Source organism: Lactuca virosa, chromosome 1 (genome assembly GCF_052849685.1).
Source record: "Lactuca virosa cultivar CGN04683 chromosome 1, Lactuca_virosa_CGN04683_v6, whole genome shotgun sequence".
NCBI classification, from domain to species: Eukaryota; Viridiplantae; Streptophyta; class Magnoliopsida; order Asterales; family Asteraceae; genus Lactuca; species Lactuca virosa.
This window is the reverse complement of record NC_136426.1, coordinates 125869290-125941378: the sequence shown is the minus strand read 5'-3', so window position 1 is coordinate 125941378 and position 72089 is coordinate 125869290. Positions and strand designations below refer to the sequence as shown.

General features: G+C 40.1%; 2 protein-coding genes, 1 long non-coding RNA gene and 1 other non-coding gene across 4 annotated transcripts; 3 read left to right on the top strand and 1 right to left on the bottom strand.

The window, feature by feature from the left end:
* Positions 1–14809: 14809 nt before the first annotated feature.
* LOC145120259 (uncharacterized) lies at positions 14810–19227 on the top strand. Its single transcript, XM_079056079.1, has 6 exons — positions 14810–15296; positions 15387–16431; positions 16879–17141; positions 17697–17763; positions 18136–18996; positions 19044–19227. The coding sequence occupies exons 1-6, from the start codon at positions 14810–14812 to the stop codon at positions 19225–19227; spliced, it is 2907 nt and encodes a 968-aa protein (XP_078912205.1).
* A 7451-nt stretch (positions 19228–26678) lies between these two features.
* LOC145106477 (uncharacterized) lies at positions 26679–27687 on the top strand. The gene is made up of 2 exons (XR_013707568.1): positions 26679–26820; positions 27188–27687. It is a non-coding gene; the product is annotated as an uncharacterized LOC145106477 (long non-coding RNA).
* A 13408-nt stretch (positions 27688–41095) lies between these two features.
* Positions 41096–41202, bottom strand: LOC145151709 (small nucleolar RNA R71). The gene has a single exon (XR_013732269.1). It is a non-coding gene; the product is annotated as a small nucleolar RNA R71 (small nucleolar RNA).
* A 1070-nt stretch (positions 41203–42272) lies between these two features.
* LOC145120249 (uncharacterized) lies at positions 42273–43016 on the top strand. The gene has a single exon (XM_079056068.1). The coding sequence runs from the start codon at positions 42273–42275 to the stop codon at positions 43014–43016; it is 744 nt and encodes a 247-aa protein (XP_078912194.1).
* Positions 43017–72089: the final 29073 nt, after the last annotated feature.

Genomic DNA, 72089 nt, shown 5'->3' with positions numbered 1-72089 from the left:
ACTTCGTATGATTTTTCTATGATGTTTTCAAAACAGTGCAGCAAGGGCAAAAACTAGTTACATAGCTTACCATATTAACAACACTTTGTAGTATGTTGAGCAAAGTGCATAACAATAAGCTTCTAAATGTTTGGATGCATTCTTGTTAGTTTACCATCATAAACAGAAATTAGTCATTCATGTTAAGGTTTTTCCTCCATTTATTTCGAACACATATAATAAACTACATTAAGTATAGTTTATGAATTTTCGATAAAAACATACTACATGGAAAAGGTTTTACTCTCAAAACAAATGGGTTTTTCATATACTACATGATAAACTATAATAGTGATAGTTTATGGATTTCATATCACTAATTTATTTCATAAAAGGTGATTTCACTTCCACCACGGAAGAGGTTTTATACTAAAACTATATGTAAACCAGTTAACGTAAATTGTGAGACATTCTCCTTCGGGGTACTCTTAAGTACCACAGTAAAGTCCTGTAGTTATAATCAGAATATCCTGGAGGGAGAGCGTGATAGTTGTGTATAGATCTATATTAGGTCTAACAAACCCGCACCTGAGCTGCTTGGAATTACGCGCTGCTACAGACGCTACCATCTCATAAACTCGAGACTTAGAAAGAGACTACTATTTCAGAGACCAACTCATTAAGGACCTTGTCGCATAACTCGATTCCTGACCTCGCCCCAACAAATCGGGACCCGACACTTCCTTTCATAAATCATATCGAAGGGAGGCCAATTAATATTGGCATGATAATTGTTGTTGTAGGAGATCTCAGCCAACGGAAGATAAAGTATCCCAACTCCCGCCAAAATATAGCACCCATGACCTGAGCATATCCTTAAGTGAGTATGCTCGCTCTGTACATCGGTCTAGGGTTGGTATGTTGTGATGAAATGCAACTGAGTACCCAAATCCTCATGAAACTTCCTCCAAAACCTGGAGGTGAAACGAACATCACGATCGGAGATCATTGAAACTGGAACCACGTGGCGAGCGACTACCTCCTTAATGTAGATTTAGTCCAACTACTCGGCGGAAGTGCTCTCCGAAATAGGTATTGAATAAGCACTTTTCATTAATCTATTGACAATTACCCATAGAGTCAACCCCACATGTCTTCTTTGGAAACTTAGTGATGAAATCCATAGTTATATCCTCCCACTTCCACATGGGAATGGGTAACAGCTGCATCTTGTCGTGGGGTCTCTAATGCTCGGCCTTGACTTTCTGATAAGTTAGGAACCGCTCAACATACCAAGCTATCTCCCTCTTAATGCAGGGCCACCAGTAGCTCAGTCTAAAATCCCTATACATCTTTGTGGCCTGGATGAATTGAAAAGTTCGACTTATGTGCTTCTTCTAGCAATGTCTACCTAACTCCTCCAGCAACCAAAACCCATACTCTGCCACACTGAGTCAGCAGTCCCCTACTATCCTTGACAAATACAGGAATTTATCCCCTAATTCTCTTTTCCTTCCAATTTTCACTCTTCAATCCCTTGACTTGTGCCTTCTTGATTAAATCTAAAAATGGTGAAACGATGATGTAACATCCAAAATTTTACGCCAAATTAAACTTTTTCAACCATAAATGAAAGTCAAATAGTATTGTTTACAAAAATGTTTTCAAATCAATATCCATCAGAGTATCCCATAAACAGATCATAACATAAGGATGAGGAGCGGTACGGTCACGCCTTTGCCTTGCCACGATCTCCTGAAGTACCTGAAACAATAAACTGAAAACTGTAAGCCCGAGGGCTTAGTGAGCTACCCCCAAAATACCAATACCACACTAACAATACCATGTCAGCAACAACCAATCAATCAATCAACATGCATACTGGGCCATCGGCCTGACTGGACCGCCCTACTGGGCCTACAGTCTATATGAATCCATCCCGAGCCTTCGACATGACTGGTCCGCCTCGTGGGCCTGCAGTCTCCCCGGACCGCTCATAGGGTATGTTGGCCTTCAGCACAAAGCAGGACCGCCTCAACCCAACCAACAAGTAAATAGCCATGTTCGCATAACTATCACATACTGACATATACAAACATCAAACATATCTGTCACATTGATCATCAATCATAGAATCCTCTCGTAACGAGAGTACCGACCTAGCAGGTCACTAACATACCAATCCTTACGGATCATAAAAGCATAACATACTGTCTACCCTGATTCCGATCTAACAGATCAAATTTATATGTAGCATACCATAACAATAACAATTAAAGGGTCGGCCTTGGTGCCGTAGACCCTATCGATATAGTGAGGATAACTCACCTCGCAGATGTCGACTCGAAAGGTAACCTCCAACTCTCGGATCACTTGACACAGGCTCCACTACCTATGACCATTGCACAATATACTCATAAGTCCTTAACTCTATAAGGTACTCCATAACCCACCAGTCAACCCCTGGTCAAAGTCAAAGTCCTCAGTCAAGGTCAACAGTCCATGTTGACCCCAACTCGCCGAGTACCCTCGGCTACTCGCCGAGTTCCTTGAAACACAATCCAACTCGCCGAGTCATCGGGGTGACTCGTCGAGTTGCTTCGATTCTCGTTCCAACTTAAGGCCACCCGTCGAGTTCCCTCCTTGCAACTCGACGGATACACACGCATACGTATCCTAGGAAAAACTCATCCAACTCGCCGAGTTGTTCTTCAACTCGTCGAGTCTTATGATAATCTTCATCGGACTCGCCGAGTTGTTCATCAAACTCGTCGAGTCCACGGCCATCTTCATGTGACTCGCCGAGTCAACCTTGCGACTCGCCGAGTCCATTCAGTCCCTTTTCGATACAGACTTGTTTTGATCCATGCAGCGGCTCCAAATCACAGATCCAGGCTTCTAGGGCATGCTTATCACGTAAAGTTGCAAACTTTACGTGCATGCATGGCTATAAAGACTCTAAATACCTATTTTAAGTTCTTAATGGAACTTTATGCTCAAAAAGGACCTCAATCATGACCAAGACTATAACTTTATGCTTATAGAATCCAAGGAGGGTCCAGATCTGAAGTCACAACCTCAGATCTAGCCCATAGCTCATCTTTCCAACTTAATGTCTCACCAAAAACCCTAAAACTCACCCAATAGAAGAGATTCACAAGGAAAAGGTGATTTGGTTACCTCCAGAAGACGATAACTGAGATAAGAGTTGATTTCCACCCTCTACTTGCTCCAATCTCCTTCTCCTCTAAGCCTTCTCCCTCCAAAGATTCTCTTTTCAAGCTTCAATCACACAATGGGCACACACACACACATGTATTAGGGTTTTAAGTGGCTCTCAAAGACTGTAAAGAGGCCAAAGGAGGCTGAGGTTCCTTTAAATAGGGGTGCAAACCCCGGGATTTAGGGTTTCATCTGCCAGCTCCTACTCGCCGAGTCCCAATATGGACTCGTCGAGTAGGTCACTTAACACGCGATCCTGCCCCGCTGCTACTCGACGAGTAGGTCAACCGACTCGTCGAGTAGAGCTTAACCCAAAAACCTTATTTAAACAATACCTGAAAATCAGGGCGTTACAACTCTCCCCCACTTGAACTAGACTTCGTCCTCGAAGTCTGTTGGAATAAACAATGTCGGGTAATGCTCGCGCATCTCCGCCTCCGGCTCCCATGTCCACTCGGATCTCCTCCGATGTTCCCACTGTACCTTTACTAAAGGTATTTCCTTGTTCCGTAGAATTTTCCTCTTCCTTTCCAAAATAGCCACCGGCCTCTCCACATAGTTCAGGCGCTCATCGACCTAAATGTCATCCAACGATACCACTGCCTCCTGGTCCATGATGCATTTCCGCAATTGCGAAACATGAAATGTGTTGTGGATCCGGTTAAGTTCCTCTGGAAGCTCTAGCCTATAAGCCACCCTACCAACCCTGGCAACAATCCTGAACGACCCGATGTAGCGGGGACCCAATTTTCCCCTCTTCCTGAAGCGGATCACTCCCTTCTAGGGTGAAACCTTCAGGAGAACCATGTCACCCACCTGAAACTCCAACTCAGATCGGCGTCGGTCGGCATAACTTTTCTGCCGACTCTGAGCGGTCTGCAGTCGCTGTCTAATTTGCTATATCATCTCGGTAGTTTGCAGAACTACCTCTGTCCGACCCATCACTCTGTGCCCAACCTCGCCCCAGCAGACTGGGGTCCTACACTTCCGCCCATACGACAGCTCGAAAGGCGGGGCGCCAATACTGGAATGATAGCTGTTGTTATAGGCGAACTCTACAAGCGGTAGGTGGGAATCCCAACTCCCACCGAAATCAATGACGCATGCCCTCAACATATCCTCGAGGGTCTAGATGGTCTGCTCACTCTGCCCATCAGTTTGCGGATGGAACGCCGTACTAAAATGCAGTCTCGTACCCAGTTCCTCGTGGAATTCTGCCAAAAACGGGAAGTAAATCGGACATCCCGATCGGAAACAATGGAAAGTGGAACCCCATGGCGAGAGACAATCTCGCGGACGTACAAGTCGGCCAACTTCTCTACCGACGAACTCTCCCGTATGGCTAGGAAATGGGCACTCTTGGTCAATCGATCCACGATGACCCATATAGCATCAAACCCCTTTGTCGTCTTCGGCAACTTCGTGATGAAATCCATCGCGATCTGTTCCCATTTCCACATGGGAATCTCCAGAGGCTACAGCTTACCATGCAGCCTCTGGTGCTCGGCCTTGACCATCCTACAGGTCAAGCACCTCTCGACAAACCAAGCGATATCTTGCTTCATGCCAGGCCACCAATAACTCAAACTCAAATCACGGTACATCTTGGTGGCTCCCGGGTGAATAGAAAAACGAGAGTTATGAGCCTCCTCCATCACTGTCTGCCGGATCCCTCCGAACATTGGAACCCAAACCCGACCGTAACGGGTCAACAATCCACGGCTATCCTGAACAAACCGGGCGCTTTCGCCCTTAATCTTCTCCAGCTTCCAGTTTTCCGGTCTCATACCCTCAATCTGAGCATCCCTGACCAAACTCACCAGCGGGGAATCCACCACTATCCTCATACACTTGGCGGGGGTCGAGGACCCAGCTGACCTGCGGCTCAGAGCATCCGCAACCACGTTCGCTTTACCAGGATGGTAAAGGATCTCACAATCATAGTCCTTGACTACATCCAGCCACCTGCGCTGCCTCATATTCAGGTTTGGCTGATCCATAATGTGTCTCAAACTCTTGTGATCCGTGTATATGGTACAACGGACCCCGTACAGATAGTGCCTCCAAATCTTGAGAGCGAAGACCACCGCTCCCAACTCAAGATCGTGCGTGGGTTATCTCGTCTCATGCGGCTTTAGCTGCCGCGATGCATAAGCTATCACTATTCCCCTCTACATGAGGACTGCCCCTAAGCCTGTGATGGATGCATCACAAAATACCACAAAATCTTCCACTCCCTCGGGGAGTGTCAACACCGGCGCTTCGCATAAACACTGTCGGAGGGTCTCAAACGCCCTCTGCTGCTCCGGGCCCCACCAGAAATCCACCCCCTTCCTTGTTAGACGAGTGAGGGGTACGACAAACTTGGAGAAATCAAGAATGAATCTCCGATAATACCCTGCTAAACCCAAGAAACTCCTGATGTCTGAGGGAGATCTCGGAGTCTCCCACTGCATAACCGCCTCCACCTTGGCCGGATCGACCAAAATCCTCTCCTGGTTAACGAGATGTCCGAGGAACTGAACCTCTCGTAACCAAAACTTGCACTTCGAGAACTTGGCATACAGCCGTTCTCGTCGCAGTACCTCCAGCAGCTCCCTGAGGTGCTCCTCGTGCTGCTCTCGGGTCTTGGAATATACCAAGATATCATCTATGAACACAATGACCGAGTGATCGAGCATCGGTCTGCAGACTCGGTTCATCAGATCCATGAACACTGTTGGCGCGTTGGTGAGCCCAAACGGCATCACCACGAACTCGTAATGACCATAACGACTCTGAAACGCGGTCTTCTCCACGTCTTCCTCCCTCACCCTGACCTGGTGGTATCCTGATCTCAAATCAATCTTGGAAAACCAAGATGTACCCTGCAGCTGATCGAAAAGATCGTCTATCCTTGGAAGCGGATAACGGTTCTTCACCGTTAACTTGTTCAGCTCCCTATAGTCAATGCACATCCTGTGCGAACCGTCCTTCTTCCTGACGAAAAGGATCGGTGCTCCCCAGGGTGAACTACTCGGACGAATAAACTGCTTACCCAGCAGCTCCTGCAACTGAGATGACAACCCTTGCATCTCTGGCGTTGCCAGTCGGTACGGCGCCTTAGCGATAGGGGCCGCACCAGGCACTATATCAATCCTAAACTCGACCTGCCTCTCCGGAGGCACTCCGGGAAACTCCTCCGGAAACACGTCAGCAAACTCTCTAACTACTGGGACCTCCGAAACCGAGGGCTGATCCCTAGTCCGCGTATCTACCACATACGCCAAATAACCGGCACACTCGTGCTGTATGTACTGTCGAGCCCTGGCTGCCGAACAAAACCCTGATCCCAACCTGATGCCCTCACCATATACTACCAGTTCTCCCCCACTTGGGGTTCGAACCACCACCCGCTGTCCCTCACAGTCGATCATGGCGCCGAAACGGATAAGCCAATCCATCCCTACAATCACGCATACATCCCCCATGGGGATAGGAATCAAATCTACCGGGAAGGACACCCCGAAAATCTCTAACTCGCATCCCCAGTAGACCGAGGAAGCAGAAACCCCGTGCTCGTTGGCGATCGAAACTCGCAACGGACACTCAAGATCATCTATCGGCACACTGAACCCTCCAGAGAAGGTCCGAGATACAAACGACCGACTCGCCCCCGAGTCAAATAATACCAAAGCGGGCAAAGAATTCACTAAAAACGTACCTAACCACAGGTACAATCAATAAGCATAACACCAATACAATAACTGAGACAGAGAATAGAAACGTACCAGTAACCACATCCGGTGCTGCCTTGGCCTCCTCGGCCGTGAGCTGGAAGGCGCAACCCTGAGCCTTCGGAGGCTCCACCCTGACTGGCCTCCTATCTCCAATCCTCACAGTGGCTGGCGCGGGACCCTGTGTCGACTTGGCGGCGAGCTGCGGACAGTTGGTCTTCACATGACCAACCTGATGACAATGGTAACAAATCCGCATATCTGCTGGAGAGGCGGACTGACGGCAGTCCCTGGCATAGTGCCCCTCCTTGCCACATTTGTGGCACCCACCTCCTGCTCTACAAACTCCCGAGTGAACCCTGCCACACTTTCCACAAGTGCGGCTCTGCTGACCCCCAGACCGTGCATCAGCGGTCTTAGACCGCTTAGGCACCGGATGAGACTGTGTCGGTGCCTGATGCTGCTCCTTCAGCTGCAACTCTATCTCCAACTCACGCCGCCTCGCGGCTTCCTGTAGATCCAGGAGGGTCTCACAACGCTGTGTAGCCACAAACTATCGTATATCCGTCTTGAGCATACTCAGATAACGGGTCATCTGAGACTGCTCCGACGCAAACTTCGGGCAAAACATAGCCCTCTCAGTGAACATCCAGGTAATCTCCATCACAGACTCCCCATCATGTCTCAATGTCAAAAACTCCTGAGCAAGCCTCTCCCGTTCCACGCGCGGAACGTAGCGGGTGCGAAGCATATCCCGGAACTGCTCCCAAGTAACAGCAGCCCGCTGATCATCAGAATATGAACCTGTCGTCAATCTCCACCAGTCCTTTGCCCCGAGCCTAAGCAGGTTCAGAGCACACCTGACCTTCTGGTCAGCAGGAGATGAGCACGTGAAGAAACAGCCCTCCACGTCAGACAACCACCGCATAGCTCTGATCGCATCTTGAGTACCATCAAATGTCGGGGGCTTCGTATTATCGAAGTCCCGGTACTGGAAGGCCCTGTCGGCTCCTCCTCCAACCCCTGCCGCAGTTACAGCCGAAGTGGCTGCAGCGGCTGCTGTCTCTGCCAGAACTGCATATCGCTCATCAAAATACTCGACCATCGCGGTCTTGATCGACCCAAACATCTCTGGTAGCTGCGCTCGGAAAGCCGCAGCGACCTCATCGTGCAGAATCTCCCGGATCCTGGCATTCAGCTCCTCAGTCCCCATCTGCACCACGGGCTCAGGTGCTACCGGCACCTCTGACCCTCCGTCCCCCGACCCTGACCCTGATCCGGATCCCGATCCAGACCCAGCAGCAAAACGTCTCGTCACCACCATACTGAAAGGTACATTCAAGACATCAGATAAACAACATAATATCGGGAGACCAAAACCCATAAATCCTAGGGGTTGTGACTTCCTTGCTACGCGTATGGGTCCTGTGCTTCCAGTAGTATGGGCCCATACTACCTTCCACACCTACCCATATTTGTCTCAAGTATCACCACAACGCCCTAATACTATACTCAACATAATGTGCGCTCAACCCTTAATACTAGGGAACATCGCCTATCTCATAACTGATCCCACAGCTCTGCACAACTCACACCTCCATGGAACTTCCATCAGCCCCTGCAGCGCTAGTGTATGCTAGCCGCACATAACGCTGGACCCGATAGACTTTCAAATATCCAATCCTACCCTATGGTCGAATCAGACATTCTTAGGCTATAAGATCTTGACTATACACAGCTATGATGCATATACTAAACATCTACAGTTATGATGTCAATTCCATATACAAGAAACCCTAGGCTAATAGGTATCAAATAATCAGGCAAATCTATCATGCGATTCCTGAAGATCCCTAGCCTAGCACTAGCACGCTGTTCTAACATATCAGAATATCAAATAACTGTATGGTATTTTGGGGTTTACTTACAGGCTACGGCTGATCGTACCCTCTGCATCCTCCATCCTTTATTTTGAAAACCATTTTTAAAACTTTCCTTCCGAAAATCCCCTTGATTTGAGACTGGATTCACACGAGTGTTCCACCAATTCACTCAAACCAAGGCTCTGATACCAACTTGTAACATCCAAAATTTTACGCCAAATTAAACTTTTTCAACCATAAATGAAAGTCAAATAGTATTGTTTACAAAAATGTTTTCAAATCAATATCCATCAGAGTGTCCCATAAACAGATCATAACATAAGGATGAGGAGCGGTACGGTCACGCCTTCGCCTTGCCACGATCTCCTGAAGTACCTGAAACAATAAACTGAAAACTGTAAGCCCGAGGGCTTAGTGAGCTACCCCCAAAATACCAATACCACACTAACAATACCATGTCAGCAACAACCAGTCAATCAATCAATCAATCAACATGCATACTGGGCCATCGGCCTGACTGGACCGCCCTACTGGGCCTACAGTCTATCTGAATCCATCCCGAGCCTTCGGCATGACTGGTCTGCCTCGTGGGCCTGCAGTCTCCCTGGACCGCTCATAGGGTATGTTGGCCTTCAGCACAAAGCAGGACCGCCTCAACCCAACCAACAAGTAAATAACCATGTTCGCATAACTATCACATACTGACATATACAAACATCAAACATATCTGTCACACTGATCATCAATCATAGAATCCTCTCGTAACGAGAGTACCGACCTAGCAGGTCACTAACATACCAATCCTTACGGATCATAAAAGCATAACATACTGTCTACCCTGATTCCGATCTAACAGATCAAATCTATATGTAGCATACCATAACAATAACAATTAAAGGGTCGGCCTTGGTGCCGTAGATCCTATCGATATAGTGAGGATAACTCACCTCGCAGATGTCGACTCGAAAGGTAAACTCCAACTCTCGGATCACTTGACACAGGCTCCACTACCTATGACCATTGCACAATATACTCATAAGTCCTTAACTCTATAAGGTACTCCATAACCCACCAGTCAACCCCTGGTCAAAGTCAAAGTCCTCAGTCAAGGTCAACAGTCCATGTTGACCCCAACTCGTCGAGTACCCTCGGCTACTCGTCGAGTTCCTTGAAACACAATTCAACTCGCCGAGTCATCGGGATGACTCGTCGAGTTGCTTCGATTCTCGTTCCAACTTAAGGTCACCCGTCGAGTTCCCTCCTTGCAAATCGACGGATACACACGCATACGTATCCTAGGAAAAACTCATCCGACTCGCCGAGTTGTTCTTCAACTCGTCGAGTCTTATGGTAATCTTCATCAGACTCGCCGAGTTGTTCATCAAACTCGTCGAGTCCACGGCCATCTTCATGTGACTCGCCGAGTCAACCTTGCGACTCGCCGAGTCCATTCAGTCCCTTTTCCATACAGACTTGTTTTGAGCCATGCAGCGGCTCCAAATCACAGATCCAGGCTTCTAGGGCATGCTTATCACGTAAAGTTGCAAACTTTACGTGCATGCATGGCTATAAAGGCTCTAAATACCTATTTTAAGTTCTTAATGGAACTTTATGTTCAAAAGGGACCTCAATCATGACCAAGACAGTAACTTTATGCTTATAGAATCCAAGGAGGGTCCAGATCTGAAGTCACAACCTCAGATCTAGCCCATAGCTCATCTTTCCAACTTAATGTCTCACCAAAAACCCTAAAACTCACCCAATAGAAGAGATTCACAAGGAAAAGGTGATTTGGTTACCTCCAGAAGACGATAACTGAGATAAGAGTTGATTTCCACCCTCTACTTACTCCAATCTCCTTCTCCTCTAAGCCTTCTCCCTCCAAAGATTTTCTTTTCAAGCTTCAATCACACAATAGGCACACACACACGTATTAGGGTTTTAAGGGGCTCTCAAAGACTGTAAAGAGGCCAAAGGAGGCTGAGGTTCCTTTAAATAGGGGTGCAAACCCCGAGATTTAGGGTTTCATCTGCCAGCTCCTACTCGCCGAGTCCCAATATGGACTCGTCGAGTAGGTCACTTAACACGCGATCCTGCCCCGCTGCTACTCGACGAGTAGGTCAACCGACTCGTCGAGTAGAGCTTAACCCAAAAACCTTATTTAAACAATACCTGAAAATCGGGGCGTTACAGATGACCATCCTCATAAATATATATCTGATTGGAGTACCAACTTCCTTGCGACTTAAGACATTGGCCTTCCCCAGATGATACAAAATCTCACAGTCATAATTATTCACCACATCCAACCATCTACGTTGTCTCATATTCAGTTTTGGTTGATCCATCAAATATCTCAAACTCTTGTGGTATGTGAAAATGGTACAACGAACCCTGTACAAATAATGCCACCAAATATTAAGGGTGAAACCATAGCCCCTAGCTCCAAATCATGCATATGATAATTCACCTTGTGGGGCTTCAACTGCCTCGAAGCGTAAGCAATCACAATATAATATCCGGACTCTCGAGGTATGCAATTTTTAGTAAAATATAAGTTTTAGGTTGGTCACGACGTGAGGGAAGCATTTTCACGTCGTGACATGTCCGCGAGAGACAGGAGTCTCATTTAAGTGTTACGACGTATATAATATGGTTCAGATCGGGAATTTGCTAGTGTATTGAACCCATGCATGAGATCTTTGGTGATGTTTCTCTATTTTGACCTAGTTTGAGCTTTAGACTTACAATGGACATGTATGGATGAAAAGCATCGATCTTTAGGTACTATTGGACGTTAGAAATCCTTCTGGAAGGATTGAATGGATGGCTTAATGGGTTGAGAGCTGAATCCATTAAGCTGGGAAAAACTAGTTTGAGGACGTGACAACCCCCTTGTCACGACGTGATGACTGGGATTTCCCGATTATTTTGGACAGACTGTGTCACGATGTGATGACCTGTCCATCACGACATGACGGTAACTTGGATCGAGACTTAATTGGCTAAGTTGGATCGTGACCGAGTTTGGGATCGGGTCGAGTGCGTTTCTCACGACGTGACCATGGGGTGGTCACTACGTGAGGGTCAGCTGATGACGATGCTGACTGTTGAATTTGACCTCGACCGTTGACTTGTTGACCTGGGTTGATTTTTGGTCAAATTGCTAGTTCTAGAGTATAGACTAAGCTTGGAACTTGTTTGATTCGATAGATGTGTTGTAGCACTGATTGCGTGGCATTGAGGTGTGGTTTATCTAATTACGTGAGACATTTGAGTCTTCTCACTATAGTATGTAGGATGCTAGCTATCTTTGTGACTCTTGCATTGTGTGCTGGGCGGGGCCAGTTTGTGTAACACTCGATGTCAGGTATTTTTCATTTCAGCCCTTCATATTTTAAATTGTTGCAATTTAGCCACTTATATTGGGCGTACCAGGCTAGTACGTTGGGCATAAGTTAGCATGGGAGTCGTGGCGTAGGAGGAGTACGCTGGGCGTACTCGTGCAATCCTTTAACCCTAAATTTTTGGGGTTGTGTCCTGTTAGATGCATTTCATGCATTCATTTTGTAGTTTTAGTTCATAAAAGTGCATTGCATTTAGGTTTAAACTCATGCATTTTGCATATTTTTCGGGATTTTTCATGATGCAATTCCATTCACACACTTTTATGATATTTCAGGGACTTTTGAAGGTTGGATCTTGATGGAGGAAGTTAAAAAGAGTTGGAGATAAAGTTTCAGAAGTTTTGGAGCATTGAAGAGAGAGAGAATGAAGAAATGAAGATTTGAGCCTTTCAGACATTTACACGGCCGTGTAAATGATGGCTTATAGTTTACACGGGCCGTGTAAACGCATATGCAAGAGCATTCTACTTTTCTTGTTTACACGGTCGTGTAAATGGCACCCTTTAATTTACACGGGCCGTGTAAACGTCTCGACAGTTTTTAAAGTAGTTTTACTCTCATATAATTCAGACAATCAGTTTTGTTGGAGGTTAGGTCGGATTTTGGGCAGAGAGAAGGCGATTTTCAAAGCTTTTGGAAGTAGATTAACACTTGGAAACACTTTAATTTCCTTTTTGTAAGTCAATTTGAAGTTTAAACTTGTTTGATTTGTAGTTTAACCTAGACATGTGTGGTTGATTTCAAAATCATTTCCGAATCTGAATTCTTAAGTATGTGTTGTTAGGTTGTAACTTGAACTTGATTTGTGTTTAACATCTAGTAATCTTTGATTTGATCTTAATCAAGTGTTTGGTTTATTCTCTTTTTCACTTGATCAATGAATTAGGGTTTTTATCAATCTAGTTAATCAAATTGTAAAATTCGTATATGTTTTATGATTTGATGTTAGTAACATGCACTTAATTGATTGTAATTGAATCAAACTGAGTGTAATCAAAGATTAAATGTTCATAATCCCAAGCTTATGAGGAATATTGAATATTGTTGGTAATTGTTGCAAGAACTTAAAGTCATTTAATGATTTAAAGAAAGAGCTTATTTGAATTAAATCAATTAAATGAAGTTTTATTTGAAGAACATGTTTTGAATAAAACAATTTTTGTCAACTTAGATATTAGAGTTTATTAGTATCTAAATTACCAACCTAGATAGAACATAATCATATTCATTTTGCATCTTTCAACATAATACATGTATAAGAATCAGAATCGGAAATGTATTTCTTTTACTAAATTCTGTTAACAATCTTGTTTATTTATGAAGTTTAAATCTAGTTCTAACACAATCCCCCATTTTAATATTATTTGTATTATGTGTGAAAATATGGCAAGATAAGAAGTCCTGTATTCCTGTGGACCGACCCTGCTTACTCTATACTATATTTAGTATAAGAAATAACAGTGACTTGAGCTTTATTAATATTCTTTATCCCATTATTTGTTGGTTTGACAGCCAAACAAATTGGCGCCGTTGCCGGGGATACGGTAGTACTAATTGTTTATGCCAAGATCTTTTCGCACAGGTACACCTTTACCAGTTGATTTGGAGATAGAGAAATCTGCAAAACAAAGAAGGAAGCAAGCTAAACTTTTAAAGAAACAACAATTCGGAGCTTCTTTATCAAATCCATCAACCACATCTTCACCAACATCTAAAAGTACCACCCCACCATCTTCACCTACTCCTACCATGGCAGACAACCATGGAGGAAACTCACCTCCAAACCCACCACCTGAACAAACCTTTAGACAGTGGGCCACTCAAGATGTCACCCAACAACCTTTGTGCATAAATTACCCTGCAGCAATCAACTTTGAACTCAAGTCTGGACTCATCCATTTGTTACCCTCATTCTGTGGTCTTGAGAATGAAGACCCACATAAATTCCTTAAGGAATTTCATGGTGTTTGTGTGGGTATGAAGCCACATGAAGTCACAGAAGATCAAATCAAGTTAAGGGCATTCCCTTTTTCTTTACAAGATTCAGCTAAGGAGTGGTTGTATGACTTACCATCGGGGTCAGTCACAACATGGAATGAACTTGCAAGGATGTTTCTGGATAAATATTTTCCAGAAATGAGAGCTTCAGCTTTACGCAGAGAGATAATTGGTATCAAGCAACAAAAAAAAAGAAGCCTTGCATACTTATTGGGAACGGTTCAAGAAATTGTGCTCAAGATGTCCACAACATGGGATTACAGAATATCAGTTGTTGCAGTATTTTTGTGAAGGAATGTCATCTTGGGATAGGAGATTACTCAATGCATCAAGTGGTGGATCTATAGCTGATAAGACTCCAACAGAAATCAGAGTTCTTATCAAGAACATGGCAGAAGAGTCCAAGCATACAACACAAGAAGAAGAATGGTATAGTGATGCACCAAGAGGAGTAAAAGAAATTTCTACCCCAAAAATTGAGAGTCAACTTTCTGAGTTGACTAAAGTAGTGATGATGCTTGCTAAGGATAAGGGTGTGCAACCACCAGTAGTTAGACCTTGTGGTATTTGTACACAAGTTGGACATCCCACTGATATGTGCCCAATGTTACAAGAAGATGTAGAGCCAATTCAAGCTATGGGATTTTCAAGTCAACAACAAGGAAACTTCCAACCAAGAAGCAATCCAAATTGGCATCAACCTAATGCCAATTTTCAGCCAAGACCACCACCTTATCAACCAAGACCCCCATTTCAAAATCAAATGCATCACCAACAAAGTTATCAACCACATTTCCAGCCAACTCAACCTCCTCATCAATCTAAATTCCAACCTCTAAACATGCATCAAGGAAGTAGTTCAAGCGGATCGGGAATGTCTTTGGAAGACATTGTTAAGAGTTTAGCCACAAGTACTCAAACATTTCAAAATGAGACCAAGGCGAGCATCAAGACTTTGGAGCAACAAATGACTCAACTCGCCACTTCTGTGAGTAAATTGGAGTCACAAGGCAAACTACCCGCGCAAACCGAGAAGAATCCAAAACATAGTGCATGTGCCATCACTTTGAGAAATGGCAAAGAATATGAAGGTCCTAAGATGATTGAAGAAGAAGAAGAGATGGAGCTAGAGAAAGAAGAAGAAAAGTCAAAAACACCTTCAAAGCAAGTTCCTATTGAAGCAAAAGTCACTCCTCCTCCATTTCCCTCAAGATTAAGCAAGTCAAAGCGTGAAAGGGAAGACAATGAGATCATGGAGATGTTTAGAAAAGTTGAGGTAAATATTCCTCTTATTGATGCCATCAAACAAGTCCCTAGGTATGCTAAATTCCTTAAGGAATTATGTACATCCAAGAAAAAGTTGAAAGGGAATGAAACTGTTAAAGTAGGAGAAAATGTGTCTGCAGTATTACAGAAAAGACTACCTCAAAAATGTAAGGATCCGGGTGTTTTCACGGTTCCTTGCAAATTAGGTAATCTTCATGTTCCACGGGCTATGCTAGACCTTGGAGCTTCTATCAATGTTTTGCCATATTTCATTTTTAAAACTTTAAATATTGGCACATTGAAGAAGACCGGGGTAATCATTCAATTGGCTGATAGATCTTTAGTACATCCCAAAGGTGTGCTAGAAGATGTGTTAGTTCAAGTGAATGAATTAGTGTTTCCAGCAGATTTTTATGTCCTTGACATGGATGATGATGACTCACCAAATTTGAGTTCAATTCTCCTAGGAAGACCCTTTTTGAAAACAGCCAGGACTAAAATTGATGTTTATGATGGTACATTATCCATGGAATTTGATGGGGAGGTGATAAATTTCAATATTTATGATGCTATGAGATATCCAAGTGATATTTCATCTTTGAATTTTGTAGATGTCATTGAACCATTGACAGAGGAGTGTTTTGATTTGTCTAATCTTGATGTGTTAGCTCTCATTTTAGACAGGAATCTTCAAAAGGAAAGAGTGGAAAAACTTGCCAATCAATTTACAATTGATAAAGAGATTATGGAGGTTGTGTCTTGCATTGATGAGAAGAAGAAAATGAGGTTTGATGTTCCAAAGCTGAAAATACCAATGTCTAATGAGAAACTTGTTCCTTCTATTGTACAGGCACCGGAATTGGAGCTCAAAACTTTACCCGAGCATCTCAAGTACGCATATCTTGGAGACAAAGAAACTTTGCCAGTGATCATCTCCACCAAGTTGTCAACAAAAGAAGAGGAAGAGCTTGTCACCACTTTGAAAGAGTATAAGGAAGCCATTGGGTGGACTATAACCGACATCAAAGGGCTAAGTCCTTCGCTTTGCATGCACAAAATCCTTATGGAAGAAGATTACAAGCCTTCCCGAGAAGCTCAAAGGCGTTTGAATCCTCCAATGATGGAGGTTGTGAAAAAGGAGATTTTAAACTTGTTGAATGCAGGGATGATCTACCCTATATCAGATAGCAAGTGGGTAAGTCTGGTCCAAGTTGTGCCCAAGAAGACATGTATTACCGTTACAAAGAATGAACAAGGTGAGTTAGTCCCCACCCGTGTGCAAAACGGGTGGAGAGTTTGCATTGATTATAGAAGACTCAATTCCTCAACCCGGAAAGACCATTTCCCACTTCCCTTCATTGATCAAATGTTGGAAAGGTTAGCGGGAAAAACACATTATTGTTGCTTGGATGGGTATTCCGGTTTCCATCAAATACCCATTGCACCTGAGGACCAAGAAAAAACTACTTTCACATGTCCCTTTGGAACATTTGCATATAGGCGAATGCCTTTTGGACTTTGCAATGCTCCAGCCACTTTTCAAAGGTGCATGGTAAGTATTTTTTCGGAATTTGTTGAGGAAATCATTGAAGTTTTTATGGACGACTTCACAGTTTATGGTAATTCTTTTCATGAGTGTTTGGGTAATTTGAAAAAGATTTTGCAAAGATGTATTGAGACCAATCTTGTTTTGAATTATGAAAAGTGTCACTTTATGGTTGACAAAGGTCTCATACTAGGTCATATTGTGTCTTCTAAGGGTCTAGAAGTGGACAAAGCAAAAATAGATGTCATAAAATCTTTACCTTATCCCACTTGTGTTCGTGAGGTACGTTCATTTCTTGGTCATGCAGGATTTTATAGAAGGTTTATCAAAGATTTTTCCAAGATATCTCGTCCCATGTGTGAGCTCCTACAAAAAGATGCAGAATTCGAATTTTCCAAACAGTGCAAGCAAGCTTTTGATCAGTTGAAAGAGTTGTTGATAACAGCACTTATACTTCAATCACCGGATTGGAGTTTACCTTTTGAAATCATGTGTGATGCCAGCAATCATGCAATTGGTGCAGTGTTAGGGCAAAGAAAAGATCGTGTTCCTAATGTCATTTACTATGCCTCAAAAACACTTGATAGTGCACAAGCCAACTACTCAACAACTGAAAAAGAATTGCTATCTATTGTCTTTGCTTTAGACAAATTTCGTCAATACCTGCTAGGTTCTAAAGTCATTGTTTATTTTGATCATGCAGCTATTAGGTATCTACTTGCAAAGAAGGATTCGAAGCCTAGACTCATTCGATGGGTATTACTCTTGCAAGAGTTTGACATCGAAATCAAAGACAAGAGCAGAAAGTCAAACCTTGTAGCTGATCATCTTAGCAGGATTGTTTCTCCCGATGACTCAACTCCCATTCATGATGCATTTCCCGATGAGAACCTATTTTCAGCAAAAGTTGCCCCGTGGTATGCCGATATTGTGAACTACATTGTTACAAATCAATTTCCACCAGATTTGACTCGATGGCAAAAAGACAAGATCAAGAAAGAAGCCAAGAGGTATGTTTAGGATGAGCCATATTTGTGGAAATATTATGCTGACCAAATGATTAGACGATGTGTGGATCAATATGAGGTACCTTCTATCTTAACATTTTGTCACTCTTATGCTTGTGGAGGACATTTTGGTCCTCAAAGGACTGCAAGAAAAGTTTTAGAGAGTGGATTTTACTGGCCAAGTATTTTCCATGACTCTTATGTTTTTTGTTCAAGTTGTGATAAATGTCAAAAGATGGGCTCTTTAAGCTCAAAGAATCAAATGCCCCTAAATCCCATTTTAGTTTGTGAAATTTTCGATGTTTGGGGCATTGATTTTATGGGACCTTTTCCATCATCTTCGGGTTTTATTTATATTCTTTTGGCTGTGGACTATGTTTCCAAGTGGGTGGAAGCAAAGGCTACCCGTACTAACGATTCAAAAGTTGTGATAGATTTCTTGAAGGCTAACATTTTTTCCAGATTTGGTGTTCCAAAGGCCTTAATCAGTGATCGTGGTACACATTTTTGCAATCGTATGCTCGGGAGTGTTTTGAAGAAATATGGTGTTACTCATAAAGTTTCCACAGCATACCACCCACAAACAAATGGACAAGTCGAGGTGAGCAATCGACAAATCAAGGGCATTTTGGAGAAAACCGTGAATACAACAAGGAAAGATTGGAGTACACGCATTGATGATGCTTTGTGGGCATACCGCACTGCATACAAAACTCCAATTGGAATGTCTCCATACCGTATTGTTTTTGGAAAGCCGTGTCGATTACCCGTTGAGTTGGAACATAGGGCCTATTGGGCGATCAAGCAGTTCAACATGGATTTAAGTGAATCGGGAAAGAAGAGGAAGCTGGACATACAAGAACTTGAGGAAATCCGCAATGAAGCATATGACAATGAGGTTCTTTATAAGGAAAAGACCAAAGCATTCCATGACAAGATGATTACACGCAAGGTATTTCACAAAGGTCAAAGGTACTACTTTACCACTCGCGTTTTAAATTTATTCATGGTAAATTAAGGTCCCGTTGGGTGGGACCATTTGTTGTCACTAATGTTTTTGAGCATGGTGCAATAGAAATCACAAGTGAGAAAACCGGGAAGATTTTTAAGGTAAATGGTCACCGTTTGAAGCCTTATTATGAAGGATTTCAAGTCAAGAATGAAGAGGTGGAGGAAGTAATGGATCCAAAGTATCAAGATTGACAAATAGTTGGGGTCCAAGTCGAGCCAACGACATTAAAAAGGGGCGGCTAACCGGGAGGCAACCCGGGGGTATTTTTGTCATTTCTTATATTTTCATTGTATTTTCTTTGTTTTCAAACTTCCAAGTTGTTTTTCATGCTAAAAGAGGGTTAAAAATCATTTTTCGGGCAGTAGAGGTTTAGCGGGTTGCAAATTCAAAAAGTGAAAAAATCAAAAAAAAAAAATTGGCCTATACAGACATTTACACGGCCGTGTAAACTTATGCTTATGGTTTACACGGGCCGTGTAAACGACCAGCCACCGCATTCAAACTCTACATTTACACGGCCGTGTAAATTTTGCCTTTCTGTTTACACGGGCCGTGTAAACGTTAAAACAGGGCTGAACGAGTTAAAACCCAAAACTTGATTTTTTCACTCATTGTTCTCTCAATACCTACGACTCCTTCTCTCCTTACTGCCCCCTTCGAAAAAACCATTCCAAATACTCAATCTTCCTCAATTTTGCATCAAAAATCAAGCTCCAAGGATAAGCTTGGGGAAGCATTGGACATCACCCTACCACCATTTTCAAGCACAAATTGGTATAATTGTTCCAACTCTTTACTTGTGCATATACTTAGATTTTAGGGTGATTTTGGTGATTTTGGTGATATTGCTGTTTTTTTTTATGCATACTCTTGAGTTTAAATTGTCCTACATTGTGTGCAAAACTTTGTTGAATCCAATTTGACAATGGCCTCCCGTGGAAAAAGGGCTAGAATTGGGACCTCACATATGGGTGGTCAAGAGTCTAATGATGAACAAGACCAACATCCCATGGAAAACCCATATGAATTTGGTCTTATTTTTGAGACCAATCAACAAAACATTTTGTATGCAAGCCTTATTGGAAGAGTAATGGCGGCTCAAAATTTTGTGGACATCCAAGCCCTCAAAGACCTTCATATCTATAAAGGTGTCCACAAGCTCTTCAAGAACATTGGTTGGGAAGGGCTATTGAATCTACATGCAGTCAGTTATCAAACACCTATGTTGGAATTCTTGTCATCCATCACTTTCGATTACCAAACACACATCCTCACTTTCCGTTTGCTCAATCAATCACATAGAATTCATGCTGATACTCTTTGTGATATTATTGGTGCCCCAAAAGCGAAAAGAGATGTATATACAGCAAAAGGAAGAAGAAATGCTGTATTTGAGCGCGAGTGTGGAACGTTTTGGAGAACTATCTCTTGTGAAGATGAGTTTCACTCAGGCACAACAAAAGCTTCTAGCATTATTCATCCGGTTCTGAAGGTCACCCACCGGATTATTGCTTCTCTCTTATTTCCTCAAGAAGAGATTAGCAAACCAAACAAAAAAGAATTAGAAGTTTTGTGGTGCATGATTAACAAGCCCGAGGAAGTCCCTCATTTTGGGTGTTGGGTAGTTCAGAAAATGCTCAGAAATGCCCTGAGCAATGGTGGCCAGCTACATTGTGGAGGCATGGTATCTATTATAGTTGAACATCTTGGCCTCCATCTACCCAACAATCCAACCAATATAATTTCGGGCCGTACTCGTTTATCACTTGAGGTTTTGGAAATCATGCATCTCTTTCACCGCCATCCCAATGGGGATGTTCATTGGACAGTCGATGATAAAGAATATTTACGCGTCGATAACCGAAATAAGAAGATATTAGTCTTGGCCAATGACATCCCTTCTACCAATTGGCACCTCCAATCCAACTTGGGTGTTACTGCTGCCTGTAGACCTTCAACCACCACTTCTACTCCTCCTGCTCCTACTGCTGGTGCCTCTAGCTCATCTCGCCCCATTCCTTTTCCTGAACACAATCTTTACATGGGCGAGTTTGCACACTTGAACCACCGTTACACCAACATACATCAGGAAGTCGGAGAAATTTATACGGGTGTCGCTGAAATCACTTCTGATTTTCAGGACTACTGTAACTTGCAAGAAGAGCGTTGGGCCCAACAAGAGCTACGGTGGGCTGAGCAGGATCAGAGATGGGTTGCTCAAGAGCAGCATAACCGCAATGTTCATCATTTGATGAGCGATATCCATAGAGTACTTGTGCTTCCCACCCAGCAGCAGCAGCCTCCATCATCATCCCAACCCCAGTGGCCTCCATTTTATCCTTCTGATTATCCTTCACAGTTCCCACCATATCCTCCACCGCCCGGTCCTCAATAGGCCGGCTATGCCTCTCTCCAAACATCGAGGACGATGCTTATTTTAAGCTTGGGGAGGGGCATCCATCCATGCATAAATCCTGTTGCATGTAGGTTGCATGTAGTTTTGTACATATTGCATTAATTTTCATTTCATTTTCTTTTTCATTTTTTTTTGTCTTTCTGCATGGAAAATTTTTCAAAAACCAAAAAGATTTTCTTTCTATTCTAATTTTTATTATTTTCTTTGCATTTTGTTTGCATCTAAATTTTTGCATTGCATTCATTGCATAATTAAAAAAAAACGATCTAATCCCAAGCAACCGAATCTTTTCAAAACAGTTGAGCTGGTAAATGAGTCATGTGCTTTGAAATTGGCTTGCTCTTTTTATTGAAAAATCTAAAAGCAAGTTAATCACACACGAGCACACCTCCCGAAGCTACTTGTGCAAAACAGAAAGTGAGAAGATTGTCAACATTGGAGCATAACAGCAGGTATGAGTTAATTCTTTGGGACATATGACCGGTCTTATGAGTAGTAATGCTCAGTTGAACTTAAAATTCCAAATTCAAAAGTTCATAAAAAGAATGCAAAATCTCAATGTCCCGAGCCTTCCAGCGCTCTTAAAAGTCCTTTCTATTCATTCCCTTTTATATACCCTGCTTGGGGACATAGCTTTCAACTATACTTACGGGTCTTTGCATGTTAACCTTAGTCCCCTGAAAAATGTCTTAGAAGTCCTCACGGTAATAAACCGTGAGATATCCCACAATAGAAAAGTCAAGAACGAAAATATAAAGAAATTGGCCAAATAAATAAATAAATAAATTAATAAGAGTGTTATGTGTTAACTTAGATATTTGTATATGTGTTACTTAAAAAAAAATAAAAAATAAAAAATAAATAAATAAATAAAAACTATTATTAAGTTAATCTGTGACCTTTGGGATTCGAACAAGTAAACTCTGAGGGGTGTTTTACACCTAATCGCCTAAAGCTAAATTGTTTGGGACTGATTGAGTTGAAAATTCGTTACATGGGTTCCATAGAAAGTCATGAACTTAATAATAGCAAATAAAGCTAATCTGTGGCCTTTGAGGTTCGGGCAAGTAAACCCGAGGGATCTCTTTAAATCTAGCACACTAAGGTCATTTGATTTGGATGTGTTGGTTGGAAGCCCGTTACACGGATTTCAAAGAAAGCCATGAGCTTTATTTGTAAAAAAAAATTTAATTAAGAAGTTTGTATATAATTGTGTTTATAGTTTAATTGAATATTGTGTTTAGGAAAAATACTTGGCTGTCAAAAGATTCCCTTGGACTTGGATTTGAACTTATGACATTGGACTTAATGTTAATTACTTTGGCTGGTGTAAGTGGTTTGAAGTTTGTAACCAATCTGGATAAATATTAGGGAATTTTTTAGAAAAGATTTTTCAGAAAAAGATTGTTGTTGACCAACAAATAGCTGGAATCGGACATTGTTATATTTTATGAAACAAAGATGGTTGAGCATGTTTTGTCACATATAATTTCACGAGAGTAAGACCATATAATTTGTTCCAAGAATTGACTTGATGATATTGAAAAGAAAAAAAAGTGTTGTGATATTTGATTCTGTTGAGTTGTATTAGGGAGTGGCCAAAGTCTTGTTTCTATTATCATATAATTTTTTTGAGACTAAAGCCAAGTTGACTTAAGGCATGACAGGTACATTCTCAACTATGGTACAAAACAGGGTAATTGGGTTGAATCTTTTCATGTTTGTTTTGATTTCATGCATTAAGTTTCAAATAGTTTTAACTTTAATTTTCTTTTCTTCTATTCTATTTTATTTTCTCTAGTTTAAATCTTCTTGTTCTTTCTTGAGGACAAGAAAGGTTCAAGCTTGGGGAGATTTGTTAGATGCATTTCATGCATTCATTTTGTAGTTTTAGTTCATAAAAGTGCATTGCATTTAGGTTTAAACTCATGCATTTTGCATATTTTTCGGGATTTTTGTCATGATGCAATTCCATTCACACACTTTTATGATATTTCAGGGACTTTTGAAGGTTGGATCTTGATGGAGGAAGTTAAAAAGAGTTGGAGATAAAGTTTCAGAAGTTTTGGAGCATTGAAGAGAGAGAGAATGAAGAAATGAAGATTTGAGCCTTTCAGACATTTACACGGCCGTGTAAATGATGGCTTATAGTTTACACGGGCCGTGTAAACGCATATGCAAGAGCATTCTACTTTTCTTGTTTACACGGTCGTGTAAATGGCACCCTTTAATTTACACGGGCCGTGTAAACGTCTCGACAGTTTTTAAAGTAATTTTACTCTCATATAATTCAGACAATCAGTTTTGTTGGAGGTTAGGTCGGATTTTGGGCAGAGAGAAGGCGATTTTCAGAGCTTTTGGAAGTAGATTAACACTTGGAAACACTTTAATTTCCTTTTTGTAAGTCAATTTGAAGTTTAAACTTGTTTGATTTGTAGTTTAACCTAGACATATGTGGTTGATTTCAAAATCATTTCCGAATCTGAATTCTTAAGTATGTGTTGTTAGGTTGTAACTTGAACTTGATTTGTGTTTAACATCTAGTAATCTTTGATTTGATCTTAATCAAGTGTTTGGTTTATTCTCTTTTTCACTTGATCAATGAATTAGGGTTTTTATCAATCTAGTTAATCAAATTGTAAAATTCGTATATGTTTTATGATTTGATGTTAGTAACATGCACTTAATTGATTGTAATTGAATCAAACTGAGTGTAATCAAAGATTAAATGTTCATAATCCCAAGCTTATGAGGAATATTGAATATTGTTGGTAATTGTTGCAAGAACTTAAAGTCATTTAATGATTTAAAGAAAGAGCTTATTTGAATTAAATCAATTAAATGAAGTTTTATTTGAAGAACATGTTTTGAATAAAACAATTTTTGTCAACTTAGATATTAGAGTTTATTAGTATCTAAATTACCAACCTAGATAGAACATAATCATATTCATTTTGCATCTTTCAACATAATACATGTATAAGAATCAGAATCGGAAATGTATTTCTTTTACTAAATTCTGTTAACAATCTTGTTTATTTATGAAGTTTAAATCTAGTTCTAACACAATCCCCCATTTTAATATTATTTGTATTATGTGTGAAAATATGGCAAGATAAGAAGTCCTGTATTCCTGTGGACCGACCCTGCTTACTCTATACTATATTTAGTATAAGAAATAGCAGTGACTTGAGCTTTATTAATATTCTTTATCCCATTATTTGTTGGTTTGACAGCCAAACATGTCCCCTATTTAAACATGTCATTTTTTAAAGAATAAATTCCTTCTTGTTTCAAGTGGATGAACATTAATTTTCTCCTTTGACTATTGTTTTGTTTTAAATTTATAACCAACCATGAAAACTTACCTTATGTATTTCCCCAAAGCTGTATTTGTTTTCTACCCAGACTTTTAAGAATAGCTCTTCTTTTTCTGTCTTAGTCTGATTCTTCATCCAAAGATTCCAAATCCTCATTGTTTATGGCTTTAATGTCTTCTGGTTCATCACATACAAGAAACCCATTATAAACTCCATATTCTTTAAATATATCTATCAACATTGAGCTTGAACTCTGTCATGTCCACATTTACATCTTGGATCGTTTTTTCTTGATCCACTATAAAGTCATCATCATCTTTAGGCTAAGAATTTGCAACCTTTTCTTGAAACTCTTTTTCTTCTTCAAACTTAGAGTTTTCCACATTCTCTTGAACATCTTCTTCTTCATACCCAGAGTTTGCCACATATTTTGAACCTCTTGTTGTTCAAGATCACTTCAAATCATTGTCTCCATAATATTACCTCTTTTTCTTCTTCAAACTTAGAGTTTTCCACATTTTCTTGAGCATCTTCTTCATCATACTTAGAGTTTGCCACATATTTTTGAACCTCTTGTTGTCCAAGATCACTTCCAATAATTGTTTCCATAATATTATCAAATTTAGCCTCTTGCTACAAGAACCTTCACATTTTTTGACTTCTTTATTCTACTTTCTTCTATACTCTCATGACATTTCATCAATTCGACTTCCAAAAGGTATCAAAGAAATGTACTCACCAATATATAGCTTTTTCATTATCAAGGTTCACATTTCCATTTCCCAATGGAGGTTCAACATGAACTTCAGTCTCTTAGACATCATTTTTAGGTAATTCCTCAATCACAAGTTTTGGACATAAAGTAAGTGAGTAAATTTGTCTTTCCATGTTCTGCGTAAACTTCAATCAACATGTTATGTGGAATGTATTCAGATAGATTTAAAACATCTTGATCGTTCCTTAAAGCTCTAAGACCAAATTAAAAGTCAACATTAGGAATCTGAAAATGGTAGTATATATATGGGGTGTCAGAGACACCAAGTTCATTCATCTATCGGGTTGGGTAACCAAGTTTAAGCATTATAACATCAAGTTCATATATTGAGAACTCATCTATGTCTACTAAATCCACATAAAAGCACTTCACCTCAAGTGTATTTGATTTCTTGTAACTTTTCCCACCATGGTGTAACTCTATGTTAAATAACGTCGGTTCACCCTCTACAATAAATAATAGATGAAAACGATGGAATTTTTTTGCATTTGCCATCTAAAACTCAAGGGTATAATACAGTTCAGGAAAAAAAAGAGCAACTAACCATATATACATGTGATTGCAAAAACTTGATTTTTTGGTATGTGCTGCCACATTCCATACACCATTTGGACTTGAAATGTATGAAATATGTCGTGTTTGTTGCTTAGTTTAGGGGTTTTAGAGTAAGAAATGAGGGTTTTTGCGTATGTAAGCTTGAAGAAGAAAGAAGGTATGCGAAGAAAATGACAATATGTTAGGGATCGTAAATGAGATGTTAAGGGGGAATCTAATATTGTTTATGACACTAATACGTTAACAATCTCCCCAAGAGAAAGAGAAAATGATAGATTTCCCCTCATTGTGTGTGTGTGGGGGGGGGGGGGGGGGCATTAGGAAGTTAACAAGATATTAATGGATAGATCCAAACGAAAGATGCTCAAAATGATTATTTAATCAAATTTGTCTAGGTTTAGAAGAAATTAATTATTACCAAAAACATTAACCGATCCATTTAAATGCAAGTCTCGTATATCTAATAGTTGGGTTTTTATACAAATAACATTAGTCGATCCAAAATACAACTATAAGTATACACATTCATAAAGTTTAAGGTCAATATAGTAATTTTAGAATTCCGTTACCCTAACTTATTCACTTTTGATAAGTTATATTACAAGACGGTCCAGATCCCTCTTCTCCTTCATACCCTAGTTGCCCTCGCCGCCATGGAGCAGGGGTTTCGGGATCCTGTGCAAGTGCCTCTCGTACGGATGCCATGATCTTAATCCAGGTCTTTTTCTTTTCACATTTCTTGCATGAATTTTCCCGTTTTTGAGTTATTTTTTTGCAAATGTAGCAATGGCTGATTCATATGTCTCAAACTTGGATTCATTATGGATTATTAGATTCCATATGGATGTCTTGTTTTAGATGGATATGGAGGATGATATCTTAGAGATGGTTTACTGATTTTGGTCTGAATTTTCCCCCCGTTTAAAATCATTACAGTTTGCGATTTGTTTTGACAACATTGTTATATGTAGAGTTAAGAAGACTAATTATGGCAATTATGTATAATTGGGTGACAAGTATGGAATCCTCATGTGCAGATGCAAGCAACTGATTCAGTGTTTTCTTTTTTGTTTAATATTCTGCAGATCGTATCATGGAAATCGCTGAGTACTATTCACTGAGGTTAGAATCGGTGATATTGTCGTTGAATGTGTTGTTTTCGATGGATTTAGTTGACGGCATCTTGTGGATGATTATATTGATGCGAGTATCAAGTTTTTCGGCCGCTATTTCTCTGTTTAAATGTTTGAGGTAAATTGATTACAATTTAATTAAAATATAGGTGTAAAGTAAGTGATTTTTCGACAATTTGTTTATGTTGTTATTATGATTTTGCTAAACATGATATAGAGAAACCACTATAAGAGAAAAAAGAAAAATCATTTAGAGAAACTACTATATAAGAAAAAAAAAAAAAAATTTGTATAGGGTGTTGTCAAAATCATATTTATTTAGAGAATAGATTTTGTAATCCGTTAAAAACAATTGTTGTATTTAATCTTATGTGTCTAATAATGTTTGTTACACACTTGGTGCCTACTTGGTAGAGTTGAATAAAAGGAGAAATGGAGTAATTGTTTGCTTACCATTATGCAATGTTGTTTGTTTACCATTATGTAAAGGAATGGGTTCATTACAAGAAGAATGTGATTCCTTTAAATCCTGATTTATTTTGTTCTTGTACCTTGTTTTTGTTCTCATCACTTTCCTGCTTATGATGAAAATTGACAAATATACCCTGCTCAACCTCTTTGTATGTATAAAGATGGTACTTTGTCTTAAATGATTTTTCGCAAATCCATGAAAATCGCTTTCAAACAATGTATTGATTGTTAGTTTCATCTACCAAAATCATAAAACTCTACAAATCATGAGTAAAACTGTTGGATAATCAAGTTATAGAGTCGACGTTGAAGATTCTGGAGAATCTTGCTTCATCACTAAAGTTACACCCTAAAGCTATGCTTATTTCTTTGATTTTGTCTTTGTAAATTTACAACTCCATTTTAGTTTATGAGTATATGATTAAACTTTTCAACTATTTTTATTTACATATTAACTATTTGATGAAATGTCGCAATTAAAGTTTTCTATTGAATTTCTAAAAGATGATGATTTTCCTTTAGATGATCATTTATTTACATTTTTTGATAAAATGCATCAATGGAATCTTCTTTTTAATTCATTTCCGGCCTCTGATGAAGCTTTCATCACGGCCCCAATTTTGTTAAATTCATTTTAAACATTTTTAGTGTTTAGTTTTGGACTTATCTTATGTATTTTAAAGAGATTTATTTTGGTTAATCTAAAAAAAAACCTTATATTTTATGGTTTTTTTGGTTAATCTAATAATAATAGGCTTATATATATATATATATATATATATATATATATATATATATATATATATATATATATATATATATATATATATATATATATATATATATTTTAGGTTATTTTGGAAAAAATGAAAAAAATATAAAGCAACAAATAAAGTTGAGGTTTAATTCGGAAAAACCACAAAATATAAGGTTTTTTTTTGTAAGATTAACCTATTTTTTTTTTATTGATTTTATAATCAGAATACAAGACCCGTACATAGTGTTTTGAATACAAGACCCGTACATAGTGTTTTGTATTAAAAAGAAAATTCAATATAATTTTCTAAAAAGGTTAAGTTATATTTGTTTTGCATTAAAGGGTGTTTTGTCATTATAGATTCATTTTATTCCATTGATATGATTCTTTTTCTATTTACCAAAGAAGATGAACCAATCATTTAATATTTACTAGTAATATTCTAAGATCTAAATATCATATTTATCTTTTTTTTAATTTTTTAAAATATCAAATTTAAGCAGATCTTTTTCTTTTAATATATATAATTTTTGATATTTAATAATCATCTTTGGCATTTTAAAATGATTATAATTATATAAAACTAACTTGACCATTTTGCCCCTACCGTATGACTACGTTATGAGGTGTCACATCATCAATAATACCACTTCTCGTTGCCCATACCGTATGCTCTAACACAATGTAACCTATTCACGAAAATAGCTGATTAATCGGACCCACAATCGATGACCCATCTTTGATCAAACTAGCAACTTTGAAGGGATTTCCCCACACACCGGTAAACTTAAAGTATTCATCATATCCTTCCTGTTTGTTTATCTACACCAATCTCTCCTATTCCATCTTCATTCATCAAATCTCGATTCTTCAAAATAGCAAAGGAATCACGACACCAACACATATATTGGAACCATTGCTCCAAGAATCATCCCATGATTCCAATAATTCCTTTCCTTAAATTCGTTGCTGGTTTACTCAGTTTTTTCATCATCAAATCATGAAAAACTTTCCTTGAAAAATTCGGCTTCTATGTTCTCCCTTTCACCAAGCAAGAGAACACTATGATTCAGACTTGCGTTGATGCTTGTTATGAACTACATGGCAACAGTAGACAAAAGGGAAAAAATTATATCTAACTAATCGTACATGTTAAAACACAAAAAAAATCTTGATAGGATTCCCACGATTAGAAAGAAAAAGGGCAATAAGGTCAAGTTTATTATTATTATTTTTTTATAATTATAATGATTTTAAAATACAAAATATGATTATTAAATATTGAAAAAGACGATTCGGACAAATTTGATATTTTGAAATATTAAAAAAATAGTAAATATGATATTTAGATTTTAAACTGGTCAAATACGATATTTTAGTGTTTAACAAGTGCATATACATAATTCTCCATATATTTTAATTCCAACATAGCAACCAAATATGTCAATGGAATGCTAATGATTTGTTCCATTCCATTCAACCAACATACCTTTAGAGTCGGTTAACATTTAAACTGACGAGCCTATTTGTTCGATCAACATTACATGATGTATCTCTCCATTTTTTTTTCCTTTTAAATTTGTTTGATATTATTGTATCAACACCTCCAGTATGTTTATGTAGTATAAATCCTTCCCGATTCAACATATGTTCATCAAATTTTTATATTTATAATCTTGCTACTAAATGTGCTAAATCATGAGTATATTACCCAACTCAAACATATAGTTTTTGGAAAGAATGCAACTTTTCTCTTGTTACGGTCAAAACTACTTTGATATAACCAAAGGCTACTTCAACAAAAAAAAAATATCGAATCTCGAGTTTCCATGTTTGTGTTTCCACATAACTAACTTAAGTCGAGTTATTATTTTTAAAAGAATTTATAAAATTAAAATGTGTTAAAAAGAAAAATAATTATAAAAGAGATTTTATAATCAAAATATGAAATGACATTTAAGGGCAATAATTATTTTCGCGTGTGTTTTATTGTTTGTAAGTTTGACTTGATGGGGTTACACTTATTTAAACGAAGTAATTTATACATTTATATGTGTGAGTGTTTGTCTTTATTAAAACTTATTATTGATAAAAGCACTTAATTCATCAAATTCAATCTCTAGGTGTGTGTTTGTGTTGATTAGTAATGGTCTTAGCCTCTAAGGTCATATGAATCAGTTGCTTGTAATATAACAGTCGGCATGCTATGATCACTCCGTGTGAATTGACATTGTCATGCATTAGGACAATTTGCCCACTTCCAATGTGTACAATCAATGCTACAAAGCACTCTTGGAAAACCATATTTAGCTTGATGTGCGACATACACCTGTTCGACATCACTTTTCTAGTCGGCTTCCGCAAATATATGTCACTTTAAAGCTCTACAACATACTCACAAAAAAAAATGCACATTCTCGACCCGTCATCTCAAACATTTTCAAATACTCATCTGATGCGTCTGTGGCTATACCATACGCCAATTGTCAAAGAGCGGTTGTGCATTTTTGTATTGTAGTAAAACCACGTTTACCTCTAGAATCTCATCTCAATTGAAAAAAGTCATAATTATTTGTCAAATCTCTAGCTATATGCAAGAATAAATTTCTACTAAATACAAAATTGTTCTTCGAATTTCGACAAGTCGTATAAACTATCAATAGCAAAGTAATCACGTACCAAAAGTTCGTTTGTCGTGATACGATCTCGGTTGATCGAAGTTCTACTCCTCTTTTCGACATTTAAACTTTCGGCTCTCAGACGCAACATTTTGTTTGATGTTGCCAACAACATGTGCACAAACAAATCATCATCATCATCATCATCATCTGATGAAGAAGAAGAAATTGAGGACAAAAAATTATTCATGTTTGAAGAATATGTTTTTAGTGTGAAAGAATATGTACAAGTGTTGGTATTTATAGATAAATGGGTTTAGTTTAAATTTTTTATTTTTTTTAGATAGACAAATGCAACAAAAGTATTTTTAACCGTTTGGAAGAAACAAAGTCGATTCGTCGTAATCACCTATAGCTGCGTCCACGTCACAAGACGCTTACGCCCCCAGGGGCGGTGTTCACGCATAAACACCTTCGCCACCTCAGCCTATTAAGCGTAAAAATCATTCCATACTAGAAGGCCTTAGTAATGGTCTTAGCCTATTAGGCCCATCAACAAGATATGGTCTCTAGTCCTCATCCAATGACAGATAGGTTGTAGTCATTCTCCTTCCTTCTCTTTTCCATGATCATATGGATGGTTCTTTCCAACTTAGAGAAACCAACTCCATTTATAAATTATCCGACTTGGTCGTCGAAGTCTGCTCCCAAGGAACATGCCATGAGACAACTCTAACTATCTTCTTGTATGATGATAGCTACAAACCAAATTGGGAACTCATCTACAACTCACAGATCCAAGACATCTTATCTAGACCCAACAACAAAAACTTAATGATCAGTTCTATTACACAACACAAACATTGAGTTTTTAGTAAGACAACTAACTTTTCTCTTGTTACAGTAAAACGACTTTTATAGAATAAAAGGCTACTTCAACAAACATTGAGTTTTCAGAAAGACAACTAACTTTTGTGTTTCCATGTAACTAGTTTAAGTAGAGTTATTATTTTAAAAGAATTTATTAAATTAAAATGTGTTAAAAAGTAAAATAATTATAAAAGAGATTTTATAATCAAAATGATGGAATTACGCTTAAGAGCAATCATTATTTTTGTGTGTGTAAGGGTCGTTTGATAGAATTGAGCGGGTTAGAACTGACTAGGTTAGAAACTGACTGGGTTAGAAGTTCTGACTGGGTTAGAACTGAAACTTGTTGTTTGATTTAACATCTAAATGACTATGCAAAATGACTATATTACCTTCACCCAACATTTTCATAAGAACCATTTTCATTTTCAACCATAAGAAGCATACTTCCATTTTTCTTGTAGTCTAATAAAAAGAAAATACATCAATTCTTCACATTTTCACAAGAACCCAATTCTATACAACACATAACCATATAAAAAACACAAAATCAACATTGAAACACCATTTTTATAATCAAACCAAAATTACAGCCTTTTTCTCAATGTAAAATGAACCAAGTGTCATAGTTGGACACTATATTTCAAGATCATGCCCAATGAAATGCTTGATAAATGACAGTAACAAGAAAATTATAGTTAGCTTTATAAAAAGAATGATATTTACCAATCATTCAATAACTTGAGCAAGCTTTACAAGCCTTGTGATTTTTAAAGAATTGATCTGTGGGATAGTTATTTCATAAACCCACAAAAGGAGTTCAAATCTTTATTTTTGAAAAACCAGATTCCAAGTCTTGCGATTTCTAAAATCCATGGTGGAAAATCAAACCAGGATAGAAATTGATTTCATGAATCAATTTCAAAAACAATTTCATGAATCTAAATAAAAAATGACTTCATTAATCGGGAAGAGGCATGGATCAAATTAAAAAACGATTGAAGGAGATGAATGGATAGAAATCGATTTCATGAATCAATTTCAAAAACGATTTCATGAATCGGGAAGAGGCATGGACTGGGAAAAAGCATGGTGAAGAATTTTACCGGAGATGGAAGAAGTCCCTAATAGGAAGAAACATGGTGAAGAAGGCGCCGTCAATGGCAGAAAGGAGGGAAACTCGACGAAGATAGAAACGGGAGAGGAGAAACGATGGAGGTTGTCATTCACGATTGAGCGTTCATCAGGGCAAAATGGGAAATGTTCGGTCAACCTCATTTTTTCCATAGACCGAGTCAGACAAATACTCAGGACCGAATCATAATATTGGACTGGATCAGACGTGATTAGCCCTTTATCAAACAGGCTAACCGGACCGAATCAGCAAAAAGTGCTGACCGGACCCGATTAGCTGCATATCAAAAAGTTTGACCGGTCACATTTATTTAAAAGAAGGAATTTATCCCATCTGTATGTGTGAGTGTTACTCTTAGTTGAAACTTATATGAAGAAAGCGCTTTATTCTTCAAATTCAATCTCGATTGTATTTGCGGTGATTAGTAATGGTCTTAGGCCTATTATTAGGGTTGTTTGATAGTTATTGATTGACTCAGATGATCGGATCCAAAGTCTGACTAAATCTACATTTTAATTGGGTCAATCCGATCAGGTTTCGGGTTAATCATGTTTTAAAAAATAAAAATTCATCCGTAACCCGACCCTATTAAGAAATGGGTTAGTCGGGTGCGAGTCAATCAGGTTTCGGGTTAATAAGATCGGGTTAATCAGGTTAGTAAGGTTATGTTATACTTAAATGTTACAAATAATATCATACTACAAGATATTAACGTATAGTGAATTTCTTTTTGAATAGATTAATGTAAGGATGAGCAAAGGAACCGGGGAACCGGCCGGAACCGGTACCGGAATCGGAACCCAATGGAACCGTTTGGGCCGGGATCGATACTATAATATTGTCAATTTTTTGGAACCGGGAACCGGTAAGAACCGGTCATTGGAACCGGGAACCGGTAAGAACCGGTCATTGGAACCGGCCCAAAACCGGGAACCGAACCGGACAATCTTTTTTCTACATGTAGTTTAGGTTTTGTAGATAAGTTTAGACTCTAAAAATGCTTGATTTGGTTAAAAATTGAATGAGTTACAAGCCCTGCAAGGAAGCGTGTCAAATCAGATTTTTTTTTATGTTTCAGCAATTAAACGTAATATGACTTTGTTGTTCAAATGTGCATAACTCACTCAATTTAAGTTGTATTGACCTGAATCTTTTTCCAAGTTGTAGTTTAGGTTTCGTAGATAAATTTAGACTCTAAAAACGCTTCATTTGGTTAAAAATTGAATGAGTTACAAGCCCCACAAGAAAGCGTGTCAAATTAGATTTTTTTTATGTTTCAACAATTAAACGTAATATGACTTTGTTGTTCAAATATGCATAACTCACTCAATTTAAGTTGTTTTGACCTGAATCTTTTTCCTACATGCAGTTTAGGTTTTGTAAATAAGTTTAGACTCTAAAAACGTTTCATTTGGTTAAAAATTGATTGAGTTACAACCCCCGCAAGAAAGCGTGTCAAATCAGAATTTTTTTTATTTTGAAGGTCGGTTCCAACATCGAAGACTCGACAAAAACCGGAACCGGAACCGGTAGAACCGGCGGTCCGGTTCGGTTCTTGATTTCTGTCGAAAGGTTATGACTTACATATATATCCCATATTACACGGTATTTTTAACAACAAAGACTTCAATAAAACTAACTTCTATATCATGATGGCAGACCAATTATCCTAAGTATCCCATATTATAGGGTTTGTACTTTGAGTTTGAGACAACATAATTTCACCATTAGGATTTAACTTCAAGTTGTATTAACTTTGTTTGTCTCATGCTTTCAAAAAAAAGTTATAGATTTACTTTATTTCTTAAACAATCTATATATAGTTTTCATGTAAATTAATTATCTTACTTGGTAAATATATATTATGTTAAATACCTTGAAATTGAAATTTTGGACAATTTTTAATAGCAATATTATAAGAAACTAATGTATAATTATCAAACTGAAAATACTATTTGGGTTAATCACGTTGACCCGAACCCGAAAAAAATATATAAAGCAACCCGAAACCGACCGTAAATAAACTTTGGGTTTGTAGGGTAAATCCGAATAACCTGATTTGGACTTTTAGACCCTGTTAAACCGGACCATTTTTATCTTATTTGGGTTCAGGTATTTTTTACACCCCTATCTAAATCTGACTGAAACTATGCTGTTTGATATACGTTTGGCTCGCTGTGCTAAATAATGAAATCATGAAAATGATCATTTTACCGTTTTGTTCTGTTTGCAACACAGCATACATCAGTGCATAACAAAAAAAAAAGGGTGCAAATCTTGATTACACAATACAACAGTTTGAAACATAATTAAATATTTCATCTAAAAAATCGCATGCTTGCTATGAGAAATATAAAATGTCACTACATAAACAAACATTTAAACCCTCTTTTATATAACATATATCGTCTTCATAGCAATCTCAATAAATCATTGGTCAATCATATAACACATCAAATCATATAACACATCAGACATCACGATGCATAAACTAATTTCACAACTCTGGAAGAGGCATTATATATAAAACCCACTGAAACCACACATAACTTTGCATAAACTAAATATTAACTGAACTATTAAGAATAGTTACGACTGAATTCTCAATTATGGATGCTTATATACAGTGGCGGATCCAGAAAGAAAAATTAGGGGTAGCACAAATTCTTTTGGGGTTGAACTACTAGAAAAAAAATTGTTTCCAAAGGAAGTTTCCTTTACAAAATCGTCGCTAAACCGGTGAATTTACACTAATTTTAAAATTATCAGACTTTGTGATGGATTGCTAATGGATTAGTGACGGATTTGTGACGGATTTCCAACGGATTTGTGACGGATTTTCGAAAAAAAAAACACGAAATTTACATTTGACGGGAAAATTGGAGGGGTAGCCCGGGATACCCCGGGCTACATAGTAGCTCCGCCCCTGCCTATATATATATATATATATATATATATATATATATATATATATATATATATATATATATATATATATAGGGAGAGGTTATATTGAGAACACGATAAGGTTGAGAACGCGAGAGTGATTGTGGATCAATCGTTTGTTAAGGGCATAATAGACAATTTACAATATAATTTAATATGAATACGTCATATGTAATTAATGGATGTCAATGTAACCTTCGGTTTCCAAAATTATAGAAAGGAATAAAAAAATAAAGATTCTATTTTTAATTAACGAAAAATTAAAAAATTATTATTTAACATTATAATTAATTTTTTTTTCTTTTACTTCTATCAACCAAATATTAAAGATATTGAAATAAATATATTTTCTTTGGATTCTTATTGAATATTTAAAACATAATTAAATGTTTTTTTTTTCTTTTTCATTAATATAAGATGAAAAAAATAATCATCAATTTTTCTTTCAAAATTAAAAATTAAAAAATTTCTAGTATCTGATTCATTCGGTTTTAATTCGTGAATGAATAAGAGGCAAACTATTAATCATACTTGAATATACCAAAAACTATTAATCATACATGTATATACCAACGAACGGATAAAAAACAAACTATTAATCATACATGAATAAAATATAATATTTAAATAAAAATCAAATACAACTATAATCATAAATGAATAAAATATGTTGTATAGATAATTAAAATATACCTATAATCATAAACGAATAACACAAAACAAAAAAGAAATTGCAATGTATACTTTATGTATTTTTCATTAATCTTAAATGAATAAGACACAAAAATAGTTGCAATATAGAAATTGTGTTGTGGCTTATCCAATGAAACTGATATTTTGATTTTTCTTTGTTGTCTCTGATTCTTGTAGTCTTGTGGTTTGTATATTGCAACTTTCAATTTGCTACACATAATGAATTTTTGTCTTTCATTCAATTACCTAAAAAAAGAAAACAAAAAAAAGTTAATTAGAAACAAGAACCCCCACCTTGTAATTTAACAACCTTTAGCTCCAACTCAATATCCCACCAATCACATAATCAAGGACCATGTGCATCATTTTCACAGGACTTTCAATTTATGGGTGCAACTTGCTCAAATATATTATTCTAGAACTTTTATTCATTAATGGATAAAGCTACAATCATAAATGAATATTAAGGTGGTGCCCCCGAAAAGAAAGTATGGATTCGAGGTCACCTTTTGGCATCTTTTAGCACTTACCAACATGCGAGTTATAGTGAAATCATTTATAAATTTAGGATACATGTATGGATATGGAGACTGTAAATGTGTAATTCCACGACACCTGCATACTAAAAGCCATTATAAAAAACATCGACCTGTAAGATGAAAAAGAAGAAATGAACCAAAAAGACATCATTTCACTTAGCAAAATTGGGTGTACAAATCAGATTTCAAAGCTAGTAATCTTGCCTAGTCTACAGGTCAAACCAAAATGAGGGAAACAATTCAAGTTAAAAGATCAACAAGAACCCAAAATTGAACAAACAAAAGAATTATAAATAAGTAAACATTCTAAAACTTAGCAAATTTCCTATCAACCTGAGAAATTTGCAAATCTACGCACTTCCAATATAGGATTATGATATAGTAATAAGCCATATTATGCGGATTAAACAACAAAAGAGGAATACATTGGAGCATACCCGATCAGTGAAAGTGAGACCAACTTTAACCCATAAACTATGAAATCATATGAAGAAATACCGAAAATCATTAAGAATTCATCCTACTGACACAAAAAGAGAAACACGATAAGGAAGAAACTGAAAAATAGGAACGATCATCTCAAACAATACATCGGCATGTGAAACAACTTGTGGAGTTACCGTGATTAACAAAGAGGACAATAAACTTACAATTCCATTGACGATGATTGAGAATTCACGATGAATCGACTTTGGAAAAAGATCCGTGATAAGAATTTGATCGATTCAAATAGGATAGGATCGATGTTGGCGACATGTTAGTGAAGTGAAGATGCTCTGGTAGTTGTTGCTATGGAGAGGCGATAGTACATCGGAGTCTAGAGAGAGAATTGGGTGTCAAATGCTAAATACAACTATACAAGTGTGAGATCCGAAGGTACATATGTGTGGAGGCAGACCTGGTAGCCATGGTCGATTGCAACCAAACCCTAAGCGAGGTGTCAGCTACTTTTTTATTGGAAAATGAAGATCCAATGAAGCATAACAGGGGAGGAAAATGAAGATCAGGTTGTAAATGGATTAGACAATCTTAATATGAAGTATAAACAGGGGAGTAGAAGTTGGGATAGATAAAGGCAGGTTGTGATGAAGATGATGGATTTTGTGCCAAGAACAAGGGTCGTTCCCAAACACGCAGAACCAACATTCAGATATTAAGCCCAATTTCATGAAATTAGATTTACGTTATTTTCTTATTTACACTTACCTAAATTAAACCATTTGAATTTACCTCAGTACCCTTTGCTGTATTTTTTTATTTACATTTTAAGATTTTCAGTTTTGATATTTACAAAAATGGCCCTTACATGTTATAGCCCTAGATCTAAGTAATTAGATGGTCGAGATTTGTTCTCACGTTCTCAACCTTGCGTGTGTTCTCGATATAACCTACCTCTCTCTCTCTCTCTCTCTCTATATATATATATATATATATATATATATATATATATATATATATATATATATATATATTGATATTTGCATATTTAGCCATATATTTAGTATAGATTTTTATCAATTATTAGCTAATTATTTGCATATTATGGACAAAAGGTACTTAATATTGTTCAAATTATATTTTCAGTCCAAAAAAGAAGCTCGAAAGCAAAAGGAAGCAGGAGACATGAACGAAAGCTCGGGAACGAAAGAAAGAAGAAAAAGGCTTAATTCTGAAGCTACTCGGCGAGTAGGGTCGTCTACTCGACGAGTAGACACGAAGGTTCGCGAAGAAATACGAGAAGTCCTTCCCGCATACGGATTCAACAAAGGGACTCGTCGAGTCACTTATCTACTCAACGAGTAGCCCCTGTTTTGAGAAAACTATAAATAGACTTCACAAACCCGAATTGAGGACTCTCTGGATTTTTGGTGGAAACACTTGGCGATCAAGGAAGCCCTTGGAGCTCTGGAAAACGTTGAAGAACCCTAATCCTTCATTCTTAAGAGATTAAGGCACTTTAGGTTTAATTTTCCACTTTATCTTTGAGTAGAATTATGTTAGGTTTATTTGAATTCGTTTTTAAGCTTTCATACACTAAAATCATGAACTAATTTCGTTAGTTTCTGTTTGGGGAAGACAATTTTGCTCCTATGGTTTAATTTACTCTTTTGATTAATTGTTAGTTGGTGATATTGTTAAATTAAGCTTGTTAAAGACCCTTATGCATTAACCATAACTATTTTCTGTTAATTGCTAAGTGATTAAGTTGCATGAACATCTCTTAATTGCTTATCTCATATAATTTATATGAACACAATACTATATGCCTAGGAATAATGAACATGAAACTAGGATTACTTAGAGAATGGGTAAATTAATGTGTGAGCTTGTGTGATACACCATCAACAAGAGGTTAATTGAATCACCAAATTTAATTAGCTAGCTACAAGTCTTATTTAACCCGAATAATTAACCTAGGAAATCTATTAGTTTAATCAACTGACCATTGCTTGAATTGGTATGTTTTCTAAGGATTAGTAATAGTGAATGCGAATCTAATCACCAGAATCGGTAACCAATAACAATTAATCTATTATATTATCATAAAAATTAACCATAGGAGTAAATAAGTTGAACCTAAACAGAAACCCTTTTTGATCATTGAATTTAGTTTGTTTTTACGTGTTTTCAGCTTTTAGTTGAGTAGTTAAGTTTCAGTTAAGTTTCTAGTCTTGCAAAACTAGAGAAACCCCTATTTTCTATTACTTGTTTTAGTTAATTCTAGTTTTTAGTTTTAATTTTCCGTTCCCTGAGTTCGATACCCTACTTATTTAGCTACACCACAATTGATAGGTCAACTGCCTTTGTGTGTCAATTTTATAATTAAAAGTAGGATTAAAACTAGTTGAGTTTACACACATCAAGTTTTTGGCGCCGTTGCCGGGGAACGGTTCAAAAATTAGCACTAATTTCTAGTTTTATCGATCCTTTGTGTGAGATTTATCTTGCACAAAGTTATTTTTAGGTAATTTAGTTATTAGGATTAGTTTTCATAGTTTTCTGTTTTAGAAATTTAATTAGAATTTTTTCTGTTTCTGCCTTGAACTCGCCGAGTGCAGTCGACGCTACTCGGCGAGCCCAATACTGTTTCACAGTTTTTATTTTTATTTTCTTTTTGTTCTTTTTACGCGTTTTTCTTACTTTGGTTGCAGTTGTTACATGACCCGAGGATCCAATACGTCTTTGGTTCCTCCACTTGAAGACCCGGAGTCCGCTCTAAAGAAGAACAAAGGAAAAGCCGTTGGAGAATCCACTTCTTCAAAGAACTCACCTTTGAAGAATCTCAAATCCGTTTTTAGCAAGAAAAAGAGCAGCAAATCAGGAGCATCCAGCACCTCTTCCTTGGCAAACGAAGACCCAATCAAGGAAGACATCGTGAACGAGTCCGAAAGAGAAGAAAGCGAATTTGAAGAAGGTAGCGATCTAGAAGGTGACTTTGACAACACCATGGCAAACATCGATGAAGTTCCCATGGGCGAATGGAAGAAGAGGATACGGGATAATTCCGGCCCGGGACTTGTGCAACCCGCAATTCCCGCGACTGCCACTTTTGAGCTTAAGGGTCACATACTTGCTCAACTCAAGGAGATCCCCTTCTACGGAAAAGACCACGAAGATGCCTATAAACACTTGGATGAAGTCAATGATGTAGCTGATTATTTTAATGTTCCAAATATGCCTCGCAAAACCCAGCTGCTTCGTATGCTTCCAGTTACATTCAAAGGTGCTGCAAAGGATTGGCTCAAGTCACTCCCTCCCGGATCCATCACTACATGGGCTAAGATGAAAGAAGAATTTATTGACTAGTTTTGCCCACCTTCGAAAATAGCCAAGTTGAAGAAAGCTATTGCCAACTTTGAACAACAAGCTGGAGAGTCCCTTTATGAGGTATGGGAGAGATACAAAAGTCTACTAAGGAATTGCCCACATCATGATCTTAATAGCCAACAAGAAGTCTCCATTTTCTATGATGGAGTCAATGTAACAACTAGGCAGCTCCTTGACTCGCAAGGACCCCTCACAAAGAAGGCACCCCCGGTGATCAAAGAACTAATTGAAGAATTCTCTAAGCACTCTAGAGAATACCATAACCCAAGGAATGACTTGACTCGAGGGGCGGTGAATTCCATTACCGATGACATGGCAGCAATGATGGCAAAGTTGGAAAGCATGGACCGAAGAATGACTAAGATGGACCAATCCATCCATGCTATTAGGGTAGGATGTGAAAACTGTAGAGGGCCTCACCTTACAAAAGATTGTGATCTTGATGAGAATGGGAACCGGAAGGTACAAGTGTGCTATTCAAGTGGTGATAGGCTTGATGATAATTGGTGAAAACCAAGGAAAGAATGGCTACCATATGAAGAGTACAAAAAGACAAGGGAAGAAAAGTATAAGGAAAAAGATAGAGGCTTCTACCAAAAGGAGGAACCGGTACATGAAAAGAAATCAGATTTGGAAGACATGCTTACAAGATTCGTAGCCGCATCCGAGAAACGACACAATGATACTGATGCTACACTTAAAGATCAACAAAATATGATGAGAGAACACCAACTTATGATGAAAGATCAACAAGCTTTGATTAGGAATCAGCAAGCATCTATACTCAACATAGAAAAGCAGCTGGGGCAACTTGCACAACAAGTAAATGAGAGAAGACCGGGTGGACTTCCGAGCAATACCGAAAGTAACCCGACAGGTGCACATATAAACATTGTCACAACTAGGAGTGGGAAGATTATAACCCCTCTGACTCCTATTTAGCATGAAGATCCTACACTGATACAAGAGGATAAAGAAGAACATGCAGAAACACAGATTCCCGACTCGACTCGCCGAGTCGACGGTACGGACTCGACGAGTCCACCAGCTGAACAGAAAATCCAGCCTCCGATCAAGCCATATCAGCCTCCACTTCCCTTTCCGGCTCGAGCCAGACAAGAAAAAAACTGAAGTAGACTACCAGAAGTTTCTGGAACACATAAAGGCTTTTCAGATCAATATGCCATTCATAGAAGCGGTTGCACAAATGCCAAAATATGAAAAATTCCTCAAAGAGCTGCTAACCAATAGGAAAAAGATGGAAGAAGTAAAGAAGGTGGTCCTGAATGAAAACTGTTCAGCTGCTATGCTGAACAAACTTCCTAAGAAGAAAGGTGATCCAGGAAGCTTAACATTGCCCTGCCAATTTGGAAACTTAGCTACCATTTATGCATTGGCTGATTCAGGGGCAAGTGTAAATCTCATGCCTTACTCGTTTTTCAAAAAGTTAGATCTTCCAGAGCCAAGGCCCATTCGTATGGCAATTCATCTAGCAAATAAGATGGTTACATTCCCTAGGGGAATATGTGAAGATCTCTTGGTGAAAGTGGACAAGTTCGTATTCCCCGCGGACTTTATAGTTTTAGACATGGAAGCGGATCCCCAAGTCCCGATCATACTCGGAAGACCTTTTCTTAATACGGCAAGTGCTATCGTCGACATGCGAGATTCTAAACTTACCCTTCGGGTAGGAGATGAATCAGTCACATTTGGAGTTGATCAAGCCATGAAGCATGCAAGGAGTAGTGACGACACGACATTTTCAATTGACATGTTGGAAGAATTATTGGAAGATTGGAATGAAGATGAGCCAAACAAGTCCACCGTCACATTTGAAGAAGAGTTTGATGCTGAAAGGGACCTGCTGGAATTAGAAAGACTGCTCGAGGAAGCTGATTATAACGATCTGATCAGAAGTGCATAAAGCTCGACTCGCCGAGTAGCCTCGAATGACTCGACGAGTCCATTCAAAGAACCCCGAACAGTCGTGAATATTACACCGGACTCGACGAGTCCCCTTACTGGACTCGACATGTTCAGCATTCAGAACACAAAAACTGAGCTCAAGGCACTACCAGATCACTTGGAGTACGCATTTCTTGAAGATGGCCAACAAAAACCTGTAATTATAGCTGCTGATTTGGCCGCACATGAGAAGGAGAGCCTTGTGGGTGTACTAAAGAAGAGGCAAGGTGCTATAGCATGGAAGATAACCGACATAAAGGGAATTAGTCCGGCCTATTGTTCCCACAAAATCAACTTAGAAGATTGATCAAAAGCTGTAGTACAACGCCAAAGAAGACTCAACCCGAACATGCAAGAAGTTGTGAAAAAGGAGGTGGTGAAACTATTAGATGCCGAAATCATTTATTCGATCTCCGATAGCCCATGGGTGAGTCCGGTCCAAGTGGTTCCAAAGAAGGGAGGCATGAAGGTAGTGGCTAATGAAAATAACGAATTAATTCCAACAAGGACGGTAACCGGTTGGTGTGTTTGCATCGACTATAGAAAGCTAAATGAAGCCACATGCAAGGATCACTTTCCATTGCCATTCATCGACCAAATGCTCGAGAGGCTTTCCGGTCATCTATATTATTGTTTTCTCGATGGGTTTTCGGGGTACTTCCAAATTCCAATCGACCCACAAGACCAAGAGAAGACCACTTTTACATGCCCGAGTGGAACATTTGCATATAGACGCATGCCTTTTGGGTTATGCAATGCACCAGCTACTTTCCAAAGGTGCATGATGGCTATCTTTCATGATATGATCGAAAATTTTATGGAGGTTTTTATGGATGACTTCTCGGTTTTCGGGTCCTCTTTTGAAGATTGCTTGTCCAACTTGGATCTAATGCTAGCAAGATGTGAGAAAACCAACCTTGTTCTCAATTGGGAGAAGTGTCATTTTATGGTGAAGGAAGGAATTGTGTTGGGTCACAAGATCTCTAAGAAGGGGATAGAGGTGGATAGAGCAAAGGTTGATATGATAGCCAATTTACCACCTCCAACAAATGTCAAGGGGGGTAAGAAGCTTTCTAGGCCATGCGGGATTTTATCGCCGATTTATTAAAGATTTTTCAAGGATTGCTAGGCCCTTGACTCAATTACTCTTGAAGGACGCCCCATTTGATTTTTCCAAGGAGTGTCATGAGGCATTTCATTTGCTAAAGGAAAAATTAACCACTAATCCTATCATGATAGCACCAAATTGGAATTTTCCTTTCGAGCTAATGTGTGATGCTAGTGATTATGCTGTGGGTGCTGTTTTAGGGCAAAGGGTTGATAAACATTTTCAACCAATCTACTACGCAAGCAAGACATTGAATCCTACCCAAGAGAACTACACTACTACCGAGAAGGAGCTGTTAGCAGTGGTATACGCTTTTGACAAGTTCCGGCCATACTTAGTCTTATCCAAGACAATCGTTTTTACCGATCACTCTGCGTTGAAGTATCTATTTGCCAAGCAAGATGCGAAGCCCAGATTGATACGTTGGGTCCTACTTCTACAAGAGTTTGATATCGAAATACGCGATAAAAAGGGGATGGAGAACGTAGCTGCCGATCACTTATCAAGACTAGAGAACCCACTTTTGGAGAAGTTAGAAGAAGATAAAATTGGGGATGATTTTCCCGATGAGTATATCTTGGTAGTAGCGGGAGAAGTGCCATGGTTTGCGGATATAGCAAATTATTTAGCAACCAATTACATCCCAAAAGATTTGACTCGTCAACAAAAGAAGAAATTCTTTTCGGAAATTAAATACTACTTTTGGGACGAGCCATACCTTTTCCCAAGCTGCGCGTACGGCATGATAAGAAGATGTGTATTCGGGAAGGAAAGTCAAGAAATTTTGGCACACTGCCATAGTGGACCCGCCGGAGGACATCATGGAGCACATTACACTGCGAAGAAGATTTTTGATATTGGATTCTATTGGCCTACAGTTTTTAAGGATGCTGCTCAATATGTCAAGGAATGTGACTCATGCCAAAGAGCGGGGAATATATCATCCCGAAATGAAATGCCCCAACATAGCATCCAAGTGTGTGAAATATTTGATGTGTGGGGGATTGACTTCATGGGACTCTTTCCCATGTCTAAAGGAAATAAATATATCTTGGTGGCGGTTGATTACGTGTCTAAGTGGGCGGAGGCACAAGCATTACCCACTAATGATGCTCGGGTGGTGGTACGATTTTTAAAGAAATTATTCTCAAGATTTGGAGTTCCTAAAGCTCTCATTAGTGACCGGGGCACTCATTTTGCAAATGATCAATTGACCAAAGTATTAAAAAGATATGGGGTGCAACATAGGTTCTCAACATCATATCATCCACAAACAAGTGGCCAAACCGAAGTAACAAATAGGGCGTTAAAAAGAATTTTAGAGAGATCGGTTGGAGGTAATCGGAAGGAATGGTCGGAAAAATTAGATGATGCACTTTGGGCTTTCCGAACGGCTTTTAAGACACCTATTGGTACTACACCATATAGGCTAGTCTATGGAAAAAATTGTCACTTACCGGTTGAAATAGAGCACAAGGCTTATTGGGCATTAAAGGTGTGCAATTTTGATTTGGCTGAACTTAGAACTAACCGGTTAATGCAAATGAATGCCTTGGAAGAGCTTAGGAATGAAGCTTACACTAGTTCCTTAATTTACAAAGAAAAGACCAAGAGTTGGCATGATAGAAGATTGAAAGGTAATAAAGACTTTAAAGAGGGACAAAAGGTGTTACTCTTCAATTCAAGGCTCAAACTATTTCCGGGCAAGCTTAAGACACGATGGGATGGTCCATTTATAGTAAAGAAAATCTTTCCACATGGAGCTATTGAGATAATATCAAGAGATGGAACTCCTTTCAAGGTCAATGGTCATAGGGTGAAAAGATATGAAGAAGGAATTACGAGGAATGAAGAACTTGAAGAAGGGCTGCTGATGGAAGGGATTACAGAAACGTAAGCGGGAAGGAGTCCAGCTAATGACTCCTTAAAAAGAAGCGCTTCCGGGAGGCAACCCGCGTTTAGAGTTTGCTTTCTTCTCTTTTTCGTCTTTTTTTATTTTCATTTTGCTTTGGATTTGTTTTTATCAATCTTCTTCTGTGTTTAAAATGATTGCTTGAGGGCAAGCAATGCTCAAGTGTGGGGTGGCATACATTTTATTTTGCAAACTCAAATTTTTCATAGAATGAAAAACTCGACGAGTCTCTATGTCTACTCGGCGAGTCCATTTCAAAAATCCCGAAAAATCACTGACTCAGGCATTTACTCGCCGAGTAGGTCCGCCTACTCGACGAGTCCATATATTACCCGAAAAAAAAATTATTTTACATTCTGTAAAAGAGGGGTTTTTACCCTAATTTGCAAACACTTTCAGCCATTCATACGAGCCGCCACCCGCATACTCGACGTGCACTCTCTCAAGCCTTCATCTTGAATCTTCTCTTCTTTTGCGAATTCAACCAACAAGGTAACAACTTTAGTTCTTAATCCTTTACAAGTTTCGATCTTTGGTGAAATATCACCCTTAATTTCTGGAAAATCCCGATTTTGGGAAGACTTGGATTTTAGGGTTTTGATTTTTGACAAATTAGGACGTTTTAGACGTAATTTTTTACAATCATATGCTCCTGGAACATTCCGAAGCAAACCCCTGCAATAATTTATGGATTCGGCTGGTTAATTTCATCAGAACAGATTTGGACTCCCGCAGTTCGTCCTACTCGCCGAGCAGTTCGTGGACTCGACGACTCCATGCTGCTGATGCCCAATATTTTGCCATTTTTAATATTTTCGATATTTTGCTTGTGGTTTTCTTGTTCCTTTGTTGTGCATGAACCATGTCTAGGAGAGGTCAAAGCTCACGAGGAGGCGGTTATGGGGACATCCCATGGTTGACTTTTCCAAGCATCACCAACAAGTCTTCACTCACACGTACAAAAATCAAGCTAGAGGCTTTGAAGCGAAAGGAAATATATGTTCCTAATGAGTTGGATTGGTCATGGATAGGGCAAGCTGGGTTGGAAGAAGCGCTAAACCATTACTTGGTCAAGTCTTGTGAAGTTAATGGGGTACAAATAATTTGTGACGGGTGGAGTCGGTTGTTCAAGCTTCAAGAACCCGTGTATCAAGAGCTTTGCTGGGAGTTCTTTGCCACCATCTCTTTCCGGGGTGGTGATGACTACTATAATCCAAATATTATTTCATTCTGCCTTGGAGGAGGTTTCGCCAGTGCAGCATTGCAGAGCTGGCATGGAGGCTTGGTATTTATGATCAGAATGAGATCATGTCCGAGGCTTTTGAGTCATTTTTGGAGCAGCGCCACAAAGACCTGCCCGAGGATGTGGTTGCCTCTACTTGGTGGACCACCATTGCCAACCGGGTTTACATTCCTTCATCCGCCCAAGTGGGGAGCATCCATTCCCCGATTCATCGCTTAATACATCGTCTGATCGCGAGCTCTATAAACATGCGAAATGATGACGATAAAGTCCCCACTCTCGACATCTTTTACATGTGGAGTATTATCACTCCTAATGTATTTTTCAATTTGCCATATTGCATGGCAAAATACTTGGCAGAGGGGGCAGTGAAAGAGCGGGTGACTTCAAAAATCAATGGTGGCATGTTTGTTACAAGGCTCGCGAGAACTTATGGTATTTTGGACCGACAAGAGGCACGGGCATTGACTATGATTCCTAGTCCTCCCTTCAGCACAACATTATTTAGGAGGGCTAGGATCATTGAGGATTATGGAGGGGGGCATGTTAGTATTCCAAATGATGATGAACCGTTAGTGCCGGAAGAACCAGGAAGGAGGGTAAGGCAAAGGAGAGAGCGGGTGCCACAAGACCCACCGGTTATTCCGGTGGATGAGGAGCTTCCTATGGATTGGTATAATGTTGAGCTGCGAAGATACCAAGATGACCTCGGGCGGGGCGTGAACTATGTCAATGAGTCATTTGCTTATTTATTTGAGCATATGCATTTTGCGCCAAGGCCCGGATTCCCGTATGTGTCCAGTTGGGATGAAAGGGTGCAAGAGAGAAGAAACCAAGCGGGCGGAAGTGGAGCCGGAGGAGATGAAGACGAGGAAGAGGATTGATGCTTTATTTTATTGTGTTTTTGATGTTTAAGACTATTTACTTTTCTTTGTTTTGGGTGTTGAACTTGTAGGATGTTTAAGTAGGAATTTGTTTTCTTTTATCACTTGTGGTTGTTTTCTTTTCAGATTGAAGGATTGGATGCATGCAAGAGTCTCAATTATCAAGGTTAGAGTGAGGATCGGGTCCAGATGAGAATGTGCATGAGTTTAGGGTCGATTCCGTTCTCAAGGAGGGTCTTAGAGTGTTATTTGTTGAAGAAAAATGAAGAAAACACACTGAGTTATCATACCCATCCATATCAGAAACGGAACCCAAAAGCAGAATATATATATTTCTCACTCAGCGATGGACTCGCCGAGTGCACATTATCTACTCGACGAGTCCGAGTTCAATTCCACGATTTTTCTACTTGATACGTTGCTGCTCGTCGAGTTTCCATATAGACTCGACGAGTTTATCACTTTTCGTTCTCAAGGCTTATATTCTGCTCATATTCACTACGAGTCTCGCTCATATTCCTTAGAGTTTGATTCCTGAAGATTTCCGAGTATCTTTCTTGCATTTTTGGAGCTTTCCCACACAAGATATGACCCCAAGGCATGGATGAGCTGTTCCCATGTCTAAAGTCAGTTGAAGATGGAGCTAAATTGAAGAATATCAACCTCGCGACTACTATCCCAGGGGAGTTTGTTCCAATTCCTTCTTTATTTTATTGTTCTTTATCATGCATAATATGCAATGGGGACATTGCATAAATTAAGTGTGGGGTAGGGGGTTGGTTATATTAGTTAAATTAGTAAGATTAGAATCCTAATTCTAGGTATAATTTTAAAATTGCTAGGGGTTAATTTAGAAAGTTTTGGTAAAAACAATTAGGATTCCATGCTAGTGTTATGTTTGATGATTCTATGAAGACCCAAATGTTTAGTTGAGCCAATATACGTTATAGTGCATTTGTGGCCTCCCTTATTCTAGTGAAATCATGGGACAAAAACACAACCTCGCTTAGTTTGAGGGATGCAATATGTTTAGCATCGTGTACCAGAAATGTATCCAGGAAAATTTTTATCTTTAATCAATAAAGGTTGAAGTTGAGCGCCCTTGCTTAAGCATGTAGGAATTGAGTGAAATAAAAGTGAGATACATGTAAAAAAAAGAGAGAATTACAAGAAAAGTTGTAAGAATTTTGGAGCAGTTAAAGTGAAGATCAAAAGATCAAAGTTCTAAAGAAATTCAAAAAGTTGAAGATACCAAAAATCAAAAAGGTGGCAAATTTGAAGAATTCAAAGAAATCAAAGTTCAAATTATCAAGAAAGTGAAGAATTCCAAAAAGCTCCATAGTGGTATCGAAGAATTGTAATTTTTAGATTATGTATGTTTGGGTTGCTCAACCAAAAACACCTTGAGACTAGGAGGTTTTCTGCGGAAGGATTCGGAGGGATGCATAAAATGAGCATTGTTCAAAAGAAGTGGATGAGTGTTTATGAGGATTGTGAGTATTTAGGATGAGGGGGTTCGTTTAGGAAAAATTTAGACACAAATGCATGCGTTGCGGTCTTGGCATAATGGTTGGGTTTGATTGGGATTGTCTTATGTGGTATTAGTGTGCTAAGATTCAGTTTTGCTTGAGGGCAAGCAAAAGTCAAGTGTGGGGTATTTTGATATTTGCATATTTAGCCATATATTTAGTATAGATTTTTATCAATTATTAGCTAATTATTTGCATATTATGGACAAAAGGTACTTAATATTGTTCAAATTATATTTTCAGTCCAAAAAAGAAGCTCGGAAGCAAAAGGAAGCAGGAGACATGAACGAAAGCTCGGGAACGAAAGAAAGAAGAAAAAGGCTTAATTCTGAAGCTACTCGGCGAGTAGGGTCGTCTACTCGACGAGTAGACACGAAGGTTCGCGAAGAAATACGAGAAGTCCTTGCCGCATACGGATTCAACAAAGGGACTCGTCGAGTCAGTTATCTACTCGACGAGTAGCCCCTGTTTTGAGAAAACTATAAATAGACTTCACAAACCCGAATTGAGGACTCTCTGGATTTTTGGTGGAAACACTTGGAGATCAAGGAAGCCCTTGGAGCTCTGGAAAACGTTGAAGAATCCTAATCCTTCATTCTTAAGAGATTAAGGCACTTTAGGTTTAATTTTCCACTTTACCTTTGAGTAGAATTATGTTAGGTTTATTTGAATTCGTTTTTAAGCTTTCATACACTGAAATCATGAACTAATTTCGTTAGTTTCTGTTTGGGGAAGACAATTTTGCTCCTATGGTTTAATTTACTCTTTTGATTAATTGTTAGTTGGTGATATTGTTAAATTAAGCTTGTTAAAGACCCTTATGCATTAACCATAACTATTTTTTGTTAATTGCTAAGTGATTAAGTTGCATGAACATCTCTTAATTGCTTATCTCATATAATTTATGTGAACACAATACTATATGCCTAGGAATAATGAACATGAAACTAGGATTAATTAGAGAATGGGTAAATTAATGTGTGAGCTTGTGTGATACACCATCAACAAGAGGTTACTTGAATCACCAAATTTAATTAGCTAGCTACAAGTCTTATTTAACCCGAATAATTAACCTAGGAAATCTATTAGTTTAATCAACTGGCAATTGCTTGAATTGGTATGTTTTCTAAGGATTAGTAATAGCGAATGCGAATCTAATCACCAGAGTCGGTAACCAATAAGAATTAATCTATTATATTATCATAAAAATTAACCATAGGAGTAAATAAGTTGAACCTAAACAGAAACCCTTTTTGATCATTGAATTTAGTTTGTTTTTACGTGTTTTCAGCTTTTAGTTGAGTAGTTAAGTTTCAGTTAAGTTTCTAGTCTTGCAAAACTAGAGAAACCCCTATTTTCTATTACTTGTTTTAGTTAATTCTAGTTTTTAGTTTTAATTTTCCGTTCCCTGAGTTCGATACCCTACTTATTTAGCTACACCTCAATTGATAGGTCCACTGCCTTTGTGTGTCAATTTCATAATTAAAAGTAGGATTAAAACTAGTTGAGTTTACACACATCATATATATGTGTGTGTATATATATATATATATATATATATATATATATATATATATATATATATATCCAAGATTTGAAGTTAGCTATCATTAGAATTGAATAATTTTGTTCGGACATTTAATCAAATAGTTAAGCGTGCATACAAAATATTACATTATGATGCTCAAACTTGTAAATAAGGTCATATATAGCTCCAAAGTAGATGATATGAAGACGAGGACAACATCTAAAACAGTACATGGCAGAAAAATCGAACAAAAAATGAGGAAAAATATAGGGATTTTTCTTACCGTTGGAAGGAGGCCAGAGCTCAGGCGAGGCGCCGTTGGACAGAGGTGGCCAAGGTGTAAGTTGGAGGTGGGAGGAACCGACATTGATGTTGTAGGTGGGAGGAGATATGGAAGAAATCTCGTATGGGGGCCAAAATCACGTCTAGGCTAGGAGAAGGAGAAGGACAAATATGGGCAACATTCTCGGTCAACGTTGTTTTTCAGCGGACCGAATAAGAGCTTTGTGGACCGAGTAAGAGGCAATAATTAAGGTATCAAAATCACTGATTCAGATCGGGTCACATCTGACCACTTACTGGACTCAGTAAGAGGTTTATCAAACAACCCCTTAGTCGAACCAAACCGTCTCTTTGGAGTAACAAGATATGTCCACTAGTTGTCCTTATCTAACAAGAGAGACATTGTAACGCCCGTGTTGCCAGGATATGCATTAATGATGATGGAATAGTCTAGGTCAACCTTTGTAACTCATTTTGAAGAAATGAAAAGGAATTATGTGAATATTATGTGAATTATGTGTTTTATGCTTAATTATTAGGATTTAATTAATTAAGAGTAAAAATGAGCGTCGAAAATAAATATTAGATAAAGCCGATATCTATTAAGAAAGTTGTAGTGGTCGTGACAAGGATTCCTGATATATAAAGAATACCGAAATCCGAGTTATAACGAAGAAGTTATGACCTGTCGAAGTTTCGCGACAAAACCGGCACGGTGCCGAATTGCGTAAAAAGTGAGTTTTTGATAAACTACTTTTTAGCCTTAATGATCTAAACGAAAGTCGTAGTGTTCGTTAAACCGAGAGTATGTATAAAAAGAACGTCCAAATCTGACTTCGTATGAGGAAGTTATGATTTTTCTAAGTTTCAGCTGAGCAGTAGATAGTTAAAAACTCGAATTTTAGATCGAGTGATTTTTAGCCGACACAACATAAACGAGAATCGAAGGTCTCGTGAATAGTAGTACAACGGTAAAAAGACAGACGAAAACGGACGTCAGATGAAAAAGTTATGAATTTTTAACGGATTTCCTGTCCTGGTCTTTTAAAAATAATAATATTAAAATTAAAGTCAAAATTAGTCAACGAAGTCTAAACGAAAGTTGTAGAGCGTAATTTTACCTACGCGTGCATATAAAGAACGCCAAAAACTGAGCCCGTATGTGAAAGTTTTGGATTTTAGAAGTTTTGGCTCAAAAATCGAGAAAATCCCAAAATCCGAGAAATTTCGCATGGTGAGACTTCGGCCACGTCACCCTCGCTCGTAACATGCCACGTGTCCAAACTTGCTGAGTCATCCGAGGCCAGCTGGCGAGGCGTGTCGCAACCCTCGTATCCGAAGCGCAGGTCCAATCCGAAGTTGTCGCGTGTCTTCGCGTGTCCGAGCCTCGCACGGGCCACCTGGAGCCTCGCATACGAGCCACCTAGAGCCACCTGCCCTTTGCTGCTGCTGCCACCTGCCTTCGCTGACTCACCCTTCTCGGCTGACCCTCACAATCTCGCCCTATAAATAGGAAGGCTGCGAGCCTTCCCGGGTAAAATGAGATTTTTGCCACTTTTTCATCAAAATTCAATATTTTCAGTATTTCGACTTCCCCCGAAGCCCCGAGATCATTTCCAACACCCGAAACACGTTCCGAAGTACCCGAAGACCCATAAAAATTTATCTTTTCTGTTTTGAAGCCCAACCCTCGCAGAGCCCGGTTGCTTAATAAAACTCTCGGTTTTATTAGAAACGATCGTTTTAGGAAACGAAGTGCTGCCCGATTATCATTAAATCAAGTGAGTGTATAGTCACTTTCATCTTACACATAGATATGAAGTATTTTATATAAAATATGTGCTATGTGAATATATATTGCTTAGCTATTTGAGATGGATGATGAATGAATGATTTATACAGGTTTTTAAAATGTATATGTATTTTTATCTACAAATATGTTGGGTAAAACATGGGTAGATGAATTAGATGATGTGTGATGAAATAAAAATTGATGAGAGGTATCGATGTTTAAGATGATCTAATCATCTAGCAGAGTATAGACAACGACCACAGACTACTCTAGATAGTCCAGTGGAACGTTAGCAGACTCGTAATCGGTAGGTATGTTTGAACTATATGTTCATAAGGTGTTCTCGAACTATATGTTCATTAGGTGTTTTTGAACTATGTGTTCATCCGATAGTTCTTCTTTTTGACACTATTACGTGTCGGCGTACGGGAGCGTACGGGAGTACTTTATTAGTATTTTCCCTATACTTTTTATTTTGAAGAGTTTTGGAGTCTTCGTTTCTTTTATGAAGTGATCGGACGAGCTTCATGAGTCAGCGTTTCCGTTCACGATGCCGGATAGGGTGAGTCTGGGGGTAACATACCTCACGATATTCAGGTCACTGCTAGGCAAAGTTCGATGCTGGATAGGGTGAGTCTGGGGGTAAAATACCTCACGATATTCGGACCACGGCTAGGCATTGATAACTACCCCTGACTTAATTGTCTTGTGGTTCTTTCTTTTACGAACGAAGGTTCGTTGTGAAACTTATTTCATTCCTCTCATTTGATGTCTTTATTGATCCTCGTTTGCTGCTAGGGAATTTCCGAAGCAGTTTCGTCAGTTGGTTGTTCATATCGATCCTTTAGGCTAGATCTAGTAAGATCACTGTATAGGATCAATATGTGGGGATCGACGTTTGTTAGTGCTTGTAGTATAAACCTCGGGCAGCGATGGACTTCGTGCCTATTCTTTATGAAAATTCCTTAGGAATGAGTGATAGATGATTCTTAGGGTAACTCCTTAAGAAATAAAGAAGATAATGGGGTTGGGTAATTGGGTTGATTGTTTGATGTTTAAACATAATAAATTTATTTATTGTGGGTTGAAAACCCTATATGCTCACCAGGCTCCCAAGCCTGACCCACTCAGTTTATTTGTGTCACAGGTATCGATACGATGTTGTTTTACACTGAGAAATTAAAAAGGAGAAGTAGATCACTAGTGTAAATGAATGTAAGTTTTGTTTATGCTTATGTTTTTGTATTGACAATGACATCCCAGTGGTTTAAATGAATAAAATATATTTCTTCAGAAATGATTTGATAAGATATTTATCATGTTTTTCTGGGAACAAATTCCGTAACACTTTCAATCAAATGATTGCTCTGGTTTTATTTTAAAAAGCATAAACGAAATCGGTCTTTTCTGGCCGTGAAATTGGGGATGTCACAGACATCGTGGGAGCACGCCTTGCCCCTTTTTTTTCCTTCCTTTTCCCCTCCATGTTCCCTCATTTGGCCCTATAAAAGAGGTCATTCTCCACCTATTTGAATGAAAGATCAAAGACTTCAATATTGGACTCTTCTTCTTACATGGATGGTTCTCTCCAATCTAGAGAAACCATCTTCATCTATATATTATGTGACTTGGTCATCGAAGCCTGCTCTTGGGGAAGTTAGGATGTTAGTTCCCTAACAATATTTTTCTATGATGGTAGTTAGGAACCAAGTCGGAAACCAACCTATAACTCACATATCCAACCAAGCCATTTTATCTAAATACAACAATAAAACTCAATGATGACTTCTATGTTGCATAAGTTATTTATTTGATTAAAACAATTGTATGGAGGGTTTGCACTTGGTGGCCTTGATATTTGTTTATATTTAAATTCATGTGAATTCTCTTAGTATGTAAGTTCATTGATCATTAATAGATTTGTTGGATCAATTTCTAGATGTTGGAATGCAAAAAGCTGCTAGTATATATATATATATATATATATATATATATATATATATATATATATATATATATATATATATAAAAGAGATTGTTTGTTAGGGCTCATCTTCAAATATTTTTTTTCATCTTCACAGATTAGATTTTTAGATTGGGTATGGATTTGACGTGGTTTAGTGTGCAAACTTATGACTACCAAAGAATATTTTTTTGATGAAAAAATGGTTATCACTGGTTTTATAAAACTAATTACTCAAGTTGTGTTCAAGTTTAACGCTCGTGTTTCGGGGCTAAGTATTATTAGATGATGTAATAGTCTAGGTCAACTATTGTAAATCTTTTTGAAGTAATAAAGATGAAGTTTTGAGTATTATGTGATTTATGTGTTTATATATTTGATTATAAAGAAGTAATAAAGGATAAAAATAAGCGTCAAAATTAAAGTGTTAGATAAACCCAATATCTATACATAAAGTTGTAGTGGTCGAAACAATGATTATGGGAATATAAAGAGCGCCGAAATCCGAGTTATAACGAATAATTTATGACCCGTCGAAGTTTTACGGCAAAACCGGCACGACACCGGGAAAACGTAAATAGTGAATTTACGATAGAAGACTTTTTAGCCTTAGCAATCAAAACAAAAGTTGTAGTATACGTTAAACCAAGAGTATCCATAAAAAGAACACCCAAATCTGACTTCGTATGATGAAGTTATGATTTTTTGAAGTTTCGGATCAGCAGTGCACAACCCGAAACTCGAATTTTAGATCGAGCGATTTTTGGTCAACACGAACTAAATGATAATTGAAGATCTCATTAATAGGAGTTCAACGATAAAAAGACAGTCGAAAACGGAGTCCGTATGTAGAAGTTATGAATTCTACACGGTCGTTTAGCAGTGTAATCTTATCATACTGTTAAATTTAAAATCGGTCGATAATTAGCCGATGGAGTCTAAATAAACGTTGTAGAACATTTTCCCACCTACGCGTGGATATAAAGAACATCGAAAACGGAGCTCGTATGCGAACGTTACGGGGTTTAGAAGTCGGCAGGGTGCTGCATCGAAATGGGCGACGTGACACAATGTAGGCCACCCACGTTCTGCCACCAGAATGGTGACACCTGGCCTGAACTTGATGAGTAGAAGTACCAAATAGTCGAGTAGAGCTGTTTCACAGCCTATAAATGGAGTGTCGGGGGAAGCTCATCTCTCACACCTTCAACCTTCACTTTCTCTCTCTAAACTCTGTCTCTAACTCCCCAAACCCCCCAAAAGCCTAGGAAACTTCCCTAGCACTTGAAAAAAAGCCTCGGAGATCCGAGAGTCTCCCAGAAAAAGAGTTTTTCGGTTTGAAACTCTGTCCGCGTGGAGCCCGGTTTTCAAGCAAACTTCCCGGTTTCGTCAAAGAAGATTATTTTTAGAAGCGAGGTGCTGTCCGGATCACTCCGTATCAGGTGAGTGTATAGTCACTTTCATCTTACACATAGATATGAAGTATTTTATATAAATTATGTGCTATGTGTATATATATGTTATCTGTTTACCTGAGATGTTTGCTGGATGAAAGATCTATACTTCTTTCTTTCAGATCTGCAACTTTTCCTTCAGATCTACACTTTCTCATCTCAGATCTAAACTTTTTCTTCAAATCTAAACTGTATACTTTGAGATCTATGCTGGATGAAAGATATGAACTTCTTTCTTTCAGATCTAAAACTTTTTCCTTCAGATCTACACTTTCTCATATCAGATCTAAACTTTTTCTTCAGATCTAAACTGTATACTTTGAGATCTATGTTGGATGAAAGATCTGAACTTCTTTCCTTCAGATCTGAACTTTTTCTTTAGATCTAGACCGTATATATATTTTATGCTTTGAAAGTTATGCTGGATGAAAGATGTAAACATTATTTCTCAGATCTAGACTGTATAAATATTTTATGCTTTGAAAGTTATGTTGGATGAAGGATGTAAACATTGTTTTTCAGATCTGGACTGTGTATGTATTTATATCTACAAATATGTTGGGTAGAAAAATGGGTAGATGAAATAGATGATGTGTGATAAAATGATGAGAGGCCTCGATGTTTACGATGATTAAGATGATCCAGTCGTATAGTGGAGTATAGATGACGACCACTGACTTTTCTAGGCAGTCCAGTGGAACGCTAGCAGGCTCGCAACCTGTAGGTGTTTTTTTTGAAGATGTACTCCATCCCCCCCCCCCCTCCCCCATGGTTGCCTTACGGACACATATGGCTGAGGAATCCCCTTTAGCAGTATTGCCCATCCCGATGAAATTCCTTAGGATAGTTCCCTTATAATAGATGGTTTAGGGACGTAAAGTGAGGATAACGGGAACGGGTAATCGGGTTAGTGATTTGATGAAAATAAATAATGAACTTATTACTGTGGGTTGAAAACCCTATATGCTCACTAGGCTCCCCAGCCTGACCCACTCAGTTTTCTTGTATTACAGGTAGTGGCAAAAGCATAGTTGGATGACTTGACGAGAGATTATGGATTTGAGGCCAGATTGTGTTTTGTGGCCTAAGATGTTTATTTCTTTTGGTTTATGCTTATGGTCTGTATCGATGATTGACATCTCGAGTTTTTGTAATATAATGAAAATACATTTCTCTAAGAAATGCTTTGATAAATTTATATCATATTTTGTTTTGGGAAAAGTTCCGCAATACTTTTCTTAAGAAGTTACTCTGATTTTTATTAAAAAGCATAAATAAAATCGGTCTTTTTTAGCCGTTAAAATGGGGATGTCACAGTTGGTATCAGAGCATTAGTTTAAGAGAACTAGGAATTTGTAGGATTTCTAGACTTAAACTTAGAATGCTAAGCGATGATCGTGAGATGAGTGTCTTCCATATTTTAGACACGAGCACTAGTTTATTTTAGGAAAGATGCCTAAAATGCTTTTATGTGCTAAATGCTTTAAGCTTTCCTTATGTGCTATTATTTGTTCGGATCTATGGTCTGTTGCCGACCGGATCTGGAAACCTTATATGTTTAGGATTCTAAGCGTTCGAAAACAATATCAGAACTAGCATGTAACGTTTCGGAGTGATAAGGAGAATTTAAGCGTCTATCGTGAATAAAGATCTAAATTCACCTAATTTTGTGTATAGATCGAAATGGCAAGAACCCGAAGTGGAGCTGGAAACGAGAATGGAAACAGGAATCAGCAGCCTCGTCCCGAAGTGATTGATCAGGTGCCGATAGTTGAAGTTGCACCTGAGCTAGTCACAATGGTTGGAGTTCAAGCCATGATTCGGGCTATGATGGCGGAACAGAGGGAAGAGATGAGACAATTGTTGCTGAATAACAGAAATGAACCTTCGATGCCTGTTGAACAACCAGAACGAAATGACGAAGAGTCTGAAGAAGGGAATAACAGCTGCACTGTCAGTCAGGTGGAACCCCCGGTGATCAGGAGGAGCAACCATGATGAAGGAGTCGAGAGGAACGAATGCAAGTATAAGGACTTCACAACCTGTAAGCCATCAACTTTCACGGGGAAAGAGGATCCAATTGGAGTCATGGACTGGATATCGGAGATGGAATTGGCTTTCATAACATGTGGTTGCAAAGGAAAGCTACAGACCACCTTTGCAGTGCGACAGTTCAGAGGAGGCGCTGTTCGCTGGTGGAACACTCTGGGGAAGACTCTAAGCCCTAATGTGCCACTGTAGTTGACTTAGGCAGAATTTTTGGTACACTTCAAGCGCAAGTACTGCTTAACCCAAAACCTGCTCGAGCTAGAGAACCAATTCCTGACATTGAAGAAGGGAAACATGTCCATTGATGAATACACCAATGCCTTCACTGACAAAATGGAGTTTGCTTTGCGCATCGTTCCAGACGAGCTGACGAAAGTTGATAAGTATGAAAAGGGACTTCCATGGGAGTACGATGTGCCAGTCCGCCAGGCACCTACTCTGGAGGCAGCGATCTGGGGTGCCAAGTCTGTTGAGGAAATGATCAAGGGAAGAGCCGCCAGCAAGGTTGAGGTTGGAGAAAAGAGGAAGTTTGATGGGTCGTCAAAATCTAACAAGAAGAACAAGTCTGGTTCAAAGAAATATGGAGGAGGAGGAAACGAAGCAAAGTGGTGCGAGAAGTGTAAAAAGAAACACTTGGCGAAATGTAGTGAGGAGGTGACTTGCTACAAATGTGGAAGGACAGGGCATTACGCCAACGAGTGCACATCCAACAAGAGGGTGTGCTATGGATGCAATGAAGAAGGGCACATCGCTAAGGATTGCCCGAAAAAGAAGGAGGCAGCAAGGCCTAATGTCCCACCGAAGCCAAAAGCCAAAGCTTTCCAGATGACACTCGAAGCCGCGAAGGAAGCAGCAGACGTCGCTTCAGGTACCTTTCTTGTAAATGGGTTGCATGCCAATATATTGTTTGATTCTAGAGCAAATTACTCCTTTATATCACATAAATTTGGTGGAAGACTAGCATTGCCTATAGAAAAACTTCATGATTCCCTAGTTGTAGAAGTTGCCAGTGGCAAATTCATACCTGTTAGCAATTGCATTAGGAATATCGTCATCGACTTAAACGGAAACGAATTCCATGAGGAGCTGTTACCTATTAAGCTGAATGGTTTCGATATCGTATTGGGAATGGATTGGCTTAGCGCCAATGATGCCGAGATACTGTGCAAGAAGAAGATAGTAAGAGTGAACCCGCCTGGGAAAGAGTCGTTTGTGGTCTACGGGGACAAACATAGAGTGAATTCTGGAATCATTTCCCTAATGAAAGCCAGGAAATGTTTGTCCAAAGGATGCACATCATACTTGGCATTTGTGATCGATGTTAAGAAAGAGAAGAAGGAGATGCAGAAAATACCAGTGGTGTGTGACTATCCGGAAGTCTTTCCCGAAGATCTACCTAGATTGCCCCTTGATAGAAAAGTGGAGTTCCGAATAGACTTGTTACCAGGAACAACACCAATAGCAAAAGCACCATACCGATTAGCACCGAATGAGATGAAGGAGCTTATGACGCAACTTCAGGAGTTGTTGGACAACGGTTTCATTAGACCTAGTTCATCACCCTGGGGAGCTCCGGTGTTATTCGTAAAGAAGAAAGATGGAAGCATGAGAATGTGCATAGATTATAGAGAACTGAACAAGGCAACGGTGAAGAACAAGTACCCATTGCCAAGGATTGATGACCTGTTCGATCAGCTGCAAGGTTCGAGTTATTTCTCCAAGATCGATCTTAGGTCAGTATATCATCAGTTGAAGATGCGAGAGCAAGATATTGAGAAAACCGCGTTCAGAACGAGGTACGGACACTATGAGTTCTTGGTTATGTCGTTTGGACTAACCAATGCTCCAGTAGCATTCATCGATTTGATGAATAGGGTTTGTAAACCGTTCCTCGATAAATCCGTAATAGTGTTCATAGATGACATTCTGGTTTACTCAAAGAGCCAGCAAGAGCATGGCAAGCACCTGCGAGAAGTGTTAGAAGTTCTGAAGAAGGAGAAGCTGTACGAAAAGTTCTCTAAATGTGATTTTTGGATTCGAGAAGTCCAATTCTTGGGTCACGTGGTTAACCAAGAAGGGATCATGGTTGACCCAGCAAAGATTGAAGTTGTGATGAAGTGGGAACGACCGAAAAGTCCTACAAAGATCTGAAGCTTTCTGGGATTAGCCGGATATTACCGAAGGTTTATCCAAGGATTTTCTTCGATAGATGCTCCATTGACAACTTTGACCCATAAAGGAGCCACTTATACGTGGAGTGAGAAACACGAAGAAGCATTTGAGAAGCTTAAGAAGAAGTTATGTGAAGCACCGATTCTTTCTCTGCCCGATGGAGTTAAAGACTTCGCAATTTATAGCGATGCATCTGGAGTTGGGTTAGGTTGCGTTCTGACCCAAAGGGATTGTAACATCCCAAATTTCGAGGCTAAAAATTTCATTTTTAATTACGTATTCATATAAAATCACTTGTCAAACATTGCTAACATTATATTAATTCATAAAACCATTACGTCGTGTCTCAAAAGCATATCATCGGATAGTAATAATAATAGTAATGATCAGAGTACAAATCCCAGAAACTCAATGCGGAAATCATGCGTGAGTGTGATGTGCCGCTACCGCGCCGACTCCTTCCCCTTCGCTGAGGAGGTACCTGAAACAAAACTGAAAACTGTAAGCACGAAGCTTAGTGAGTTCCCCTATCATACCACATTCCATACTATAACATACTGTCAGGCATATCTGGGTGCCCGACCTACCCTGCTGAGCATACCGAGGTGCTCAACCTACCCCTGTTAGACATACCAGGGTGTCCGACCTACCCCTCGGTCCTAACAACCAAACTTGGGGACTATTCCCCTCCTACTACCACTACCACATAAAACATATCATACTTGCACATAAGATCACAGGTAGTAGCACACAAAGATGAATATCACAAAGATAATCATCCAACATAACTCCTACTGGTGGGCCGACATTGTGGCCGTAGACCCACCTCTACTGGAAGGTGACTCACCTCGATGTCGTGTAGTGTCTGAACTGTCCTCTGTGTGAAGGTCGGCTCTCCTCGACCCCTCAATCCCTACACAACAACCTTCAAGTCATCAAACTGAACATACAATCCTAACTAGTGTCAATACCAAAACCAGGCAAAGTCAACATTGGTCAAAGTCAACACCCAGTTGACCTGACTCGCCGAGTTGGTCTACTGACTCGTCGAGTCCATACTCTACTAACCCGATCCAACCCCGACTCCACTCGTCGAGTCTAGCAAGAACTCGACGGGTTCTCCTTCATTCAAACCATCGGGACCATCTTCATCCGACTCGCCAAGTTTATCCTTGAACTCGTCGAGTTCATCTCCCTCATAATAATATGTCCAGTCTATGACTTGCCGAGTTGTATGAACAACTCGTCGAGTCCATCTTCAAAGATTGGGAGATTGCCTTGGACTCGCCGAGTCTGTTCATACACTCACCGAGTCCTATGATTCCCAGGTCCCTTTACACGTCTAAACAACTAAGGGACTTCCTCCCTAACAACTGGTCCATCCACAAAAAGGATTTGGTGGCCAATACACCGCGACTCGCCGAGTTCCAAGAACAACTCGTCGAGTCCATCCTTGGCCAACACTATACAGCCGATTTAAATGGGTCTTAACACACCAAAACCATAGATCTGGCCTCCTAATGTCCATTTTACACGTAAAGTTCCAAACTTGGTACACATGCAAGGGGTCTTTGGCCCAAAAAGCCATAAAAGATGGCCTCCAAAGTGCATGGGGTGTTCATGGCAACAAAATGGGCACCTTTGTGCCATAAAACCCCCCCAATAGACCTGGATCTAAAGCACACACTAACTTCCAACACTAAATCCCGAATACAACCTCTCTAGGGCGTAAAATATGAAGGAAAAGGCTCAAAAATCAAAATCTATAGAAAAAGGCTCAGCTTCATACCTTCAATAAGCTGAAAACGAGCTTCAAACTCTGGATCTTCTTGTTTCCCCTTGGTCTCACATGTTCCTTCCCTCTTCTCAAGCTTCACAACCCACTAAAAAGCACCAAAATGGCCTTAGAACACTCAAAAACGGCTAGGGTTTCGATATGATGTCCTCTGGGAGTATAAGGGATGATGGAGGCTGAGATAAGGTGTTTAAATAGGGTGCAAACCCTAAATTTAGGGTTTTACCCAAGCAGCACCTACTCGCCGAGTCAGTCTTCCGACTCGTCGAGTAGGTCACTTAAACTGTCCGCGGATTTCGACTCTACTCGACGAGTTGGGCCTCCAACTCGTCGAGTCCCGGAGAAAATACATACAATTCTTGAATAAAATACATACCAGGAATCAGGTGTTACAAATCTCCCCCACTTATTTTAGACTTCGTCCTCGAAGTATGCCAATGGGTCCTGAAAAAGCCCGGGGTAATGCTCCCTCATCTCGTCCTTCGGCTCCCAGGTCCATTCCGAGCCCTTGCGGTGCTGCCACTGCACCTTTACCAGCTCCACCCTCTTGTTCCTCAGATCCCTTGACTTCCTATCAAGGATTGCCACTGGCCGCTCGATGTAGTTCAGGCTATCATCAACCTGAATATCCTCCAAAGGTACCACCGCCGAATCGTCCACCAGACACTTCCGCAACTGGGAGACGTGAAAAGTGCTATGAATCTGAATGAGTTCGGCTGGCAGATCCAGCCTATATGCCACCTTGCCCACCCGGGCTACAACCTGGAAAGGTCCAATGTATCTGGGGCCCAACTTGCCCCGCTTCCTGAATCGGATGACGCCCTTCCAAGGTGACACCTTCAGGAGGACCATATCCCCGACCAGGAACTCCAGGTTTGATCGGCGCTTGTCGGCGTAACTCTTCTTCCGACTCTGAGCAGTCCGAAACCTGCTGAATTCTTTCCGTCGTCTTGTGCACCACCTCGGTGCTCCCCATGACCCTCTGTCCGACCTCGCCCCAACATATCGGGGTCCTGCACTTCCTTCCGTACAACATCTCGAAGGGAGGACGATCGATACTCGCGTGATAGTTGTTGTTGTAGGAGAACTCAGCTAATGGAAGGTAGGTATCCTAGCTACCACCGAAGTCTAGAACGCAGACCCGCAACATATCCTCCAAAGTCTGGATGGTCCGCTCACGCTGACCATCCGTCTGCGGGTGGAACGTTGTGCTGAAATGCATACGAGTACCCAACTCGTCATGAAACTTCTTCCAGAACCTGGAAGTAAACCGCACGTCTCGGTCCGAAATCATGGAGACTGGCACTCCGTGTCGAGCCACAACCTCTCGGATGTAGATATCAGCCAACTTCTCGCCCGAGATGCTCTCCTGGATCGGTATGAAATGGGCACTCTTGGTCAACCGATCCGCGATGACCCAAATCGAATCCACTCCCCGTGCAGTCTTGGGAAGTTTGGTGATGAAATCCATAGTAATATCTTCTCATTTCCACATGGGAATGTCTAGCGGCTGCATCTTGCCGTGCGGCCTCTGGTGCTCGGCCTTGACCCTCCTGCAGGTCAAAAATCGCTCTACGTAGCAGGTGACGTCCCGCTTCATGCAGGGCCACCAGTAATCGGGTCGAAGATCCCTGTACATCTTCGTCGCCCCGGGATGAATCGAGAATCGGTATTTGTGCGCCTCCTCCATCAGAACCTGGCGCACACCCCCATGATAGGGAACCCACACCCTGCGGTGTAGTGTCAATAACCCACGGCTATCATAGTCGAAAGAGGAAATCTGTCCCACAATACGCTCGCTCTTCCGATGTTCCTCCTTCATAGCCTCCTGCTGGGCCTCTCGGATCTGCTCCAAAAGAGGAGTCACCACCGTCATCCTGATGCAGATGTCTCTGATCGGCGCTGCCTTGCAGCTAAGCGCGTCGGCCACGACATTGGCTTTTCCCGGGTGGTAAAGGATCTCGCAATCGTAATCCTTCACCACATCTAACCACCGACGCTGCCTCATGTTCAGATTCGGCTGATCCATGAGGTACCTCAAACTCTTGTGGTCCGTGTAGATGCTACAACGAACACCATAGAGGTAGTGTCATCAAATCTTGAGGGCGAAGACGACCGCCCCCAACTCCAAATCATGCGTCTGGTAGTTCGCTTCATGAGGCTTCAGCTGCCTCGAAGCGTAAGCGATAACGTGCCCCCTCCGCATCAACATCGCGCCCAACCCTGAGATGGATGCATCACAATACACCACAAAGTCCTCCACGCCCTCTGTCAGGGCGAGAATCGGCGCCTCGCATAGTCTCTGTCTCAACGTCTCAAACGCTGCCTGCTGCTCAGGCCCCCAGCAAAAGACAACGGCTTTCTTCGTCAGTCGGGTCAGAGGTAAGACTATCTTGGAGAAGTCCTGAATGAATCTCCGATAATAGCCTGCCAATCCGAGGAAACTCCAAATCTTAGTTGGAGACTTCGGAACCTCCCATCTCATCACGGCCTCCACCTTGGCCGGGTCAACCAATATCCCGTTCTGGTTGACAAGGTGCCCAAGAAACTGCACCTCGCGCAACCAGAACTCGCACTTGGAGAACTTGGCATACAAGCTCTCCCTCCTCAGGGTATCCAAAACCTCTCGCAGATGCTCCTCATGATGCTCCTGCGTCTTGGAGTAAACCAAGATGTTATCAATTAAAACTATCACAGACCGGTCTAGCATCGGTCTGCACACGCGGTTCATGAGGTCCATGAACGTGGCAGGAGCAACGAACTCATAGTGACCATAGCGAGTCCGAAAAGCAGTCTTCTGTATATCCTCATCCCTGACCCTCATCTGATGGTAGCCTGACCGCAAGTCAATCTTGGAAAACCAAGATGCTCCCTGGAGCTGGTCGAACAGATCATCTATCCTCGGAAGTGGGTAACGGTTCTTCACCGTTACCTTGTTCAGCTCTCGGTAATCTATGCACATGCGATGCGACCCGTCCTTCTTCTTGACAAACAGGACCGGGGCTCCCCAAGGCGAACTACTCGGTCTGATAAATCCCTTGTCTAACAGCTCCTGCAGCTGTGTAGACAACTCCTGCATCTCGGGAGGAGCCAGCCGCTATGGTGCCTTGGCTATCAGAGCCGCACCAGGGACTAGATCGATCCTGAACTCCACCTGCCGCTCCGGAGGTATCCCAGGAAGCTCCTCTGGGAATACATCCGCGTAATCTCACACCACCGGGACATCGCTCACCATCGTCTTACCCGCGTCCCGGGTATCCATAACATAGGCGACATACCCAACGCAACCCTGCTGAAGATAGCGCCTAGCCCTCGCTGCTGAACATAGCGCTGGTCCGCGCTATGGCCTCTCGCCCTGAATCACCAGCTCTCCCCCACTTAGGGTCCTGATCCGAACCAACTGCTGCGCGCAGCCGATCACTACCCCATTGGGGCTCAACCAATCCATGCCTATATACACCTTGTTCCCATGCAACGGAAATGGGGACCAAGTCTACCAAATAACGCTCCTCTAACAACCTCAAAACACAGTCCCTGAAAACGTCTGACGCTCGCACTGATCGATCATCCGCAATCTCGACCTCTAGAGGGCAATCCAACATGCCCGAAGACTCAGGGAACCTCTTGCTAAGCGCAAGAGAGAAAAATGATCGGGTAGCACCCGAATCGAACAATACCTGAATTGGGATACCATTCACATGGAACGATCCTAAACAACATACAACATAACATATCAATATTGTAAACAACATATAATAAAATCTAGGGAGAAGAAATCGTACCCGTCACCACATCGGGTGCGGCGCGCGCCTCCTCGGTAGTCAGCTGGAAGGCTCGGCTCCTCACGACTGGAGCCTCTAACTTGCCCTGCCGGCCATCAGTAATCCGCAGGGTCGCTGGAGCTGGCGCCGCCACCGGCGCTGCTGCTGTCAATCGCGGGCAATCGGCCTTTTTATGGCCCTTCTGATTGCAATGAAAGCAAATCAGGTCTGATGTCTGGAATGTGGGAGTGGCGGCAGCACAATCCTTGCCAAAGTTCCCAACCTTGCCGCACTTATAGCATCCGGAAGACCCGAGTCTACACACCCCCTCGTGCGGCTTGCTGCACTTCCCGCAGCAGCTCTGGCCCTGATGGCCCTTCGACCTGACGTCGGATCCCTTGGGTTTCTTCCCCGAAACCCCAGTCACCTGACCCTCCTCCGCTTTCCACTTCCGAATGTGCTCCAAATCAATCTCCCTCTCCCTCTCCCTCGCCCTGGCGATCATAGAATCCAGGGTCGGGCAAGCTGAGTAGCTGACATGCTCTCGGATATCAGCTCGTAACATATCATGATAGCGAGTTTTCCGCATCTCCTCGTCCCCCGCATACTGGGGCACCAACAATGCCCTCTCTCGGAACTTGGCGGTAATTTCCGCCACTGACTCAGTCGTCTGCCGCATATTGAGAAACTCCCTGGCCAGCTGCTGAAGCTCCACAGCTGGCGCGAACTCAGCCCTGAACCGGGCTAAAAACTCCGACCAAGTCATAACCTCAATAGCCGAGGCTCCCAGAGAGTCACCAACCGACTCCCACCAGTCCCTAGCCCTGTCCCTCAAGCATCCCGCAGCATAACGGACCTTCGACCCCTCAGGGCAGAAGCTCTTCAGCTGTACGGACTCCATGTCCGTAATCCATCGTCTGGCGGCAATGGGGTCCTTAGCCCCATGGAAATCTGGCGCACCACTGCCCCTGAAGTCCTTGAAGGATAGTGTGTGTGACCCTGACTGATTGAATGCCATATCGCTCCTGAATGCTCTGAGGCGATCCTCCATCAGCTCTATGATCCCTTACTTGATCGACCCGAAAATCACCGGGGTCGACTCAAGGATACCTCTCGTAATCTCAGACGCGATGAACTCGCGTAGACCCTCGTCCACTGGCTCGAAACCTGCCCCCGAGCCCGATCATGTACCGGATCCTGATCCTGAACCTCCTCCTCCATGACGTGTGATCATCACCATTCTGAAACATAACACATAACAGTCAGAATCATACATAAACCTTGGGAGGTATCATACACTCTACAAGTTTCCTAGTTCCAGCTCGGCCCTCCTTGGTTCGAGTACGGATCCTCTGCTTTCAGTAATACGTGCCCATACTACCTTCCACATCTATCCGTACTTTCCTCAAGGATTGATTCGACTTCACCAAGTCCCTTCTACTACTGCTGCTTTCTTTGCTAATCCCATCCTAGGCTTACCCTAGGGCAACTCTCCGACCTACTCTCCGCCATCAGCTGCAGAAAGAACCCCTGCTGCCTTTACCTAACTAGCTTGCGAATACCATTACATATTACTGAGACTAGATAATTCTTCGAATGAAAGGTCCTACCCCACAACGGTTGGACTCAAACAAGAGTTGCGCAGTGGGGCTAGACCTCACCTTCTGGAACTATTTCGTCCTCGCAACATGTAACTTAACGTATTCGTTTACTAGTTAGCTAAAGATAACTAGGACTCCCGAAGCACAAAGCAACAACATTCGGGCATCGAGTACCCAATCCAATCATACTCTATCCAAGCTATCATATAACTGGCTAATCAATAACATCTTGCAGCTCAAAAACACATATAGCAGGCATATCAGGCATCTTCCTAGATCCTTAGCCCTAATCTAGCAAGCTTTTCTCATACATATATTCAGTAGGCATATAAGGCATCCTTCCTAGATCCTCTAGCCCTAATTTAGCATGCAGTTCTCATAATCATATCAAATCATAACATAACATGTATGGGTATCTTGGGGAAAACTTACTTGAGCTCAGCCGGTCGCGCACATCACACATCTGGTTCTTTTTCAAAGTTCCTTTTTCTCCTTTCAAACTTTTTTTTTCATAAAAATGACTTTCTTTCTGAAATTTTCATACCATGTCCTTAGTTTGAGTTCAAACACACCCGAGAGTGTATCCGAATCCCTCAAACTAAGGCTCTGATACCAACTTGTAACATCCCAAATTTCGAGGCTAGAAATTTCATTTTTAATTACCTATTCATATAAAATCACTTGTCAAACATTGTTAACATTATATTAATTCATAAAACCATTACGTCGTGTCTCAAAAGCATATCATCGGATAGTAATAATAATAGTAATGATCAGAGTACAAATCCCAGAAACTCAATGTGGAAATCATGCGTGAGTGTGATGTGCCGCTACCGCCCCGGCTCCTTCCCCTTCGCTGAGGAGGTACCTAAAACAAAACTAAAAACTGTAAGCACGAAGCTTAGTGAGTTCCCCCATCATACCACATACCATACTATAACATACTGTCAGACATATCTGGGTGCCCGAACTACCCTGCTGAGCATACCGGGGTGCTCAACCTACCCCTGTCAGACATACCGGGGTGTCCGACCTACCCCTCGGTCCTAACAACCGAACTTGGGGACTATTCCCCTCCTACTACCACTACCACATAAAACATATCATACTTGCACATAAGATCACAGGTAGTAGCACACAAAGATGAATATCACAAAGATAATCATCCAACATAACTCCTACTGGTGGGCCGACATTGTGGCCGTAGACCCACCTCTACTGGAAGGTGACTCACCTCGATGTCGTGTAGTGTCTGAACTGTCCTCTGCGTGAAGGTCGGCTCTCCTCGACCCCTTAATCCCAACACGACAACCTTCAAGTCATAAAGCCGAACATACAACCCTAACCAGGGTCAATACCAAAACCAGGCAAAGTTAACATTGGTCAAAGTCAACACCTAGTTGACCTGAATCGCCGAGTTGGTCTACTAACTCGTCGAGTCCATACTCTACTAACCGGATCCAAAACCGACTCCACTCGTCGATTCTAGCAAGAACTTGACGGGTTCTCCTTCATTCAAACCATCGGGACCATCTTCATCCGACTCACCGAGTTTATCCTTGAACTCGTCGAGTTCATCTCCCTCATAAGAATGTGTCCAGTCTATGACTCGCCGAGTTGTATGAACAACTCGTCGAGTCCATCTTTAAAGATTGGGAGATTGCCTTGGACTCGCCGAGTCTGTTCATACACTCGCCGAGTCCTATGATTCCAGGTCCGTTTACGTGTCTAAACAACTAAGGTACTTCCTCGCTAACAACTGGTCCATCCACAGAAAGAATTTGGTGGTCAATACACCACGACTCGCCGAGTTCCAAGAACAACTCGTCGAGTCCATCCTTGGCCAACACTATACAGTCGATTTAAATGGGTCTTAACACACCAAAACCATAGATCTTGCCTCCTAATGTCCATTTTACACGTAAAGTTCCAAACTTGGTACACATGCAAGGGGTCTTTGGCCCAAAAAGCCATAAAAGATGGCCTCCAAAGTGCATGGGGTGTTCATGGCAACAAAATGGGCACCTTTATGCCATAAAACCCCCCAATAGACCTGGATCTAAAGCACACACTGACTTCCAACACTAAATCCCAAATACAACCTCTCTAGGGCTTAGAAATATGAAGGAAAAGGCCCAAAAATCAAAATCTATAGACAAAGGTTCAGCTTCATACCTTCAATAAGCTGAAAACGAGCTTCAAACTCTGGATCTTCTTGTTTCCCCTTGGTCTCACAAGTTCCTTCCCTCTTCTCAAGCTTCACAACCTACCAAAATGGCCTTAGAACAATAAAAAACGGATGGGGTTTCGATATGATGTCCTCTGGGAGTATACGGGACGATGGAGGCTGAGATAAGGTGTTTAAATAGGGTGCAAACCCTAAATTTAGGGTTTTACCCAAGCAGCACCTACTCGCCGAGTCAGTCTTCCGACTCGTCGAGTAGGTCACTTAAACTGTCCGCGGATTTCGAATCCACTCGACGAGTTGGGCCTCCAACTCGTCGAGTCCCAGAGAAAATACATACAATTCTTGAATAAAATACATACCAGGAATTAGGTGTTACAGGGATAAGATGATAGCATATACATCGAGAAAATTGAAAGAACACGAAAAGAACTACCCCACTCATGATCTGGAGTTGGCAGCGGTGGTATTTGCACTAAAGATATGGATACATTATCTTTACGGCACGAGGTGCAAGCTTTTCACCGATCATAAGAGTCTTCAGTATCTCTTCGATAAAAAAGAGTTGAATATGAGGCAACGACGCTGACTATAGTTGCTTAAGGATTGCGATTGCGAGATACTTTACCACCCTGGTAAAGCAAATGTTGTAGCCGATGCTTTAAGCCGAAAAGTGAGCCTTGAAAGGAGAAGACCTAGAGTGTTAAGAATTAAAGTTGTCTCAACGATTGTGGAAAGCATCAAGAAAGCTCAGGAAGAAGCTTCAGAGAAAAATGACCGAAAGGAGGAATGTTTGGGCAAAACTTTAGTGTTTGATACAAACAGTCAAGGATTAAAGGTATTCCAAGATAGGATTTGGGTACTTAAAACGGGAGGAATGAGAGATCTTCTGATGGAAGAAGCTCACAAGACCATGTACTCGATTCATCCCGGTAGCACAAAAATGTATAGGGATCTGAAACCCTATTACTGGTGGCCGACGATGAAGCTCGATGTTGCGAAGTATGTGGCAGAGTGTGTAACTCGTGCAAGAGTTAAGGCGTAGCATCAGAAACCATATGGGAGTTTAGAACCTTTACCTGTACCCATGGGTAAATGGGAAGGCATCACCATGGATTTTGTGAGTAAAATGCCCATGACGAAGAGCGGTCACGACATGATTTGGGTGGTCGTGGATCGTTTCACTAAGAGTGCACACTTCATAGCAGCCAATGAAAGATGGTCTATGGATAAGCTTGCCAATGCTTATGTGAAGGAGTTGGTAAGACTTCACGGTGTACCTATAACGATTGTATCAGATCATGATAGTCGTTTCACGTCAAGGTTTTGGAGAAGTCTACAAGAGGAATTGGGTACGAAATTGTGTTTAAGTACAGCTTACCATCCTCTGACTGATGGTCAGAGCGAAAGAACGATTCAAACGTTGGTGGATATGCTAAAAGCGTGTACCCTAGAGTTCCAAGGTAACTGGGATGAACACTTACCTCTGGTAGAATTTTCCAACAACAATAGTTACCATTCGAGCATCAAGATGGCACCTTATCAAGCCTTATATGGACAAAAGTGTCGTACGCCGTCTTGTTGGCTTGAAGCCGGAGAAAAGCAGTTTATGGGCCCCGAGATAGTCCATCAGACTGCTGAAAAGCTAAAAGTGATTAGGGAAAGGATCTTAGCAGCTCAGGATCGTCAAAAGAGCTATGCTGACAAGAAGAGGCGACTGGTGATATTCGAAGTCGGGGATTCAGTTTTGCTTAAAGTCTCACCGTGGAAGGGA

What these genes read in the sequence shown, in the direction of transcription:
- LOC145120249 (XM_079056068.1), top strand. Translation starts at nt 42,273, where the DNA reads ATGCCATTCATAGAAGCGGTTGCACAAATGCCAAAATATGAAAAATTC.
- LOC145120259 (XM_079056079.1), top strand. Translation starts at nt 14,810, where the DNA reads ATGTTACAAGAAGATGTAGAGCCAATTCAAGCTATGGGATTTTCAAGT. An exon ending in AAATGGCAAAGAATATGAAG is followed by an intron (nt 15,297 to 15,386) that starts GTCCTAAGATGA and finishes TTCCTATTGAAG; the next exon opens with CAAAAGTCACTCCTCCTCCA. An exon ending in AAGGATTCGAAGCCTAGACT is followed by an intron (nt 17,764 to 18,135) that starts CATTCGATGGGT and finishes TTGTCACTCTTA; the next exon opens with TGCTTGTGGAGGACATTTTG.